Genomic DNA, 72,089 nt, shown 5'->3' on the forward strand with positions numbered 1-72,089 from the left:
AAATTGATTGACCAGAAGGTCGAAATTGGAAATTGGTTGACCCGGAGGTCGAAATTGGAAATTTGGAAATTGGGTGGCTCGAGGGCCGAATTGGTAATTGGAATTTGAACTTTGATGAATGATCAGCATAAAGACTGAACCCGAGAGGTTGACTGATACGACCCACCAGTGAGACACTAACACAAGTGCTTAATCTTGAAAGAACACCAGCATGAATACTGGGTTTTGAAAATATGTCAACATAGACATTGGATTTTAAAAATATATCAGTTCGAGCACTGGATTTTGGAAGTGTACCAGTTTGAGCACTGGATTTCAAAATTGTACCAGTTCAAGCACTGAGTTTTGAAAATATACCTTGTTTTTAATTTGAAATTTGAATTTTTAAAAGAGACCTATGCTCTTAAAGTATTTGGGAATTGTAACGAGAATGATTGTCAGGGTCTCAGGATTATCCCTTATCCTGAATGGGTAGTTCAGGTTTATCCCTTAACCTGAATGGGTAGCGAACTTGATGCAAATGCATGCCAATGAATGCAGATGTATGCAAATATGAAAATGATATAAATGAATGCACATGCATGCAAAATGAGAGATTTGTTTATCCTGCCTGCATACAGGATATTTGTAGATAAAAACAAAATTTTAAAAATGCCCCAGTATAACTGGGAAAGGAGAATTTAATCACTATTGAACAAAATTTGGAGGAATTATAAAGAATAAGACATGGTTTAAGTATAGAATTTTTTCAAATGCCGAGCATTGATGGGATCTGGTAATTCCACTCCGTCGGCATTTATGAGCCGATATGAATTACGAGGTAATGCCTTTTTGACAACATAGGGACCTTCCCAATTTGGTGACCACTTGCCACCTAGGCGGTGCTTGAGATAAGCCGTTGATCTGAGCACTAGATCATTGACTCGAAATTTTCTTTCAATGACTGATTTTGCATATTGTCTGGCTATCCTCTGACGATATGATTGAGCGTGCTCTGCTGCTCTGAGTCTTCTTTCATCTAGCAAATCAAGCTGTACTAGCCGCTGTTGCTGATACTGATCAAGAGGTAATTCGAGAAGTGATGCAAATTTCAGAGCAGGTTTCTGAACATGTAGAGGCAATACTACTTCGATTCCATAGACAAGTTCTGATGGAGTAGCATTAGTTGGAGTTCGAATGGTGGTTCGATACGCCCACAATGCATCATGAATCTTCTCATGCCAGTCACGGCCTGTTTCCAAAGTTCGCTCGAGGATTCCAATCAAAATCTTATTGGTGGCCTCTGCTTGGCCATTTCCTTGAGGATAATAAGGAGCGGAGAAATGATGATGAATTTTGAACTTCAAATAGAAAGTCCTTATTCTCTCATTCTTGAAATGAATGCCATTATCTGACACAATATCATGTGGTATGCCGAAACGACATAGGATATTCTTATGGATGAATGAGACCACATGCCGACCTTCTACTGTGCATAGAGTGACTGCTTCTACCCATTTAGTAAAATATTCTGTTGCAGCAAGAAAATATTTATGGCCATTTGAAGCAGAAGGAGTAATGGGACCAACAACATCAAAAGCCCACATAGAAAATGGCCATGGCGAGACGACAGATTGCAAATATGTCGCTGGCGCATGAATGAAAGGTGCATGCATCTGACATTGAACGCACTTCTTCACAAAACGATAACAATCTTGTTGCATAGTTCTTGAAATGACTGCCATTATCTGACACAATATCATGTGGTATGCCGAAACGACATAGGATATTCTTATGGATGAATGAGACCACATGCCGACCTTCTACTGTGCATAGAGTGACTGCTTCTACCCATTTAGTAAAATATTCTGTTGCAGCAAGAAAATATTTATGGCCATTTGAAGCAGAAGGAGTAATGGGACCAACAACATCAAAAGCCCACATAGAAAATGGCCATGGCGAGACGACAGATTGCAAATATGTCGCTGGCGCATGAATGGAAGGTGCATGCATCTGGCATTGAACGCACTTCTTCACAAAACGATAACAATCTTGTTGCATAGTTCTCCAGTAATAGCCTGCTCGGATGATTTGTTTGACAAGAGTTTGGTAGCCAACATGACCACCGCAGATACCTTCATGTGCTTCTTGCACAACTTCTTTGGCTTCTTCTTCGTCCAAACATCTGGAATATTCAGAGCTGAATCCACGACGATAAAGGACGTCAGCAAGAATAAAATATCGAGCAGACATGCGCTGAATTGCTCGCTGCTCTCTCTTTGATAATTCGGGAGGAAATTCGCCAGTTTTAATGAAATTCTTGATATCATGATACCAAGGCTTCTTCTTTTGCTCAGCCTGGTTTACCTGCTCTACTGGGACGAAAGCAGGTTGATCAAGTCTGCCAATTTCAAAGGAGCGACAAGATTCTTCGTTCCTGAAAGACATGATGGATCCAAGATTGGCTAAACTGTCTGCAATTTGATTGAAGTCTCTCTTGACATGGAAAAGTTGGAATTCTTCGAAATTGCTAACATGAGCTGAGACGATCTTCTGATAAGGAAGTAACTTCTGATCCTTCACTTGCCATTCAGCTAAGACTTGATTGACGACGAGCAAAGAGTCGCCATAAGCATGCACTTATTTGACATTGAAGTCTTGTAGAATTTTCAGACCTTGTATCAAAGCTTCATACTCGGCCATATTATGAGTGCACTGAAAATCTAATTTGAGAGAAAAGGGGATCATCTCCTTCTCAGGTGTGATCAACAGAATCCCGATTCCTATGCCTGCCATATTCTTGGAACCGTCAAAGAATAAATTCCAAATTGGGGATTGTTGAATATTGCAGATCCGCTCATCGGGGAAATCATCCTCGACTTTAACATCCTCTGCTAAAGGAAAATCTGCTAATTGATCTGCAATTGCTTGGCCCTTGATAGATTGCTGCGAGACATATTCCAAATCGTATTGCATCAATAAAACCTGCCATTTGGCAATTCGTCCACTGAGGAAGGGTTGCTCTAGAATATACTTGAGAGGATTTAATTTGGATAGGATCTTGACTTCAGATGTCAACAGATAGTGTCTCAATTTCTGACACATCCAAACCAGAGCTAGACATGTCTTCTCTATCTGAGAGTATTTCTTCTCATAATCAATGAAGGTTTTACTCACATAGTAAATGGCATGCTCTACCAGACTGCCTTTTTCGTATTGCGCCAAGAATCCGCCACAAGCCACTTGATTAACTGAAATGTATAGCAGTAGGGGTTTCCCAAATTCTGGCGGCTTTAACACAGGAGGATTGAGCAAATATTTCTTGATGCGTTCGAACGATTGCTGACACTCTGGTCCCCATTCGAATTTCACTCCTTTTCTGAGCCAATGATTGAAAGGCTCACATCTCATGGCCAAATTGGATATGAATCGCCGAATTGATTGCATACGTCCCTGAAGGCTACATAATTCTTTCAAATTAGTCGGGGGAGACATGTCAATGATAGCTTTGGCCTTAGCGGGATCAACTTCTATCCCCTTTTTGCTGACTAGAAAGCCTAACAATTTGCCAGATTCGACTCCAAAAACACATTTTTGTGGATTGAGTCTTAGCTTGTAAAGAATGAGCCGCTTGAAAACTTGATTGAGAGTTTCAATGTGATCTTCTTCTTCTTTGGATTTTACCAGAATATCATCGACATAGACATCCATGATTTTGTGCATCTGATCATGGAAAATGACGGTCATAGCACGCTGATAAGTGGCTCCAGCATTCTTAAGCCCAAATGGCATGACTGTATAACAAAAAGTGCCCCAAGGAGTAGTGAAAGATGTCTTGGACTGATCACGAGCGGCCAACTTGATCTGATTATATCCGGAATATCCATCCATAAAAGAGAACATAGCGTGACCTGCTGTGCTATCAATCAAAAGATCAATATTAGGAAGTGGATAATCATCCTTAGGAGTCGCTTTATTGAGATCTCTGAAGTCGATGCAAATTCGAACTTTACCATTTTTCTTGGGAACAACAACAATATTTGCTAGCCAATCTGGATAGTCAATGGTTCGAATGAACCCTGCTTTGAGTAGGTCTTCTAGACCTTCCTTAACTTGTTGTTCCACTCGAGGATCCATCTTTCTCAGTTTCTGCTTAACCGGCTTGACATTTGGTTTTAGGATGAGACGATGTTCAACCAATTTGGTATCTAGACCTGGCATGTCCTCATATGTCCACGCGAACACTTCTTCATGTTGCTTGAGAAAACGGGCGAGCCTTTCTTTCTCTTCCGGGCTCAAACTTCTGCCAATCTTGAGAATTTTAGGATCGTCTTCTGATCCAATATTGATATTCTCAATCGGATCCTGAACTAAGGATGATGGCTCATCTTGTTTCTGAATTGCTGCAAATTCTGGTAATTCTTGAAGAGCTGAATCAAATTCTGCAGGTTCTTCTGACTGCTTTGTAATCTGACTACATTCTGCTCTTATTTTAACATGATGAATCACTGTTGGCTTTGAAAAGGCCTCTGGATTAAGAACGAGCTTCTTGATAGATTGGGAAGACATTCTGAAAATTGGAGAATAAATCGATTCAGGAAAATCTCCTATCATAAAACAAATTACTTTTGTTAAGAAAATAATTTGAAAGATAAAAGAGAAGAATAATGGCAAATTTTCAAAGATTTGATAACGAGAAGTAAAGAGACAAATGGCATCCAGATAGACAAAGGAAATTTGCAACTTTATTAAAAGATTGAATTGAGGACAATGATTGAAATGAAACGGGATATCATCCTAAATGTGAAAACAAAAGAATAGAAATGAAAGACAAGCAGATGCCCTTAATGCGTCCCTTTGATAAAGATAGTGCCCTTCTGAGATCTTCTGCCACTAAAGCCCAATCCGGCTCTCTGAGGATAGTGCTGAGGAATTACTGGCTCGAGACGACCATTCCCATTTTTTCCCAGGCCTTGAAAAGGCTGATAACCATGCTTTACTAACAGATCGAATCCCTTTTTGGCCTTCATAAATTGGGAGAACAGTGGATGATCTTTGAATGTACTATAGTCAATTCGTCCTCCAATCTTGAAAAACTGTGGGCCTCTCCATCGAGTCATGGCCACTGTATGTGCTGGCTGTTCAGCCGTCTGCAGTATTCCCGAATTTTCTTCAAAGCTGACCTCATCAATGCCTCTAATGCTAGGGATATCAGTAGTGAAAGTGGGCCTAGGAACCATGGGTTATGCAAGCCTCTTCTCCGGATCCTCGCCCAAGACTGTTGTGATCATTCCACCTTTTGACCACTTGACACACTGATGCAGAGTAGACGGCACCGCGTTCGTGTTGTGAATCCACGGTCGTCCCAACAACAGATTATACGTTGGGGGTACATTTACCACATGAAAGAGGACAGAGTGGACCGAGTAGTCAATGAAAATTTCCAAGAAAATTTTCCCTTTAGCTGTCTGGCCATGATTATCAAACCCGTAGATGGTGATCGGGTCCGGGATATATTCCTCTTCTCTGATGCCCAAAGCTTTGGCTGTCATTTCTGGGCATATATTGAGGCTGCTGCCTCCATCTATCAGCACATGAGGAACAGTCATTCCTCTGGCTCGAATCACAACATACAAAGCGTTGTTGTGAAACACATGCGGCTTAGAAAGATCTTCATCTGAAAAAGTGATTGGAGCATTTGTCATGGCCTGATTGACTATCTGGGCCATGTCTTCAGGAGTTATGCTCGGTTTTACTTTGATTTTCCGCAACAGATCATTCAACACCTGCTGGTGTTTGGTGGAGGCTTGAGCTAAGTCCAAAATTGAGACATTGGATAATGAAGTTATCGGCTGTGGTGTGGATGTCTCATTTTTCTCTGGGGCGGGCTTAATAAAGTGTTTGGGGGAGCCATGGCATTTTTTTAGCCACCTCAGGAGATACCCCAGCGGATTTATCAGATACTTTCATTTTACCAAAAGCTGCAATGAGATCCATTTTCTGAGCTTTGGACTGAGCCTGCTGCAGCACAAGGACCTGATGTTGGACTTGCATATCCCTTTTAGAGCATGGCCTAATATGCTCCTGCGGCTGAAAAGGCTGTTCAGAGACGACCGCCGTAGAATGATGGGGAAAGGATTTCTTTACAATATCCATATTTTCATCTTCGGCACCCTCTACCAGAAGATTCTTGTCGATGAGATCCTGAACAATATTCTTGAGAACGAAGCAGTTCTCAGTATTGTGCCCCACTGTTCTGTGAAATTTACAAAATTGATCTTTGAATTTCCCCATGGGAATAGGGGGATCAACCAACCTAGGCAGTTTGACCATCTCCTTGGTCAACATATACTCGAGCACAGTCTCGAGGGATTGGTCTAGTGGAGTGAATTTCCTGTCATAACTCCACCCTTCATACTTTACTTTTTCTCGGGGCTTCGGTCCCTGTTCTAATTGAAGTGGCTTATTGAATTGAGGGACTGACTTGCCTTTCTGATCGTTCTTGTTGGAACTTCCTACCCCATAACAGAAATCTTTGTTCTGCCCCTTACGGTGTTTCCAATTATTATTTCTGACAGAATGAGTGAAGTGAGTCTTCTTCTTCTGCTCAGTTTGGCTGTTGTTCTTAGTAAAGGTGAAACCTTCATAGAAACCATTTTCCATACTCAACTCGAGCCATTCGGCTCGCTCTGTCAGTTCAATGAATGTCCTTGATGGTGCAGTAGAGATGAGACCTCTTAGAGGCTGTGAGAAGTTACTCAGAATTAGGGACAAAGCATGTCCCTCTGATATGGGGTCCCTCATCTTGTTGCAAGCTGACCTCCATCGATGGATAAAATCTCTGGCCTTCTCATTTTCTCTCTGTTTAAGGTCGCAAAGATGGCTGAGGGTGGGAAGTGCCTCAGCATTGAAGAGAAATCGCTCAATGAACATGTTTACCACTTTGTCAAATTCTTTCAACTCAATTGGATTTACATGCTCCGAGTACCATTTAGCTGTGGTTCCCTCCAGACTGCGAGGGAAACATAGGAAAAGTGCACGGTTGTCTCGCTTGAATCTGGAGCATTCAGCGAAGAACATGGCGAGATGAGCTTTAGGATCGCCAGAACCATCGAATTTGATAAACTTTCTGGGGAGATTCTCGAGATTGTCGTCCCCATCCAAACCATCATAGAAGTCTTCGCTGGTGAAGACTTTCTTGCCCTTGTCGCGGGCCTGCAGGTCTCGAAGCATTCTGACCACATCTTTGAACTGCGGCTGGTCAGAGTCATTGACAGACTGCTCTTTGAATTTGTGGGCAGACCCTTGCCCCTGGGTAGACTTGCGGAATGCCTGATGGGTCTCAAACTCTTCATCTGAATCTTCCACTGATTCCTCTTCATCAGTTGCATCAACATGCTGGGCAGGCTTCTTGGATATCTTCAAGGCTTTCTTGACTGCCCGGCCTTTTGTCTTTTGCTTCACCTGTGCTTTCTCTGTACTGGCTTCAGCTTGTTCTGCCAGCATCTTAGTCATCATCTTCTTAAACATGGCATACATTTGAGGATCAATGTCATCCTCAACCTGTTGCCCCTGATTTTTGCCTGAGCGCAGGGAATCCATTTCTTCGTCTGAAGCTGTCGAATATGCGATTCCCTCGACTGGTGCAGTCTTCTTCCCTGACCTTGTTTGAACCATTGACTGTCACGAATGCTCTCTGCAGAGCAAAATCGATGGTTAGGCTTTTGAGAGAGATTTTGATTGGAAGAAAATATTCGCTGAGAATTTTGGTAGACAATTTGAAAGAATATCCCATTACTAGGGATTGAGTCGTCGCTGGGATTACGACAATTGCGTTGTCATTCCTTTGCAAAGAAAATAAACAACTGAAAATTAAGCCTTGTTACCTAGGCGAGGTCGTCAAACCAAAAATTGAAGAATTTGCAAGATTTTTATTTATTGAAAGAAAACATGATTGCATCAATAATAAACTTGAGAAAGAGGGGGCGGACAGACAATTTGCCACCACTCTTTATAACTAGCAGAGACACGAGGACCGGGAAAAAGCGGAAGAGTAACAAAAGAGTCCCAGCCATATCTGGCAGAATGGTATGCTCCGGACCACTGTGCTGATGTAAGGTCAAACTCTGGCACGACTCCTGATAGCAGCCGCATCTCTATGTGTTTCTGTCTCTGAGAAAACTGTCGAACACATCGCTCTGGATGATAGTAAGCACAGAAGAATGAACCAAGCAACTTGAATCTCTTGCCATATGCATAGGTGTATCTGGGAGGCGATAATTCTCGATCAAAATAGTCCCACACCACTTCTTCTTCCTGTAGATAGTCGATCAGGAATCGGTACCGTGCAACTGGAAGGAGCTCCTTGCTGTTGTATCTGAATGAACTAGCTCTGGTCGGTACATGCTGAAGGAACCAAGATTGAAGAGCATAAGTACATCCCTCGACTAAGATGGACTCTCCAAGTGTGAAGCGGGTCAGTCCTCTGTATAGAAAAGCAAGCGCGGCCATGGCTATCGAGAGACGGCTGGTCTGTCGACTTCCCCATCTTCTCAAAAGTTGAACTATTCTGACATCCACATAATTTTGTCCATCTGGAAAGAAAGCAAGTCCCACAGTACACAAAACCATCGCATGCTGAATTCTCTCTCGAGCTGTCCTGGACAACGAGCTGACTTCTGCGAATTCTCCATACTGTCGGTAGATCTCGATCAGACTCACGTACTCATTCCCATTTTCTTCAATCAGTTGCCAAGACTTGCGCCCTGTCATGCGAGCTACGGCATCTTTGGGGTCCAGACCCTTGACATTGATCAGAAACTGCTGCTCTAACGGATCTCCAGGCTGACCGGCTGGCTCAGGCAGTCCCATAATCTCTGAAAATTCATCCATCAGTAGTGTCATCTCGCCCCACGGGAACCAGAACGTGCAAGTGCGCGGATTCCACCGCTCTGCCAGTGCATGAATCAGATTGCCGTTGACTGTCAACTTTCCCACTGTAGATGCCAATTCCAACCCACAATCGCTCAAGTGGTCCGGAAACATACGAGAGAAATTTTTGAACCAGACATAGTACCACCGGGGAAAGAAGGGTCCGGTGCTAAGAGATCGATGCTCAGGAAGACTTTGTCGCACCTCATAGGAGATGTGACCCTCAGGAAAAACAGAATCGAGCTGACTGGATGCCATTGGACTGAAAGATAAGAAGACTGAAATTAGACTTTGGAAAAATACAAGAAATTTGAAAATTGCAGGCAGGATAAAATGAAAGCTGGAAATTCGAAGTCCAGAGGAACGAAAGAATGGAAAATCTCCTGGAGTTTTGAAGAAAAGGTGGATGATTTGGAAAAATTGCCCAGGGTTTTTGAGAAAAAGGAGATATTTCATAAAAGATGAAAAATGAGGTATTTTGGAAAATTGTTCGGTATTTTGGAAAAACTGAAAAAATAAGGCGAAAATGAATATCATACATTCAATTACAAACAATTATGCACATACAGCAATCCCTAAGAAGCCAACTCTAAATGCATTGATTTTGAAAGAGCTTTAGGACCCTAATCCTGACTCTAGGCTCAGATCAACTGTGTCCAATCATGCTATGCCGATATACTCGAGCCGAGGCTCGATGTACGTGGCATAAAACTCATCTCCGGGTCTAGGCTTGTGTTTTCCCAACATCCTTGAGCGCCTGCCGATATACGTTGGACTATGGCCCTTGGTACGTGGCAGGGGGGCGTTAGCCCAAATAAGTGGCCCAGTTGTGAGGCTATGTCCCGAACTATGGTTCTGGAAGAGAGCCCAGCAACGTGAAGACCGGGTAGACATAGGTGGGGTGGTTTTTGAAATATGATCACATGCAGGCAAACAGAGGGCTCTAAGTCCTAAAGAGATAGAATTTTGAAATTTTTTGAAGAAGCAAACATTGTTTTCATACAAGTCCTAGATTGAGGAGTGTTGTATTTCAGACCTAAGTCTAAGTGAGCATGCATAATTCTCCTCAATATGGTCCTATCAAACCATGCCTAGTCTACATGCAATCCATGTCAGCTGGGTTCAAGTCTAGGCTCCTAGGTTCACATGATATCAGAAATTAAAAGCTGACAGTTCAAAGAGCATGATTTTGATAATTGAGCTAAGTCAAAGCACATAATTGATCAGACGAAGACAGGTCCCATCACGGTCGCCAAACCTGTTATCATCGCAAAATTGTTCCCCTCCCTTGCGAGAGAGAAACGAATTTCGCGAGTCAAACTCGACCAAAGTTTTGAAAATGATTTTTGAAAATTTACTCGCCTCCGTTTTGAAAATTTGCGGGAAAATTCCGTAGAATGGGATCCGCCTGTCGGTACGAGGTTCAACCGTTCCTGGCGCCTTTACCAGGGGTAATTAAACCAAGGACCAATTATGTGCTTTAACTCGACTCAAATATCTAAATTATGCTCTATTTTTTCTAGAATGCACAAAGAATGAGGCTTGTGCTATAGAATTTTTAAAAAATGCAAGTTTGAGAAAATATGATGTTTGCTTTGGAAAATTGAAATACATTTGGAAAATGATTGGAAAAGTGCTTGAAATTGGAGTTTTTGGGAAAATCATTGAATTTCATGGGAAATCAGAAATTTGCATTGAAAAGTGATTTCTTAGGAAAACTTGAAAATCTGAGAAAATTGGTTTTGAGATTGGAAACTTGGAATTGCTTTTATGAGAAAATGGATTTGAGAATCTTGAGAAAATCTAAGAAATTTATTGGAAAATGACTTTTGAAATGGAAAATGAATTCTCAAGAAAACTGGAAAATATGAGAAAATGAATTTCTGAAAACTTGGGATTTTGAAATTTGAGAATTCGAAAACATAGGAAAATCTTGATTTAAACTTGAGAAATGCTTTGAAATGTCATTTGAAAACTTAGGATTTTGAGAAAATCAGATCCTGACAAAGACTTGGAAATTCTTGAGAAAATTGAATTTTCTGAAATTGAAATTGGAAAATGAGTTTGAAAATAATGCAATTTGAATGATATGAATGAATGAGTATGAATTTGAAAAGGGAATTTCATTGAGAAATTGGGAAATCCTTTTGAAACTTTGAAAAATGCAGTGCATTTTTGAAGTTAGCCTAAGAGTGTAGGCTGAATGTGGCTGATATAAAGATCATAAATCTTGGTTTTCTTCGTATTCTGACTATGGCCATAAATACGAATCCCACCGAGTTTATAAACTCCATAAAAGCTTGTGCACGTGCCATTCATGTAAACCATAGTGGATTTGAAATAAATGCACATGAATCATACATCAAATATTGAAATTTGCATAAATTAAACTATATGCAATGCAACCCTATTCTAAGCAGAAAATGTAACTCTTATTCCAAATATTACATTGATTTTTACATTGAATTGAAATAAAAGAAATAAAATGGCTAAGTCTTCTTCTTGAATATTCCTGCAAAACTCGAGAATAAAGTTAGCACAAAAATGTAGGTTTTTTTGAATTTATCCGAAAATATGAAAAATTATCGGATATTATTCAGATATAAACCCAGATTCATACCCCCTTTGATATAAACATGATAAATAATGAATAAATTTCAAAAATAAACTTGAAAATTCGAAATTGGGGTCAAAATGACCAAAATACCCCTGATGACCTTGAAATCAGGGTTTTCTGAAAGAATTTTTGTAAATTTTGGAAATTTGAAAATCAAATGAAATAAATCAAACATAATATGATGAAATATGATGATATGCATGAAATTTTGGATAATTAGAAATTGAAATTTCGAAATTTAGGTCAAAATGACCAAAATACCCCTGATAACAAGACTATGGCCTTGAAACCAGGGTTTTCTGAAATAAATTTTGCAAAATTGAAAAATATGAAATGAAAATGAGATTAAAATTAACCCTAATATGATTCTACATGCTTATGTACATGATACAAACCCTAAAATGGCGAAAATATCATAAAATATCAAATTTAACTTGATTTTCGCTTCTGAATTTAAAGATAAACTAACACATGGAGCAAATGAACTTGGAATTAAACCAAATTTGGCATGGACAACTAAAATAACCCTAGAAACATAATGGATCTATAAAATATAATTTTTTTGTATTTTTAAATATGGAAATTCAAATAAAAACCCTAAATTTCGTGATTTTTGCCTAAAATGTTGATTCTAAAGGAGATTTAGGATATCAAATTTCCATAAAAATTTCCCAAATTTCATGGGGTGATAGAGGACAGTAAGGAAAGGATTTTTTCATTTTACATTTTTTGGTTTTGACCTATGGTCGGAGCTGTGTCACTCCGGCAAGTCGGATCGGAATCCGGCGACTCTAGTAAATGAAGGAAACAGACAGGTTTCGGTAGAAAATGTGGTAAAAATGGCAGACAGATGGGAAAATGGCTAAAGTTGTGGGAAAATTCCCCTGACAAACATAGGAAGATTTTATCTTTTGACACTATTGGGATTCAGGTTACGGTTTGGAAAAGACCACACTGTTATCAGAGACCTAAATCTCTAGAATTTCTGGACATTGGAATCGGTTAGACAGAAAGAGAAAATCCGGGAAAAATAATGAAACAGATCCGAAAATTCCCGAATTTTGGGAAATGACCCGAAATCATGTTAGGAACAACTTTCATGTTGAAAGTTTTTGCAGACGGACTACAGATTTGGAGGAGTCGGTGCATTAAGGTCTGTCTATACCCTGACGAAGGAAAATCAAGATTTTCCCAGGCGGCTGGGAAATCTGATTTTTGACAGAGGACAAAACTAACTGGAAAAACTTCAAAATTTTCAGATCATCAGTAGATTCGATTATAAATACACTGTGATTTTTTGAGGGAAAATTGAATCATCCATGGAGGCCATCTTGGGTCGACAACCCTGCTAAATGGGAATCTGGAATTTCCAGAGGGTTTAAAACCTGATCTGGACTTTGGATTTATTAGATAGAGTTATTAAACTCAAATCGATCCGAATTTTTGCAGAGAAATGAATGATTAACCCATACATCTATCATAAAATTTTTGAAATTTATAGATGAACAATTAAACATGAAACGAAGGCTGGACTGACGCTTAAAATCAAAACCTATAAACTAATAAGCAAATATTAAAGAAACTAATCAAAATACCTATAAAGCATTAAAATAATCTAAATATGAGGCCTATAATACGAAATTTACATGAATTCAATGATAAAACAAAAATAATCAGGGGGGTATAATCTAAACTCAATTTTGGCTATGGTGATAGGGGATCCGATCCATCCATCGGAGGGATCCCATACTCCATGTAGCCTTAAGCAAGAAAGTAAGGAAAATAAAAAAGTAAAAAGATGAAGCTCTTACCTTGGGTTTGTTGGGATTGGCTGAAGGAAAGCGGATGTGGTGGAGATGATCCAAGGTTGAGGAAGTTGGGGTGTCAAAGGCACCAAGGTGAGGATGGCTGGAAGTCAAGAAGGAGGTGCCGGCTGGAACGTGTGATGAAGGTAGTGGCTGCACTTGAAGTTGGTTGTGGCTGGTAGCAAGGGTGTGAAGGAGGCTTGCTGGAGATGGCTATGCTGCTGTGGAGGTGTCCCTGTGGTGCTGCCAAGGATGAAGGTGTGGCTGTGGCTGCAAAGAGCTCCCCTTTGGTGGCTGCTGCCTTTGAGAAGTTTGAAGATGGCTGCAATGAAGGGCTGCTGTTGGAAGGTGGTTGTAATGGAGGTGGAGCTGCCACTTGGTGGCTGCCGGCTAGAGTAGTTGATGCTGCTATGGAGGAGAGGATGGTAGCAAAGGGTGATCAAGGAGCCTCTTGATGTGGCTGAAGCAAAGGGGGAGCTGGGCTTTAAGGTGGCTGAACCGGCTGGGAGGAATGGCTAGAGGAAGGAGGTCCGGCTGGTGAAGGTGGTTGTGTTGCTGTCAAAGTGTGGTTGACACAGGTGGCTGGAGAAGGCTGCTGCTGTGGAGAGCTTGAAGTTTGAAGGTGCTGCAACGATGGAAGTTGGAGCTAATGATGATAGTATGTTGCTGCTGCCTTGATTAGGGAGGAGCTTGCTGGAACTTGAAGATGAAGCTGCTGTGCTGTGGTGAAAGATGGGCTGCATCAAGTGTAGGTGGTGCTGTCAAGGAAGGAGAGGTGGAAAAGCTGCTGTGGATGTTGCAGCAATGGTGAGGAGCTGCTACAAGGAGGATGGCTGTTGTGGCTGCAACAGCCAAGAGAGAAGGAGAGAGTTCAAGGGAGAGAGAGAGAGAGAGAGAGAGAGAAAGAGAGAGACGTGAATTCAGCTTGGGAGGCCAGCCGTTCTTTTTTTCCTTTTGTTTTTGATTGGTAACTTAGGAAAGATGATATCTTTCCCTAAGTTACCATTTATTAATGAAGAAGGCTGTGTAATGCCCAAGGCTACAGCCGTATGGCTTTGGAGGAAGAAAGGAGTAAGGAAGGGAAGAAGGAAAAGGAAAAGGAAAGAAGAGGGGAGAAAGAAAAGGAAAGAAAGGGAGGAAAAGGAGAGGGAAAGAGGAAGAGAAGGGGCTGGATAGGGTATACGTGAGTGGCTGGGAGAGGAAAGAAAGGAGGAAAGAAAGAAAGAAAGAAAGAAAAAGAAAGAAGAAAGAAAGAAAAGAAAGAAAAGAAAGAAAAGAAAGAAAAAAAGGAAAGTAAAAAAAAAAATAAAAATAAAAATAAAAATAAAAAATAAAAATAAAAAAGAAAATGGAGGAAGAAAGAAAGGAAATGGGCTAGGGTGGTCGACCCCCTTGTGGGTCCCACCTTAGGAAAATAAAATAATAAAAAAAATAAAACAAACAAAAAAAATAAAGAAAAAGGTAATTTTTTTTTTCTTTTTTTATAAATTAAAACAGATAATGCAAATGGATGGGCCATCTCAGAGTGGGTCCAAATTCCACTTTTGAAATTCATTTTGACGATTAAAGGGGTAAAATAGTCTTTTCAGAAACTTTCCAGATGAAACGAGCTATTTTTGGCTGTTTTTGAAACGAGCTCGGATTTTGAAGTTCAATACCTCGTTGCGAAGCAAATCCAATGTAGAACTTGAAAATTTGATTTTGAAAGAAATCCAGATTATTTTTCTTGAGAAAATATTTCCAAATTTAGACTCCCGGGGTGAAAATGTCAATTTTGGAAACCCGAGGTTTGAAATTGATTTCTGAAAACTTTTAAAACTCAATCTGGATTGGAATTTATAAAGCTGGAGTTCTGGACTTCGAAAATGAAATGAAATGTGATGAAATGTTATGAAATGCTGAGAAATGATATGAAATGATGAGAAATGACATGAAATGCTATGCGAAATGCTAACCCTGAATGAAGAATTTTGGATGTTAGACCCCGATTGACACTTGTACCTGTTCAAAAAGTGTTAAAATTGACAAAATTTGCAAAAATGGTTGAAGAAATGATTTTCGAGCTCTGCCAAGCTAGAGTAACACTGAAAATTAGGGTTTGAGCTTGATTCAACTGAAATGAACTGGATTGAGCTGGGTTTTAGAGTTTCAGAACTCAAATGAACTCAACGGACACTGACTCAACTGACCTTTCCAACTGAATTTTCAAGAAAAGCTGCCATTTTTAGAGAAATGGTATGGAATGGTCATTGGAATGAAGTGAATTACGAACCTGAACTGGGTTTGAGCTAAAACAAAGGTCAGTAATACTGAGATGAACTAAAATCAAGTCTCAAACACTAACTCAACTGACTGAACTCGGCTCAATTTCAGCTGAAAGAGCTGAAATGGACTAAAATGGGCTCCTGAACACTTAGAAATGGTTTTGAACTGAAATTGGAGCACTTGAACTCCTGATGAGCTCAAGTTAGACTCTGAGGAATATGACTGACTCAGAGGCAATTTGCTTGGATTTGAGTGAGAAATAAGCTCATTCCCGAAGAAATGATCCCATTTTGGCAAGAATGGTTAGAAATGAAAATGGTCTTCTCACTATGAGCTCAGATGAGCTTGGAATGATTGATATTCTAAATGTTCTGAACTGACCAGTGAGCTTGGTTGACTCCGACTGACTAGGGTTCGGGATGACCTAAGGGTAAAATGGTAATTTTCCTAATGAAAATGGGTAAAATGGTGATTTTCTAAAACTGACTCGGGGTTTGACTCCTACATTGTCCTAACAGGGTTGGCACTGTACGAGGAGGGTTGTTTGAGAATGAGTGAGGAAAATTTGGGGTGTTTACAACAACCTATGACACTTGGCATCTCCTGGTGTTCTTTGAAATGACACATGGCGCAGGATGGATAGGGTGACACATGGCAGATAAATGGGAGGACATGTGGCGGCTTCTGAAGGTAGCCCCACACTGACACGTGGCAGAAGAGGGAAGGTGACATGTGGCACCAACTCTAGGTGAACCCTATGCTGACACATGGCATGTAAATGGGAGGAGAGAGAAAGGACAAGTGGCACCAATCCAGGGGACAAGGCTCCTATATTTTGGGTTTTTCAAAATTCAAATTTTTCAAAAGAAAAGCTTGTGTGACACCACCTCAGTGTGGGTCCCACATTGCTTCTTTATTGAAATAAGGATAAAACCACAACTTCTTTTTGGAATTTTCATAAAATTTGGACTAATGGGCAAAACAGGAATTTTGGAAAGAGTTGGCCCTTGTAGGGCGATTTTGTAAAAGAAAGATATTTGAAATTGTCAAAAAGGGCAAAATTTGAGGTGAAGTGACTGAAATCCACATTAAAACTATCCAGATCGTCTTCTTGAGGAAATATTTTGAAATTCAGAGTCCTGGGGGTAAAATGGGAAGAATTGATAATTTTGAAGACCCAGGGTTTTGAAATCAATTTTGAAAAGAGTTGAAATTCTAATCTGGATTGAAAATTTTGAAATCAAGAGTTCTGGACCTCGAAATGACATGCTGTGCAGTGCAATGATTTGAAATGCTCATGCAATGATATGCAATGTCATGTCTTATGAAATGCAATCTTGAACCAAGACATGGAGCTGTCTGTCTCCTGTCAGGAATAAATTTTTGAACATCTGAGTTAAAATTAGAGAAATTTTGAGAGTTTCAGATGAAATTTGGACTTTTGCAAGGTCCGGGCTCAGAAAATGACCATTTTGCCCTCTGGCGATCTCAGAGGTTGAATGATGATGCTTGGTGAAAATATCAGGGGGATGAGTAAAAATTTGGGGTGTTTACAGATGCCCCTCTTTGCTACTAAGCCGGCTCATGGCCGAGCTTAGTGGCAAAGAAAAACACACCAAATTTGGGCTATATAAAAAAAATGCCCCAGTTAGAAGGATCTGACTGAGTGTGAAGGAATTAGCCCGAGGAAGATGGTAGATGTGGAGTGGAGAATGAAGAGGAAAGAATTTCTCTATGAGAGCGAAGTTCAGGTTTATGCCCTTAACCTGGATGGGACGGAAATACCTCTCATGGAACGAAGCTCAGGTTTTGACCCTTGACCTGATTGGGGAATGGAATATCTCATCGAAATGAGACTCAGGTTTGTACCCTTAACCTGATCGGGCGGAAAATGAAATACCTCTTTGGATGAGGCTCAGGTTTGTACCCTTATCCTGATCGGGCGGAAAATGGAATACCTCTTTGATCGAGGCTCAGGTTTGTACCCTTATCCTGATCGGGCGGAAAATGAAATACCTCTTTGATCGAGGCTCAGGTTTGTACCCTTATCCTGATCGGGCGGAAAATGAAATACCTCTTTGATCGAGGCTCAGGTTTGTACCCTTATCCTGATCGGGCGGAAAGTGAAATACCTCTTTGATTGAGGCTCAGGTTTGTACCCTTATCCTGATCGGGCGGAAAATGAAATGGAATCCTCGAAGGAAGAGACCATGATGGAACCTTCGGATTTTGCACAGTAAATCCGACAGGGGTTTTGCAAAAGGAAGGAAAATTGGGTCCCTAAAGCTTGAAAAGGGATTGATCTTGGGTGTCTCACTGCTGAGACTAAAATCAGCTTTTGAAATTGCCTTTTGCTGGAATTGGTGGCTTAACCTCATGCCGAAATGGGACTGTCTATGGTTGGACAGTGGGGACACAGGGAAGTGTGCAAATCTGAGAGTTCATGCTCTCAAAGAAGGAAATGAATCAAGTCCTTAGGAGGGATTTAAAGTTGGTGTCAGGATGCATCGAAAATGGACATCAAGCTCTCACTTCATGTCAGGATAGCTAGAAAATATTGTCAAAATGTTGGAACTTTTGCTGTTGATTCAAAATTTTTGAAAATGTTGCACATTGTTGCAAAGACATTCCTTCTTTTCTACCTAAAGCATTACCTCCAAACAAGGTTCACTTCGTAGAATCGAGACTTGAAGTCCAAATTGCTTGCAATTGACCTTCTTCAAGAAAGTTATCAATTTCCTTGATATGAGCAGGAAAGAGAATTTGATATTTATGAAAGCAATTGATGAAAGAGTATTGATAATAGAATTTCACAAGATTAAAGAGGATTCTTGATAGATCTGGCAGTTTGATATCCTGAGGGCTTCTCTCATGATAATCTTTCTGCACTCTTTTGGCTCTCTGGTTGTTTTGCTACATTCTCCTTCATTTTGGAGATGTTCTGATTTTTTTCTCTCTTTCTTTTTCCTCTCTTTCTCTCTTTTGGGAAAAGGGTACGTCACAAACTCCTTCAACTTGGAGATGTTTCGATCCTCCTTTGATGATATTGGTTTATGGGTTATTTTGATGATATTGGCTCATTGGCTGGAAGATCTTTAGCTGAAATTAAATACCTTTTAGGGATTGTCGAGGGGTTCATCGCATCTGCCTTCATCTTGACAGTGCTTTGGACCTTCCCTGGAAGGATCCGTCACAAACTCCGTCATCTTGGAGATGTTTCGAATCTTCTTTGGCCCCGGGGGTCTACTCTCCTAATTCGCCTTCATCTTGACGACAGGTGAGAGATCCCTTTTGCGGATATTTAATTGCAGCTTAGGTGATTCTGAGGAGACAGGGTTAGGGCGAATTCTCCCTTTTCTAGCACTCAGGATATTTCCACTGCCTCGTCTTTACAAGAATAGCCTTTAAAGATGCGCCCTTGACTGCGATCAATATCGATCATCTGCGGCTTTTCAATAACATTGAATCTTCTTTTCTGGCCATATTGAGGATTTATCCTTCATCCTTTTGGTTGGCCAATAGAAAGAATTTGAAGTTTGAATCTCTTTTCGCAAAAGCTTCACTCTTTTGGGAGTAATGCTAAAGGTAACTAGAGATTTGTGCAATAAAGATTCTGAAATCAACAATTGATTGACAAATTGACTAAATTTTCTTGAAATCCTTGGTGAAAGTGAGTATTTGAAGTCCGGCTCAACACGTCTGTGACGAAAATTCTCCTCTCTTTTTCCCCAAAAAGAGAGACTCAGGCTTAGCCCTTACCTGAATGGGAAATGGGAAATATTCCTCTCTTCCCTGAAGAGGAGGTGTTTGCAAAACGAACTTTCGAAGAGAAATTGAGCTTTCGTCAAAGCTCCCTAATATTAGGCTTCTCTTATGGAAATGGGGCCGATAATAGTGAGGTCTGAAAATTGGGTCATGAAAGGAACGAGTCCATCACACTCTCCCTGCAAAGAGGGTCCTTCATGATGAAGATGGCCTAGTATGAAATTGGGGGGTCACAAGAAAAACGAGTCTCCGTCGAGCCTCTCCCTTTAAAAGGGTTCCTTGTGTGAAATTGGAAATTGTTTTGCAAACGGTTCACAAAGACGCGAGTCCCTTCAAACTCTCCCTAAAAAGGGGCTAAGTGAATGAATTGGATAGCATGCGAAAAGAACGAGCTCCCTCGAACTCTCCCTAAAATGGTCTCTCGCAAGAGAAAATGATTGAAATTGGATATTGAGATTGATTGACCCGAAGGTCGAAACTGGAAATTGGAAAATTGGTTGTTGGAAATTGAATGACCCGAAGGTCGAAATAGGATGACCTGACGGTCGAAATTGAGAATTGATTTGACCACAAAGGTCGAAATTGAGAATTGGTTGACCGAAAGGTCGAAATTGAGAATTGATTTGACCAAAAAGGTCGAAATTGTGTGACTCGAAAGTCGAAATTGAGAATTGAGTGACCTAAAGGTCGAAATTGAGAAATGAAGGTCAAAGATTGGAAATTGATTGACCCGAAGGTCGAAATTTGGAAATTGATTGACCCGAAGGTCGAAAATTGGAAATTGATTGACCCGAAGGTCGAGAATTGGAGATTGATTGACCCGAGGTCGAAAATTGGAAATTGATTGACCTGAGGTCGAGAATTGGAAATTGATAGACCCGAAGGTCGAGAATTGGAAAATTGCCTGATTTGAAGATTTAAATTGGAATTTGGAGAGCAAAATATCAAATTTGAGCAATTAACAGACCCTGAGGATCGAAATGGCTTGAATCAATCAAAGGAGAATGATGAGTTCGAGTCAGAATTCGAATAAAATACAGAGATCAGGAGTCGGAACCCGAATCAACAAAAGAAAATGAAGAGCTCGCATCTGAGCTCAATAAATAGAGAGATCTCGAGTCGGAACCCGGATCAACAAAAGACAATGGAGAGCTCGCATCTGAGCTCAAAGTAAAGAGATCTCGAGTCGGAACCCGGATCAACAAAAGAAAAATGAAGAGCTCGAGTCAGGGCTCGAGTAAGGTAATGAGATCACGAGTTGGAACCCGGATCAACAAAGGAAAATGATTTGAATAAAAACCCGAGTCGGAACTCGGTTTTCCAAAAGTTGAAAATGTGCCAGCTTGAATACTGGATTTTGAAATAATACCAGTTTGAGTGCTGAGTTTTGGTTCAGTATTGGCGATGATCTTTGGATCATTAGGAATTGTGATGGGACTGTTTGTTGAAATCCCAATACCGAACGGATTGTTATTAATGCAATTGAATGCAAATGAATATGAGTTGATGCATATGAATGCACAAGTGCGTGAAATGAGGAATTTGTTTATCCTGCCTGCATACAGGACAAAATTTTAAAATGCCCCAGTGTAACTGAGAGAGCAAGTTTGATCATTATTTGAAGAAAATAGGAAGGATTACAAGAGGAGAATAAATGTTTCAAGTATAAAACTTTTTCAAGTGTCGAGCATTAATAGGAGCTGGCAATTCTACCCCATCGGCATTGATGAGCTGATATGAGTTGCGGGGTAATGCTTCTTTGACAACATAGGGTCCTTCCCAATTTGGCGACCATTTGCCGCCGGGACGATGCTTGAGATAAGCTGTGGATCGAAGTACTAAATCATTGACTTTGAATCTTCTTTCGATGATAGATTTCGCGTATTGCCTGGCTACTCTCTGACGATAGGATTGAGCATGCTCTGCTGCTTTTAGCCTTCTCTCGTCGAGTAAGTCTAGCTGCACTAGTCGCTGCTGCTGGTATTGATCAAGAGGTAATTGCAGAAGTGAAGCAAATTTCAAAGCGGGCTTCTGAACATGTAGCGGCAATACTACTTCTGTCCCATAGACCAGTTCTGATGGGGTAGCATTCGTTGGAGTTTGAATGGTAGTTCGATAGGCCCATAGTGCATCGTGGATTTTCTCATGCCAGTCACGGCCTGTTTCCACGGTTCGCTCCAAGATACGAATTAAGATCTTGTTGGTGGCTTCTGCCTGACCATTCCCTTGAGGATAATATGGAGCGGAGAAATGATGATAGATCTTGAATTTTGAGCAGAATGTCTTCATCTTTTCATTCTTGAAATGATTGCCGTTGTCTAACACAATGTCATGTGGGATGCCGAAACGGCAAAGGATGTTCTTGTGAATAAAAGAGACTACGTGTCGGCCTTCTACTGTGCGGAGACTGGTGGCTTCTACCCACTTGGTGAAATATTCTGTTGCGGCAAGGAAGTATTTGTGGCCATTTGAAGCTGAAGGAGTGATGGGACCTACGACATCGAAGGCCCACATGGAGAACGGTCATGGAGAAACAACAGACTGCAAATAAGTTGTCGGCGCATGGATAGAAGGTGCGTGTATCTGGCATTGTACACACTTCTTCACATAATGATAACAGTCTTGTTGCATAGTCTTCCAGTAGTAACCTGCTCTGATGATTTGCTTGACAAGGGTTTGGTAGCCGACGTGGCCACCACAAATGCCTTCGTGTGCTTCTCGCACAACTTCTTTGGCTTCGTCTTCATCTAAACATCTGGAATACTTTGAACTGAATCCACGACGATATAGGATGTTTGCCAGAATGAAGTATCGAGTGGACATACGCTGGATTGCTCGTTGTTCTTTCTTTGAGAGTTCTGGAGGAAATTTGCCAGTTTCTATGAAAGTTTTGATATTGTAATACCAAGGCTTTTTCTTTTGCTCAGCCTGGTTTACTTGCTCCGCTGGAAGGAAGGCAGGTTGGTCAAGTCTGCCAATTTCAAAAGAGCGACAAGATTCTCCATTCTTGAATGCCATAATGGAGCCTAAACTGGCTAGGCTATCGGCCACTTGATTAAAATCTCTCTTGATGTGGAAGAGTTGGAATTCTTCAAACTTGCTGACAAGAGCTGAAACAATTTTCTGATAGGGGAATAACTTCTGATCTTTGACCTGCCATTCGGCTCGGACTTGATTGACAACGAGTAATGAGTCGCCATAGGCATGCACTCTCTTAACATCGAAGTCTAGTAGAATCTTTAAACCTTGAATCAGGGCTTCATATTTAGCCATATTGTGGGTACATTGAAAATCTAATTTGAGAGAAAATGGAATCATCTCATTCTCGGGAGTGATTAATAAAATTCCGATGCCAATTCCCGCCATATTCTTAGAACCATCGAAAAATAGATTCCAGACTGGAAATTGCTGGATATTGCAAATTTGCTCATCAGGGAAGTCATCTTCGGCTTTCACTTCTTCAGCCAGAGGAAAATCCGCCAATTGATCTGCAATTGCTTGGCCTTTGATTGATTGCTGCGAGACATATTCTAAGTCATACTGCATCAGTAAGACTTGCCATTTGGCGACTCGTCCGCTGAGGAAAGGTTGCTCCAAGATGTATTTGAGAGGATTGAGTTTAGACAGGATTTTGACCTCTGATGCCAACAGATAGTGTCTTAGCTTCTGACACATCCACACCAGAGCTAGGCAGGTCTTCTCTATTTGAGAGTATCTCTTTTCATAATCTATGAAAGTCTTACTCACGTAATAAATGGCGTGTTCTATCAGGCTGCCTTCTTTGTATTGTGCCAAAAATCCGCCACATGCGACTTGATTGACTAAGATGTATAACAGAAGAGGTTTTCCCAATTCTGGCGGCTTCAGGATTTGAGGATTGAGAAGATACTTCTTGATTCGATCGAACGATTGCTGACATTCTGGTCCCCATTCGAACTTAACTCCTTTTCTGAATAAGTGGTTGAAGGGCTCACATCTCATCGCCAAATTGGAAATGAATCGCCGGATTGATTGCATACGTCCCTGAAGGCTACGCAGTTCTTTGAGATTCTTCGGGGGTGGCATATCAATGATAGCCTTTGCTTTGGCTGGGTCAACTTCAATTCCCTTTTTGCTGACCAGAAAACCCAACAGTTTGCCTGATTCGACTCCAAAGACACATTTTTGAGGGTTAAGCCTTAACTTGTAAAGAATGAGTCTCTTAAAGACTTGATCAAGCGCTTCGAGGTGATCTTCTTCCTCTTTAGATTTCACGAGGATATCATCAACATACGCATCCATGATTTTGTGCATCTGATCGTGGAAGATGACAGCCATTGCCCGTTGATACGTTGCTCCAGCATTCTTGAGCCCAAAAGGCATAACTGTATAGCAAAAAGTGCCCCAAGGCGTAGTAAAGAAAGTTTTCGATTGGTCGCGGGCGGCCAACTTAATCTGATTGTAGCCGGAATATCCGTCCATGAAAGAGAACATAGCATGTCCTGCCGTGCTATCGACTAGAAGATCGATGCTTGGAAGTGGATAGTCATCCTTCGGAGTTGCCTTATTGAGGTCTCTGAAGTCTATGCAAATCCTTACTTTGCCACTTTTCTTTGGGACAATGACGATATTGGCTAACCAATCCGGGTAGTCAATAGCTCGGATAAATCCTGCTTTGAGCAAATCTTCAAGTCCTTCCTTGACTTGTTGTTCTATTCTGGGATCCATTTTTCTCAGCTTCTGCTTGACTGGCTTAGCATCCGGCTTCAAGACGAGTCGGTGCTCGACCAATTTGGGGTCTAAGCCTAGCATGTCTTCATATGTCCATGCGAACACTTCTTCATGCCGCTTGAGAAAATCTGTAAGCCTTTTCTTTTCTTCCAGACTCAGACTGGTTCCGATCTGGAGAATTTTTGGATCTTCCTCTGAACCGATATTGACACCTTCAGTTGGATCTTGTACTAGAGGAGATGGTTTGTCCTGCTTCTGAACTGCGGTGAACTCCGGTAATTCCTGAAGAGACTGATCATATTCTGCACAATCATCAGACTGCTTTGCACTCTTGTCATTTCCGGTGCTTGCTTTGATTCTGTGAATTGCTGTCGACTTCTGAAAGGCCTTGGGATTGAGAACGAGCTTCTTGATTGTCCGAGAAGTCATTCTGAAATTTTGGAGAAGAAATCTGGTTCAGATAAATCGGCTTATAGTAAGACAAGCAATCATTTGAAGAGAACTATGCATAAAATGACATTGAATTATAAAATGATGAGACAGACATAAAGGGAGTAGATGGCATCCGGATAGATAAAGAAACTTGGAATTTTATTGATTGAATTGATCAGCGACATTGGTAAAATGAGACATTTATTTGGAAAAGAATAGAAAGAAAATAACAAATGGTCTTCATTGTGCTCCTTTGACAAAAACAGTCTTCCTTGATGAGCTTCCTCCGGAGAACCCTAGTCCTGCTCTGTGGGGACGATGTTTTTGGATCATTGGCTCGATGCGGCCATCTTCGTTCTTGCTGAGTCCCTTGAAGGGTTGATAGACATGCTTCAGGAGTAAATCGAATCCCTTTCTTGACTTCATGAATTGAGGAAACAAGGGATGATCCTTAATGGTGCTGTAGTCGATTCGACCTCCAACCTTGAAGAATTGAGGACCTTTCCATCGTGTCGTGGCTACTGTGTGCAGAGATGGCTCTGATGGTGCCTGAAGTATTTCTCGATTCTCTCCGAGATTGATCTCTTCGCTTTCCCTGATGCTGGGAATATCTGCATTGAAGGATGGCCGGGGAATCATTGGCTGCGGGAGCCTTTCTTCTGGGTCTTCTCCCAGTATTGTGGTAATCATTCCACCTTTTGACCACTTCACACATTGATGTAGGGTGGAAGGCACTGCATTAGCATTGTGAATCCATGTCCTTCCGAGCAGCAAGTTGTAGGTTGGTGGTACATTAACCACGTGAAAAAGCACTGAATGCACTGAATAGTTGATGAACACCTCCAGGAATATCTTGCCCTTGGCCGTTTGACCATGATTGTCAAACCCATAGATAGTGACGGGATCTGGAATATATTCTTCATCCTTGATCCCTAATGCCTTTGCGGTCATTTCAGGGCAAATATTGAGGCTACTGCCTCCATCGACCAACACATGCGGTACTGTCATTCCTCTGACCCGAACGACAATGTAAAGAGCATTATTATGAAAGGAATGAGGCTTTGGAAGGTCCTCATCCGAAAAAGTGATTGGTGCATTGGTCATGGCAGAGTTCACAATCTGTGCCATGTCTTTTGGAGTGGTATTGGGCTTAACTTTGATTTTCCTGAGTAAATCATATTGTACTTGTTGGTGCTTGCTAGAATTCTTGGCCAAGTCAAGGATGCAGACATTGGATAAAGCGATCAGAGGCTTCTGACTTGAATTCTCCAGCCTGGGTCTAACGATTTGCTTGAAGAAGTCAGGAGTTCCTTTTGATTTGGGAACTGACTTCACAGGTGCTTCCGAAACTTTCATTTTACCGAATGCTGAAATTAAGTCCATCTTCTTAGAAACTGGAGTTGCTTGTCGTAGCACCGTCACCTGATGCTGAACTTGGAGATCTTGCGCAGAACATGGCTTGATATGTTCATGTGGTAGAAATGGCTATGCCGATACTACAGCTGTGGTGTGCGAAGGGAAGGGGTGATTGAGAATGTCCATTTTCTCTTCTTCTTCTCCTTCTACCAATAGATTCTTTTCAATGAGATCTTGCACGATGTTTTTGAGAACAAAGCAGTTCTCGGTGTTGTATCCCACTGTCCTGTGGAACTTGCAGAACTGATCTTTCCATTTCCCCATGGGCACAGGGGGATCGGCCAATCTGGGCAATTTGACCATCTCTTTTGATAGCATGTACTCGAGCACGTCCTCGAGTGATTGGTCAAGAGGAGTAAATTTTCTGTTGTAACTCCATCCTTCATGTTTGGTCTTCTCACGCAGTTTCGACCCTTGATCCTTCTGAGGAGGCTTGCTGTACTGAGGAGCAGGCTTTGCCTTTTGGTCCTTGTTATTCGAACTGCCGGTGTCGTAGCAGTAATCTTTCTTCTGCCCTTTGTATCGATTTTGGCCTTTGTTGTTGTTGCTGGCAGAATAAGTGAAGTGAGCTTTCTTCTTCTGCTCACCATGGGAGTTGTTCTTGGAAAAGGTGAAGCCTTCATAGACTCCATTTTCCACACTCAGCTCGAGCCATTCGGCTCGTTCAGTCAACTCAATGAAGGTCCTGGACGGCGCTGTGGAGATTAATCCTCTTAACGGCTGCGAGAAATTGTTGAGGATTAAGGACAATGCATGCCTTTCCGAGATAGACTCTCTCATCTTATTACAGGCTGATCTCCATCTGTGAATGAAGTCCCTTGCTTTTTCATTCTCATTCTGCCTTAAATTGCAGAGATGACTTAGTGTAGGCAGCGCTTCTGTGTTGAACAAGAAGCGTTCAATAAAGAGATTCAAAACTTTGTCGAACTCCTTGAGCTCGATGGGGTTGATATGCTCAGCATACCATTTGGCTGCAACTCCTTCCAAGCTGCGAGGGAAGCATAGAAACAATGCTCGGTTATCCCTCTTAAACCGAGAGCATTCAGCAAAGAAAGTGGCGAGGTGCGCTTTTGGGTCGCCAGAACCATCGAACTTGATGAATTTTCGGGGGAGATTCTCCATATCATCATCCCCTTCTAAGCCGTCATAGAAGTCCTCACTGGTGAAGACTTTCTTGCCCTTGTCGCGGGCTTGCAGATCCTTGACAACTCGGGCCATTTCCTTGAACTGTGCTTGCAAAGGCTCTTCTTTATCTCTGCTCTTTGATCTGCGGCTTTTACTTTGGCCCCGCTTCTGAAATGCCGGAGGCACCTCATATTCTTCATCTGTGTTTTCAGTGAAATCTGATTCATCTGAAATCTCTTCTGGTTGGATCTGTTCCTTGGGAGCCTTCCTACCCCTGCGACCATGGAACCTTTCTCTGAATGGATTTCTTTCTGAGCTGGTCCCGGGCTGCTCATTCATCATTTTGTTCATCATTTTTCTGAACATGGCATACATTTGAGGGTCTATGCCGTCATCTTCTTGCTGCTGCCCTTGACTCTTCTCGGATCGAGGGGAACCCATTTCTTCTTCCGAGGCTGACGAGTACTGGGATGCCGTGGTTCTTTTGCCTGATCTTGTCTCAACCATCAAATGGTATGGATGCTTTCTGCAGGGCAAAGACCTGATTAGATTTTGAAGGAATTATCTTTTGGAAGAAATATTTGCTGAAAATATGGTAGACAATTTGGAAAAGATGTCCCATTACTAGGGACTGAGTCGTCGTGGGAATCACGACAATTGTGTTGCCATTCCTTCTGCAAAAGAAATAAACAACGAAAATATGCCTTGTTACCTAGGCGAGGTCGTCAAAATACAATGGAAGGAAAGAGAATTTTATTAAAATAAGAAGAATAAGATTTTATTGATCTTGACAAAGAGGTGGGGGACAAACAATTTGCCACCATTCACGATAGTCGGCAGACACTCTAGGACTTGGAAAGATTTTAAGAGAGACAAAGGAATCCCAGCCGTAGCGGGCAGAGTGATATGCCCCGGACCATTGTGCGGAAGTGAGGTCGAACTCTGCCATAGCTCCTGATAACAGTCAGGCTTCGACATACTGCTGCCTCTGGGAGAACTGCCGAACACATCTCTCTGGTTGGTAGTAAGTGCAGAAGAATGGTCCTAGCAACTTGAACCGCTTGCCATAAGCGTAGGTATATCTGAGAGGAGATATTTGCCGATCAAAATAGTCCCAAACAACGTCATCCTCTTGAATGTTGTTGATCATAGACCGGTACTGCGCCACTAGAAGGAGTTCTTGACCATTGTATCTGAAAGAGCTTGCTCGGGCTGGAACATGCTGGAAAAACCAGGACTGAAGTGCGTAGATGCATCCTTCAACCAAAATGGATTCTCCAAGTGAGAATCGAGTCAGACCTCGATATAGATAGGCGAGCGCTGCCATGGCTATAGAGAGGCGATTGGTTTGCCGACTTCCCCATCTTCTCATAAGTTGGATTATTCTGATGTCCATGTAGTTTTGCCCATCTGGGAAGAGGGATAATCCTACAGTTCACAGAACCATCGCATTTTGAATCCTTTCTTTAGCTATTCTTGATAGCGAACTGACTTCCATGAAGGTCCCGTACTAGCGGTACAACTCAAGTAGGTCAACATATTCATTTCCTTCTAACTGGATCAGGGGCCAAGATCGGCGGCCTGTCATACGAGCTAAGGAGTCTCGGGGGTCCAAACCCTTGACATTGATAAGGAATTGATGCTCTAATGGGTCTCCTGGTTGACCGGCTGGTTCTGGTAACCCCATGATTTCTAAAAATTCATCCATTAAGACGGTCATTTCTCCCCATGGGAACCAGAAGGTACACGTCTGAGGATTCCATCGCTCTGCCATTGCATGGATTAGGTTGCCATTGATGGTCTGCTTTCCGACTGCTGATGCCAGATCTAATCCGCACTCGCTCAAATGGTCCGGGAACATTCGGGAAAAGCTCTTTAGCCAGGAATAATACCACCGGGGAATGAAAGTTCCGGTGCTAAGGGCTTGATGTTCAGGACGACCTTGTCGCACCTCGAAGGAGATGTGACCTTTAGGAAAGATAGGATCGACTTGACTGGATGCCATTGAACTGAAAACAGAGAAAGACTCAGAATGAGACTTAGGAAAATGTGAGAAATTTTGAAAAATTTTGCAGGCAGGATAAAAATGCAGCTAGAAATTCGAGATCCAGTAGAATGTAAAATCGCCTGGAGTTTTGAAAGAAACTGGATATTTGAGAAAATCATCCAGGGTTTGAGAAAAACATCTTGTGAAAAATAAGGATGTTTTGAAAAAGGCCTAATGAGAGAGAAAAAAAAAAACATTGGGAAATATAAAGCATGGAGAAAATCATACATACAATCACATCCTGCACAAACATTTATGCACATTCAGCACTCCCTAAAAGGCTGACTCTAAATGCATCATTTTAAAAACAGTTGTAGGACCTTAATCTTAACTCTAAGTTCAGATCATCTTTGTCCAATCCAGTTATGTCGATATACTCGAATCAAAATCCGAGGTACGTGGCATAGAATTTCAACTCCGGTTCTAAGGTAAGGTTTTCCAACATCCTTGAGCGCCTACCGATATACTTCGGACTGTGGCCCGCGGTACGTGGTAGGGGGGTGTTAACCCAAATAGTTGGCTCAGTTATGGGGCTCTGTCCCGAACTATGGTTCTGGAAGAGAGCCCAGCAACGTGAAGACCGGGTAATGATAGGTAATTGAGGTTTTGAAAAAATGATCACATGCAAGAAATAGAGGGCTCTAAATCCTAGAGAGATAGACTTTTGAAAATCTTTGAAGAAGCATACATTGTTTGCATTCAGATCCTAAATTGAGGAGAGTTGTATTTAGACCTAAGTCTATGTGAGCATGAAAATTTCTCCTCAATCTGGTCCTACCAAACCATGCCTAAGCTATATGCAATCAATGTTAGCTAGGTCAGAATCTAGGCTCCTAGGCTCACATGATATTGAAAGTAAAGAGCTGACATTTAGTGAACATAATTTTGATAATTAAACTAAGTCAAGCATAATTTAGGTCAGACGAGGACAGGTCCCATCTCGGTCGCCAAACCTGTTATCGTCGCGAAATTTTTCCCCCGTCTTCCCTTCCTTGCGAAAGAGAGAGAGGGAAAATGCTTCCGCGCTTCAAACTTGACCGGATTTTGGAAATTTTTTTGAAATACTCGCCTCCATTTTTGAAAATTGCGGGAAAATCCATGGGATGGGGCTCGACCTGTCGGTACGAGGTTCGACCGTTCCTGCCGCCTTTAACAGGGGTAATCGAACCAAGGACCAAAACTATGCTTGACTTAGTTAAATCATCAAAATCGTGTTCTATCCTAGATGCACAAAGAATTCAGGCATGTGCTATGAGATTTTGGAAAATGCAAGTTGGAAAACATGATGTATGCTTAGAAAACATTTGGAGTTGGAAAGAATCTCTCAGGAAAAGGGTCAATTTCTCAGGAAACTCAGATAAAAAGGGTTTTTGAAAACATGAGAAAGCTTATAAAGATATGAGAAAATCAGGAATAGTTGAAAATCCTGGGAAAATGGAAGTGATTCTTGAAAAAAAGGTGAACCTTTGAAAAGGGAAATACTTCTTAGGAAAACTTGGACTTTGAGAGTTTTCTTAGGAAAATAATGGAAAATTTATATGAAAACTCATTGGGGAAGGAAATTCAAAACTTGGGAAATTGAAATCCTAGGAATTTTTACCCTTGAAATACTTGGAAATCGATTTTGATCTTGGAGAAAGATTGGAAAACTCTTTTGAATCTCTTAAGAAAATGTCATTTTCCAGGGAAAACTGTGGAAAAACTTGTCTTTGGAAAACCGATTTTGAAAAATCCTTAGAGTTTCTTGAGAAATCGATTTCTTGAGAATGAAGTTTTCTTGAGAAAATCTTGAGAAAATCTTGAGAAAATCAATGATTTCATGATGCAAATGACATGAGTAAATGAATGCCCTTTGAAAATATTTTCTGAGGAATTGGTTGGAAAATGTGCATTAAGTCCAAATAAATCCTTCACATGTTCTGACTGTGGCCATGAATATGTTCAGAACTTAGTTGATTTGATGCACATGATTTTGAAAACTTTGGAAATATGATGTGCATTTTAAGATAGCCTAAGAGTGTAGGCTCTATGTGACTAGTAGAAAGATGATGGATCTGGGTCTCATCCATATTCCGACTAGGGCCGTAAATATGGATCCCACTGAGTCCATCAACTCCCTAAGAGTTGGTGCATGTGCCATTCATGAACATCCATAGTGCTTTTGAAATAAGATGTATGCATCACATAAGCAGGATATTTGCATAAATTCAAACTATATGATATGCATCCTAGTCTAAGCAGGAAATTAACTCTCTTATTCCAAAATTTACATTATTACATCACTAAATAAAGGAAGTAAAAGAAATTTGCAGACTTCAGCTCCTTCTTTTGATTGTTCCTGCCAAACTTGAAATAGGGTTAGCTCAACTATGTGTGTTTTTCCAAGATTTTCCAATAATATTATGAAATTATTGGATTTAATTGGATATAAACCCTATTCTCATGCTTCCTTGATATTTGAAATGATGTAAATGCAGAAAATTCAGTAGAAAATAGTTTGAAATTCGGAATGGTGGTCAAAATGAGAAAAATACCCCTAAAATAAAAGTTACACCTTTAAAATCAGGGTTTTTTGAAGGAAAACTTGGTAAAATTGAGATTTTGAAGTTCAAATTGAATCAAATGATGATGAAATGCAGTAAGAGACATGATGACATACTGCTAAACACACTAAGGCTGTAAAATCAGAATTTGATATTTTGCAATTTATCAAAAATAACGATTTTCGCTTGTTTTTCACTTGGATCCGGGTCCTGGATTCCAAATTGCACCAAATTCGGTATGAAGTATCTACTTACTCTGATAAACAACCTAGAATGCTAAAAATCACGAAATGATATGATTTAAATGCTAAAATTCAAAGAAAGTCCTAAAATGGTGGATTTTGCCTATGGATCCGAACCAAATACAATGCCTAATATGATAATGCAAGATTTACACCATGGAAACTTTTGATATTTTGCAGACTGCTAAAAGACCCAAAATGGAACATTTTTGGTTTTTACAGCCTCGGGATTTGAGCCATGGTGAGTTCGACAACAGAGATTTAGTTCTGACAGAGGTAAAAATCATCCTAATCTAATGTAAAATGATAAAAAAATAGAAAACAGACATGGAAATTTAGGAAATTAATCAGAGCTATTCAAGAAGCCCACATGAACAACTTTCATGTTTATGACTTTGACATTTGATCAACGAAAACACAGATAAAAATATAACTATTCCTGCCTAAACTAACAGAATAGACAAATGTAGAAAAACAGGGGACTGACAAAAAATATCCGAAGCAGGTATCAACACTGTTCTAGAAATCACAGGCTTTCAGAAAACAGAGGACACCTAACTTTCACTTTTTACAGTTTTGGATTTCAATCAACACACAAAGAGAAACCATAACCCTAAGTCGATCCAAGATCTCAGAGGCCCAAATTATGCTCTGACACGTGTCCAGAACTCTCGGATTTTTGTCAGACATTACAAAAAAACCGAAAAATCTGAAAAAATCATATTACAAACTAGACATTCTCCCAAGTTCAGAACATTTTTCAGATCGAAAATCGGATCTCCCATGAGGGATATCTCGATTTTACAAGTCGGCAAATGATTTTCAAAACGCATCCCGGGTAACAAAACCCGACTTGCCATTTTGAATGTTTACCGTAGTAAACAAATTCAAATGCCTCCGAATTTTTGGAAAAATTTCAAGGACACCTAAGGACGCATTCCGTGATTTTTTTGGGATTTTTAATAAAAAATAAATGCATGAAATGACGTGTGGACTGACTGACAAAAACAGAGACCTACTGAAAATAAGCAGAATTGAAATAAATACTAAATTAATCCTAATTAATTCATGAAATATGCTAAATGAATGAAATAAAATGCAAATTAAACCTAGCTAACTACATGAATGCTAAAAATCATCAAGGAAGCATAATGAAACATTTTTATATATGTCGTTTTATGAGAATAGCTTAATCCATCCCTCGGATGAGCTCTTTCTTCAAACGACTCCCGATTCGGATTATGGAATCACATCAAGGGGAAAAGAAGTGCACCTTGCTTCGTTACGCAGCGTAGAAGCTCTTGAAAGGGGCGGCTATCACGAGCTTCCTTCGTCCTTCGCTCCGAGCTTCGGATGGTTCACCAAAATCGAGCTATGTTTGAATCGGATTGGCCACTGCACGAACTTTACTCCACCTTCTCCAATGAGCCAAAGGGTGCACGATTTTCAAAGTTCAAAATCAGATTGTAGGGGGGGCTAGGTCGGATTTTCAAGTTCACAAAATGGTCTCCAAAGATGCTCTCCTCTCTTGGGCGTGGAGCCTTGTTTTTATAAATTTTCTGAAGAAATTTGAAATTCAAACAGGCTCAATCTGAGCCCTCCATGTGGCGCCATCTCAGGGGGTGCCATCTGGGGGTTTGAAATTCGAATTTGGCTTTTTCCAGGGAGCCCTCAGGTGGCGCCACTTCATGAGGCTATTTTGATTTTTGAGAAAAATAAAAAAAATGGAAATTTTGTGGGTGAGACACCTCAGCAGGGGGAATTTGGAATTTTTCAAAAGTTTGCTTGATTCTCTCTGCAGGGAACTCCCAGAAGGCACCACCTCAGAGGGTGTTCTCTTGGAATTTGAAATTCAAACTCACCTTTTGTAGGGAGTCCTCAGGTGGCGCCACCTCATGGTGGGCTACTTTTATTAAAAATAAAATAAAAAATCAAAATGGAGCCAAGTGGAGTCCTGGAATGGCGCCACCTCAAAAGGTGTTTGACACATGTCAGAAGGACAGAGTAGTGGGCTCAGAAGGCGCCACCTCAGAGGAATTTGAATTCTACTTTTTCTGGAGAAAGGAGATCTGGACATGTGGCAGTCGAGGATGGTTTCAAGTGTTAGCCTGCTGGAGGAGGTTCTTCAGATGGCGCCACCTCAGAGGAGAATTTGAATTTCAAATGGAGGTTGGCCCTGGAGGAATGGAGGATGGACATGTGGCGCCACCTCAGGGTGGCGCCTACAATGCCATGTGGCAAGAGGGAGGAAAAGGAGGGAGAGGGACATGTGGCGCCCTCATAGGTCATCTGGAAAAGTCAGAGCTCAGGATTTTCGCCACCTAGGCCTTGTTTGAACATTTGAATGGTTTGCTTTTTCTGAAGAAAGCCAGAAGTGACATGTGTCTCCTACTTTTCTGAAAGAAAGTAGGGAGAAGACATGTGTCCTCTACTTTTTCTGAAGGAGGTAGAAGGAGACATGTGTCACCTGCTTTTTCTGAAAGAAGCAGAGAATGACACGTGGCAGAGGGGAGAGAAGGAGGGTCAAGCCATGTGGCGCCATCTCAGACAACCTGAAAAAGGTAGAAGTTCAGGATCTGCGCCACCTATGAGGAGATTTGAATGTTTAAATTCTAGCTTTTCTGAAGAGAGCAGGAAATGACACATGGCATTTGCTTTTTCTGAGGAAGTGAGAGCTTGACATGTGTCCTCTGCAGGAGACACACTCCAGATGGCGCCACCTCAGAGGAGACAAGCTTACTTTTTCTGGAGGAATCTAGGAGTGACACGTGTCTCCTACTTGTGTCAGGCTACTTTTCTAGAAGGAGTAAGAGGTTGACACGTGTCCCCTGTAGGAGACACACTTCAAGTGGCGCCACCTCAGAGGAGACAAGCTCCACTTTTCTAGACAGGACAACCTATGACACTTGGCATCTCCTGGTGTTCTTTGAAATGACACATGGCGCAGGATGGATAGGGTGACACATGGCAGATAAATGGGAGGACATATGGCGGCTTCTGAAGGTAGCCCCACACTGACACGTGGCAGAAGAGGGAAGGTGACATATGGCACCAACTCTAGGTGAACCCTATGCTGACACATGGCATGTAAATGGGAGGAGAGAGAAAGGACAAGTGGCACCAATCCAGGGGACAAGGCTCCTATATTTTGGGTTTTTCAAAATTCAAATTTTTCAAAAGAAAGGCGTGTGTGACACCACCTCAGTGTGGGTCCCACATTGCTTCTTTATTGAAATAAGGATAAAACCACAACTTCTTTTTGGAATTTTCATAAAATCTGGACTAATGGGCAAAACAGGAATTTTGGAAATAGTTGGCCCTTGTAGGGCGATTTTGTAAAAGAAAGATATTTGAAATTGTCAAAAAGGGCAAAATCTGAGGTGAAGTGACTGAAATCTACATTAAAACTATCCAAATCGTCTTCCTGAGGAAATATTTTGAAATTCAGAGTCCTGGGGGTAAAATGGGAAGAATTGATAATTTTGAAGACCCAGGGTTTTGAAATCAATTTTGAAAAGAGTTGAAATTCTAATCTGGATTGAAAATTTTGAAATCAAGAGTTCTGGACCTCGAAATGACATGTAGTGCAGTGCAATGATTTGAAATGCTCATGCAATGATATGCAATGTCATGTCTTATGAAATGCAATCTTGAACCAAGACTTGGAGCTGTTTGTCTTCTGTCAGGAATAAATTTTTGAACATCTGAGTTAAAATTAGAGAAATTTTGAGAGTTTCAGATGAAATTTGGACTTTTGCAAGGTCCGGGCTCAAAAAATGACAATTTTGCCCTCTGGCGATCTTAGAGGTTGAATGATGATGCTTGGTGAAAATATCAGGGGGATGAGTGAAAATTTGGGGTGTTTACAAATAGTTCCTTTGCTCATTGTCAGCCAGCATATAAGAGCTGAAATCCAGTCTAGTTCGGACGTTGGAAGGGATGTATTACCCGTTTCATCTTCCAAAGATGAGAAAGAAATATCCTTCAAGATAATAGACATACTGGTAAAAGTGGTGAAGCTATTAGTATCTAAATCCTAGGTGCTTCTGTTGTGTTCAACCATGAAAATGGGTATCATTTTAGCATCTGATGGACCACATCATAGAGCAATTTCCATTGTGTACATCATATCACTTACACGTTCCCATAAAATTTCTCACAACCATCACCAGCTCCATCGGTTTTGATAGCTATGCTATCCATACAACTGTTGTTGTATTCCTGCACAACATTTTGCTGCACTGGTGCTTAGCATTTGCAGCACACCCATACCACTACTTACAGCAGCACCTTGCTGCATCTTTCACCCTACCTCCATGTCATAACCTACACTCTCAGCACCCTTACCCTGTTATGTCCACAGTTGTTGTAATTCCAGCAACATTTCCATCTACACCCTGCATGTCACACATTATTCACTATAACCTGCTGCTTCATCTCATCACTTATTGCACTTACAATAACACCTCTGCATTGCTGTGTAATTCCCACTTAGGGCACATTGTCGCCATCTTCAGCATGCTGTCACCATGGCATTGCTACATTTACTAACATACAACCACCACCATTCATATCAACAGCAGTTGCTGTAATTCCCTACAGCCACCTTCACCGCACCACTGCAGTGATTCATCACATTTTCATAATCATGCCAAGTGCCACAAAAATATGATGTTCATTACTAATTCCCACTGTAATCCCTTTTTCTTTTTATGATAGTTCACTTTTGAACTATCATAATCATCATATTTTTATCATTCTTTTTACAAGTGGTTCTCAGGAACCGCTATAAACTATTCTCTTCTTTTTATGATAGTTCACTTTTGAATTATCATAATCATCATGTTTTTATCATTCTTTTTACAAGTGGTTCTCAGGAACCGCTGTAAATTCTTCTCTTCTTTTTGTGATAGTTCACTCTTGAACTATCATAATCACCATATTTTTATCATTCTTTTACAAGTGGTTCACAGGAACCACTGTAAATTCTTCTCTTATCTTTATGATAGTTCATTCTTGAACTATCATAATCATCATATTTTTTTACAAGTGGTTCACAGGAACCACTGTAAATTCCTTCTCTCTTTGTATATACGTGTAGATATATATTCCTACATATATGTGTGTTTTCTCATAAATACAGGGTAGACCATGTGCCTTTCTCCTTCAAATATAAACTAAGCATCTTGTGTAAGATTTCGGATAGTCATTTACATTCATATTTTAAATCTCCTTTTGTGCAAATTCTCTCTGGTAGGAATATAAGGAAGGCTGGGATTAAAAATATTTTTTGTTCTCAAATCCAATTATTGTAAATAAATAAGATGATGAAAACTCTACATTTCCAGTCTTAGATTAGAATGAATGAGCATTGTAAATACCATTGAATTGCTTGTTTTCATGCATTTTTGCCTTCATTTCTCAAATTCTCACAATGGTGAAACACGAATGGCACGTGCACCATTTCCTAAAAGGTAATCAATCCTAAGTTGATGATCCACATCAATGGCCATAGTCAGGGTGTGGACAAAACTTAGGATTTTTATCTTTCACGAAATAACACCGGATCCACACTGGAAACATTTTCAAAAATTCATCATATTTTCCTTAAAAATCTTCTCCTTTTATTAGAATTTAACTTAAAATTGACCCAAAATATATACCAATGGCCATAGTCAGGGTATATTGAGAGTTAATTTCATTTTAAATTCTATAAAAGCACCAAATGTGTTTTATTCTTCTTTTGAATTCAAATATAGATTATTATATAATACATTCAATGACCATAGTCAAGGATGTATTATATCTTCAATCTTGTTCTAATTCATTTGAAGAATAAGATAGCTTTTCAAAATCTAAATTCAAAGTCTTTAAATTCATTCATCATTTAGGATAGAATTGCATCATATTTCAAAATTTCTTTTTTCAAAAACTCCAAGTGATGTAAATATCTTCCTCAATCTATTCTTATAAAATCCAATTCATTCTTTCAAATTTTCAAAATTCTATTTTCAATCTCAAAGTTCAAATTAACTTTGAGATTTCAAATTCATTTTATATTCAAAATTCAAATCAGATTTCAAAGTCCAATTTGACTTTGAAACTTCAGAATCATCTTGTATTCCAAATTCCAAATTCCAAATTCTACCTTAAAGTACAATATTAACTTTGAAATTTCACTTGTATATTCAAGATTCAATTCATTTTTCCAAATCCAATTCAAATTTAGAAATTCTGGATTCATCTTCTAAATTCCAGATTCAAACTCCAATCAAAATCAAAGTTCAATTTAACTTTGAAATTCTTGATTCATCTTCTGAATTTAAACTCCAAACCCATTCTAGGATCCAGGATTCAGCATTCACATTGGATCTTAGACTTCAAATCCAAAACCATCTTAGGATCCAGAATCCAATCTCACCTTGGATCTCAGACTTCAGATCCAAAACCATCTTAGGATCCAGAATCCAATCTCACCTGGGATCTCAGACTTCAGATCCAAATTCATCTTAGGATCCAGAGTCCAACTCTACCTTGGATCTCAGACTTCAGATCCAAATCCATCTTAGGATCCAGAGTCCAACTCTACATTGGATCTCAGACTTTAGATCCACAATCTATCTTAGGATCCAGAACCCAACTCCACATTGGATCTCAGATTTCAGATCCATTCCATTTCAGGATCCAGAACCCAAAAATCCATCTTAGATTCTAAAACCTTGGATCCCATTCTTTTTAGGATTCAGAATCCAATTCCAATTCTAGATTTTAAATTCCATTTTCGGAACTAATCCGGATTTCTAAAATCCATTTCCATTATTAAATACCATTTGATTTTCTCAGACCCATTCTAAGATTCAAAGCCAATATCACTTTAAAATTTCATCTTCTTCTCCTAAAATCCATGATTAAATTCAAAGTCCATTTCTGACTTTGAAAATTCATTTCCTTTTCATTTCAAAGCTTTAGATCATTCTTTCTCCAAGTCAAGATTCATTCTCCCAAAACTCTGATTTACTTCAAAAACTTAGAACTTCTCTGATCTATCCCAAGTTCTAAGTTAGATTCAATCATTCCTTCACTTCCTTCCCAAGTTCATCTCAGAATACTTGGAAATTTCCAAATCAATTTTCAAAAGGAGCATACATTTTTACATTGCACAAGCATGATTCTTTGTGCATTTAGAGTTAGAATAAATTCTTAGATTATATTTAGGCAAAGCAAAAGGCATAGATTCGATCCTTGGTTCGATTACCTTTGGTAAAGGCGCCAGGAACGGTCGAACCTCGTAGCGACGAGCGAATCCCGTCTCTCCCTTTTTCCCGCAATATTTTCAAAACGGAGGCGAGTAATCTTTTAAATCTTTTTCAAGGTCAAGTGAGACCGCGCAAAATAGTTCCTCTTCTCTCTTTTTCCTTCTTTCTTTTCTCTTCTCTTTATCTTTTCTTTCTTTTATTCTTCTCCCTTCAAAAAAGGAGAAAAATAGAGGTTAGAAAAGGAAAAGAGAAGGAATTGAGAGAAACCCTGAAAGAGGAAAAATTTTGCGATGATCACAATTAGTTGTATATATAACTACTAAATATCGATCGATAGCTTGCGTGATGATTCTCTCATTGTGAATCTTGGATTTTTCCAAAGCTTACTGGGTTATCAGAGGTTGTTGCCGATATACCCCTTTGAGTTGGGTAGCAATCCTATCTATAGATGGGTATGTTGTACCGAAAGACTCAATAAGTTCAGATTCAACAGCGAATGATTTTGCAGAAGATCCCTGCAGTTCCCTGAAAATTTTTAAAAGGTTGAGATCAGCCTCAGGTAAGGATGTGAATTTAAAACCCCAACTCCATTGGGGATTGACTCACAGCAGGAGTAGCTTCGGTTTTCATATGTGATTCAATAGGGTAAAACCATGTTATTCGTGTGTTTTTATGAATATGTATATCTATTAGAGCATTAACTTCCTTTCTTATGTTACAGGTTCGGTTCAAACCTCCATACCTCGGTTACTTATTCGCACGGCTCCTGTCACCCTAATTATTTGCCTATCATTTATTTACAATATCTTGCGCCTGTCATCACCTCTCTTGATCTTCCTTCCCCTCCCTCTTTTCCATTCAACATTACATGGCGCCCCTCATAAAGGTCTCTCTGTATCCTTACAATATAAAATATATGTCTGTAGTCTGCTGATATGCTCTGTAACATGCATAATATGGGCTGCGTATTATGGATATCTAATGCCTTAATATTGTTCGAATTTGCTATATCACTTATGTCCTCGCCTTTTCTGCAGAGTTTGTTTCTTTAGATTACTTCAAAGATTTGTAAGGTGTATGGTACATTGGCACCTAAGAGCAAGCTCATTGCCAAAAAGATCTGTATAGTCGAAAGTTTATTGAAGTACTAACCACAAAGGTGTCAGTTACATAAGACCGATACGCATACAAGTCTAAATCCTGGTAATGATCTTTTGGGTGTTCAGCTTGGGCTTTCATCTAATTATGTTACTAAATGATGGTGTAGAGTAAATTTTAGAAGTGCTATCGTTATAACTATTTGTGTTGCTAGCAATTCAAAAATGGCAAAGTTAATTTTATGGTGAATCATATGGATGACGCTCGTTATAAGCAGCCTGCGCCCATCACACAACATCACTATTCCTTTTCTTTTAGCTTTCCTATTTTTGTGGAATTTCCATTCATATCTGTCATGAGAACATATTGATATCTGATGCTTCGTTTACACCTGTGGAAATTTTGACCGATGATCAGCAATTGGTGAAGTTGGATCAAAAAATCTGTACTAAAAGACAGGTGCTATTTGCGTTGTTGGGATCATGACTGAGGAAATCTCCATCTGGGAGTTTCCTTGTGGATTCCCTGCGATAAAAAGTGTTCCTGAAATTTTGCTACCTTGAGACTGTGGGTTTTGGATTTCTGATGCTATAGCAGATGCTTTAATATTCGTACCTGTAAGGTCCGTGCATATTTTTGAGGAGTTTATGGCTTACTTAGTGTTGATTTGTATGCATACACATAATTACAAGGTTATACTGTGTAATTAAGTATATTTTGACTATGCCTTATGTTGTGGCTTGGAATGCGCGACCCAAAAATCGCGTAAATATACTGTGTAAGTAAGAAGTGCCTAATTCTGGATGAATTAACCTTTGAAGTTTTAAGGTTTAATTTATAATATGTTTTTATAGTTTGTCCCCGAATTTGGGATTTATACGACGTAAAAACCTCGTCATTGCATGTGAATTACGAGTTTTGGACCCGAAATTTTAATACGCTTAATTCTCGCAAACGAAAGGCAATTTCCTTTAAGGGCCTTGACCATTTTGTATTAATTGAGGTTATTTAGAGCACTAAATGATTTATCAAGATTTATCTAATATTTTAGTGCATAAATTAAGCATTGTTTTGAAAGCACATAGATAGGCGATTTTAGATTTGGAGTGGATCTACTAGGAAAGGACCCAAATCCATTGGGCGCCCTCTCTAGTGGACACTCTTGGTCATGGTTGACCATCTAGTCAAGGTTTGACCAGCTGGGTGGCACTTTTAAAATATTTTGCATGGCATTTGAAAAAGAGACCTTGATTGGCCATAGATCTTTTCAAAATAGCTCATGATGAAGCATCATGAGGGGCGACTTTTTAGAAAAAGGAGCATGGGGCTGGCACCCCATGGTAGTTTTGTAAAGTTTTTAAACTTATTCAAATGCTGGAAAACGATTGGGCATACGGAAGGGCAGCCCTTGTAATATTTCAAAATAATAAAGGCTCTTTTAAGTGGCATTTTTGAAAAGACTTTTTAAAAGTTCAAAAGACCAACATGCATTGGGTGTGGGCTGGCTATGGGGGGGCGTGGAGCACCCCAACCGTTCATCACCTCTCTTTTAATCCTAACCATTCAATCTAAAATACCTAACCTATTTATAGATTGAAGAGAGAGAAAGAGGAGACCTCTTGGGCATTTTTCCTTGGAGCTTCTCTCTCCTCCTTCCCTTATTTCTCCTAAAACGTGTGTGAGTATGAGTACTTAGTTCCATCTCCAGCCATGAACCACATAACCTCCAGCTCCACTAAAGCCTCGTAGGTGAGACACTCCTACTTATGTTCATAAGTGTGGTTTCCAATGGAACATTTGGGTTTCTCCCATTATCGATTTTCTTGAGCTAGTTGTATGCATGTTGAATAGGGTTTCGTTTTGAGCAAGTTTACATGTTCATGCATTCAAGAGAGTTTCCTCTTCGCATACCTCATTGTGGGTTCGTTTGAGCAAGGGTATGGGTGTTTTTATGTTTTTCATGAGCTACTACATGTTTAGCTTAAAATGGTGGATTTTAATGGTGTGCATGAGCATGGCCGAACCCACCAAACCGAGTGGGTGTGGGTCGGTTCGATGTTTGGCCTGACATGGTCTGGACCGAAATGGTCCAGATCTGTCAAGGGCCTACCCATGCAGGTTCGTTTGGGGTGTTGCCCCTCTTTTACCTTTTTCAGTTTTGGCGCCTTTGTGCCAACACCCAATCCGGGTGGTTGGTGCATTAGCTCTGGCCTAACATGGCCTGGACTGGGTTCAGTCCAGACCAGTTAGAGGCCCCTAACCGAACCCAGTTTCGGTTCAGGACTCTTTTGTTTTGTGCCCAGCTTAGAGCTGGTGATGTTCGGGTTTGCCACAGCCTGGCTGCAGTAAGTAGGCGCAGTTGGGAGCAAGCCAAAGGCCTGCACCCCTTTGTTTTGGTGGCATCAGTGCCACGGTTTGGGTCTGGATATTAGTCCAGTCCCTACCCTTGGTAGTACAGCCCGTATGTGGGTCTAGTCGGTCCAGACTTGGGCCCTTGCCCTTTTTCGGCTATAGTCGGTACGTATACGCGTGCGGGCTCTTTTCCTGAGCCCAGCACACCTAGCCCTATTATTTCGGCCTTGTAATAGGTTATTTTTGGTGCTTTGTGGCAGCATAGATGTTGTCTTCTTTTCAGTTTTGCAGCGCTGCCCAAAGCGGGGCTTGCATTATGAGGGTTGTGGCACCTCATGGCGCCGGGTGTCTAGTGAGCTGGCCGACCCATGTCCACCCTCCCTGACGCTTTAGTGCTAGACTTTTGACAGCCTTTGCATGTAGTTAGCAAACCTTCGGGCTACAGCCAATGGAGCTGCAAGGACACTCGTAGCACGGGGTCCAATACCTCTACAGTTTTGATTCGTTGCGTCGCAACGAATAGTGCTCACCGACCAAAGCAACATATGTATTTTTGGTTATGAATGTATAAAGTAATGCTGAATTCATCGTCATGGTGTGATGGACTCCTACTTGCGTATGTGTGTACGCTTTGCTATAGAATGCGATTTTCATGCTAATGGCACCCTATCAAAGGTTTCTAAATAAAATAAGAGGGTTTGCGTAGTTAGGGAATCATTGACTCATGTCAATGGAATAAGTATAGCATTGGCTATTCCCTTGCCATACGTAATTGACATTTTGACACCTTGTTTTATGCCTTTGTAAAATTAAGGTTTTTACGATAATGAGAGGTTGACATCACTTCTCTTGTCTTATACGGCACGGCCAACCACGTGTCTGTTTATGCAATCATCACGAGTTAATGTTTGCAAGAGATCGTAATGAACTACATACTATATAGGTTGATAAACCCATCAATACGAGTAATTTCAATACCTACTCTCGTGCGTAGGTTTGTGTGGCATAGAACACAATATATAAATACATATATATATTCACAAAGCGAATACCTTGTTAAACACCTTCAAGTAAATGAGGTGTTACTTAGGTATGAAAACCCGGGCATATGTCATCGAATGGATGCTATCATCATATTCGTTGTATTTGAATGCATGATTCAGTTTGACAAAGGTTAGTGTACTTTTCCCTACATGTGAAGGGAGTTTGAGGCACCCTTATGTATAGTCGCAGTCTTATGAGACTTATGCGACTATTAGAACTCCTTGGCGAGTCCTGTTGCGGGCACTGACCCCACTTAGCGAGATAAGCTCGCTTATGGTTGCGATGCATGGTTTTACAGACTTTGGCACAGCTTGTGAGTCACGTGTCACCGTGACAAATGTTTATACTATTCCATCATCGCGTGCAATGTTTGCATTGTCGTTTGTTTAGTTCTCGCACGTATGACACGATGCACATCCGTGTCCACCGGTACTTGTACCCAGTTTATGATATAACATCAGTAACTTTTATGTTCTGTGATGTATACCTCTTCTTGGTGTTGAGACTATCCTTGATAGTTCTTTCTGGGTCAAACCCATTTGGTCCAGGGGATTCAATCCCAGTAGTATGCGGATTTCGGGACAGTGTGGCTGGCTATCCCTCTTTGTCTCTTTCCTTAGTTAGACCCTTGTTGTGACTGATTTGCTTTCATCTCGATGTGGGTGCTGTCGCAGTTCGGCAGCATAGCCCAAACCGGGCATACGTGTGTACGCTTAGTGCCTTTTACATTAGTGTGGTTGGTATGGCGGCCGACTCCTTTTGCGAACTGTTCCAACACAGCTGTTGGATTTTCTTCCCTTTCTTCCCGTTTTCCCACTTCGATAAAGAGCTTTGGACTGCAGCCTATGGGGTTGCATCAGTGCCTACGAGACAAGTCCCGATGATCCTGTTGCCTAGGTCGGTATCGTAGTCTAGACCAGCGGGCCGCGTAGGTTCGCATAGTAGTATCACCTTTATAGTTGTTTTGGAGACTTCATCCTTGTATTTTCGTAGTCCTTTGCACGAGATAGCTAGTTGACTAGCCGTACCTTCCCGATCGTACGACGTAGATGCCGCTTTACCCTTTTACACCGACTTTGTCTGTCGCCGCCTGGATAGCAACAATAAGTAGTTGAACATGTATTTTGTTACGTGTGCATTGTTACGTTAAATGCATCAGAGTTAGCACTCTCCGTTATGTGTGGTTCGCCAATGGTATAACATAAGTAACGCTTGTGTATGATGCGATTCAGTGTAAACCAAGTAGAATCGTGTGCTCATTGGCTTGCATGAGGTAAGATTATCCGAATACATCGGTTCGATGATTCGATCACCTTGTCTTCGCCTAAGTGTTTATGACGCTTGGCTTTTGCACATTTTCTGATGTACATGTCCCTCGTTGTGTGGTTGTGGGATTCACGAGACTTGAGTGTTTGTACGACTATACTTGATCTATCCATGTCGTAGAACTCCTTGGCGAGTTTTTTGAGTTATAGGCTCACCTTGCGAGATGAGCTCGCTTATATTAAAGATACATGCTTTGTATGTTGTCTTGATTTGTTCGAGAGCGGTTTTACCGTGGCCACATGTTTCTATCTGTCTCATCGTGAGGCACGTTGTTCTGCAATGTTACATTAGCTTGATTGTGTACTTATTGTAGTCGGCACATGCGTGACTACTTGAACTTGAGGTTTACTCGCTTAGATCGTACTATTTCCTTGAAGTATAATACTTGTTCACACTTGATTGTTTAGTACACACTCGTGCTGTTTTGCCTTGTTGTGGATATGCGAGTGCCAATGTTAATGTTTTAGAGACAATGCTTATGTAATGAAATATTGATGAAAGATCATATGCTTATGAATGTGTATTTGCTCGTACACTTAATTATCTCTCAGAAATGATATATGCAATGCCTCTGTGTTTATATTTGTGCAAAAGATAGAACTTGTGATACTCTTACACTTTGCACTTGGCACACCTTGACACAATTGTTGAGTAGTGCGTACCCTGAGGAGGTACTTTGCTTGAGGCTTTGGTAAGCGCACCACATGCCCTTACTTCATGAAATGGAAATATAACACCATAGGGTATGATTAATGATATGACTTGATATGGGCTCAGTGGAGTCCCCCGGGCAGTTGCCCTTGTGTTGTGTGGACTCTTGTGTGATATACCCTGAATAAGAGATAAATAATATGGTGTTGTGACTGCTTTCACAAGCAATGTACTCTGTTGGCCGCGTGAGGCTGAGCACGTGAATGGGCAGGCCAAGTCCTCATTTTGCGTACCCTGCGGGGACCACGAGGCAAATTCCTCGTTGTGAGGTATGATTGAACATGAGCCCTAAGAAAGATAAACCTGCTTCGCCCCATTCACAAAACGGTTCACCTTGGGAGAGGGTGGATGGTACAACCCTGAGTGACTTGTTGTTACTACGACACGTGTTTTGACAGAAGCCGTAGCGCCCTTTGGCCTCGAGTCACTCGGAGTTAGGGAGGTCGAGGTTACCTTTTTAGGACCTCACTACTGCAGTAGTATGGATTGCAATCCTTGCCTATGCGAGTATTTTCTCCTAGCCGTGTGCTGCTCGCATAAGGTTGACTCGGTCTGTAGCTTCCCCGGTTACCACACTATAAGTTGAATAACAGACGCCGGGTGCATGTCTCACAGAATGCGAGGTTCCTTCGCGTACCCGAAGGAGTAATCAGAAGAACTTAAAGACTAACCAATTAGCTGACTTACTATAGTTGCTACTTTACTTAGTTTGTGCTTCAGTTGCCTTGTTTAGTTGTTACTTTGGCTGCCTTATTGTTCAGCACTTGGTATTGTTTGTTACTGCCTTGAGTGACTGCTTTACAGTTATTTCAGCTATTATTATAGTTGCTTACTGCTTAGTACTCGTTACCGTTCAGATTGGCTGTTTTAGTTACTTATTGTACGACTGCTCTGGTTGCTTTTTCGTTTCCAGCACTTGTTACGATTACTACAGCTTGTTACCTTTCAGTTGACTTGTACTTGTCTCCTTTTTGCACTTACCTGACACCGTTCATAGCACATTTGATTATTATGTTCTTTGATGCATACTTTACCAGTTGTTATGGATTGTGTAATGAATTAGCGTAGTTATTGCTCTATGAGTAGTTCTGTACTCTTGCTCATGATATGTATTGTCATGAATAGCTCTGCTTCGTCTTCCACACTTTGGTATATTGTGTTTGGTTTGTCTCACCAGCTCGGAAGAGTACTGACCCCATTTTATGGGGATACAGGTTGCTTAGGCGTGCGATGGAGCTCGATGTGCTACAACAGACTCTGGACCCACACGTCTGACACTTGCTGGATCTTGGCAGTTTTGGTTTTTGTATAAAGGAAATGAGATTTGTACACTTTGTAAATGTATTAAATAAAAAGTTGTTTCCTTTTCTGTTGTTCTCTACTGTGACCGGCCCAGAGTTTCCACTTGTTCTTCCCTTTCGGTTTTCCGCACTTGTGCTCTCTGGTTTTCAAAAAAAAAAAAATTCCTAGAAATCCAAAGGATTTTCCAAGTAGGGATTCTGGGGCGCCACAGTACCAGCTTGATTTTCTCTCAAGCGTTATTGTGATACCACCATCCGCTGCTAATTATATCCCCTGCACACCTGGGTTCTCACACCAGCCATCTCCAGCTCCTTCCATTTCACTACTCAACTTGTGCAGCAATCATGTCATCGTACACATACTTCCATAAATTGTTGCTACAATTGCCAGCGTCATAAACTGACTGTTAATATTGATTACAGGTACAACTTTGTCATTTGCTAACAACCCGATTGTGGTGTTAATCTTTCGGTTGAAGAAGCAAAAAGGTAGGCCTTGAACTCAATTTTTTTTTTGTTCCTCGCTACCGAAATTCACTATTTGACTGAATTTCATTGCAAAAGCCCCTTTTATTTGAATTTCACTTGGCTTCCTTTAGATGTTCTAAACGTTGATTTCTATTAAGAGCTTCGATGGAATAAGGGTTTTAGTGTTAATTTATTAATCCATTGGTTGTTTAAATTAAAACAGATTTATTAAGCAGATCAGTTAAGCAAAGTGGTTAGTTCATCAATTATTAGGCGTTCATGTATCATTGGCTGTCTGTTAAGTAAATTGTTGTTGGATTAGTAAAGTAATTAGCATCATCAGTTGCTTGGTAATTAGTTAAGTAGCAATTAGTTTTAGCATTATTCTTATTTAAAGATTGTAATTTAGATTTCTCCTATTTTAGTATACTATTCATTCTTTTCTGATATCTGAGAAAGATGTTAAGGCTTTGATGTACAGAATTATTATTGAGGCTTATAACCCAAGAGGTATGATTATGTTGAAGAACAGTTATTGGGTGCTAAGGATAAATATGCAAAGATCCACAGGGCCAATTCGAGGCACAATGTATAGTCATTTTGCAGGAAGCTTATTTTTTTTTTGATTAACTTGGTGATGCTGAGTGCCACTTGTTTGCAAATGGGTTTGTAATGCTGAGTCATTAATTCACTATTTCACTGCTACATTAACATACAATGCTTTGCATACCACTGTTCTCCATTTCTACATAAGATCCATGATCCTGCATTAGAAAAACCATGAAATAGGTTGTTGCCATCCTCATCCTCCAACTGGGCTTAATTTTGGCCCTGTCAGAAGAATCATTGTAAGCCAGCTATTAGTAGAAGCCAGTGAAGGTATTTTGTTGTGTGGCATTACCTGCAAACCACCTGTAAAAGCATCTTAAAGTTCTACGTGGAGTCACCACTGTCACTGCATGATGTACAACTCATCTAGTTCAGGATCCAATCTCTGATTTAATATGGATCACCTGCTTATTAATTCAAAATTAGGTTTCTGACTTGGTAAACTAAAGCCTGGAGTCCTGTTAATTTCAAAAGCAGATATTGACATACTGTGGAATCTCTGTTTTACAGTTTCCTAGTAAGTCAGAAGGTTGGAATAGACACTCCCTTAAAGAGTCAGTTGCATTGGAAAGGCTAGGAAAATCTAGAGCGTGGCCTTCCTCGATGCCTTTAGGTCATTACATTCATTTTTCCTGTAGTTAGTTCTTATTTTCAGCACCCACCTACTTCACACTTTCAGCAGTTACTTACACTTTCATCACCCAGCTTATCACCATTGCTTCACTACACAACATATTGTTTGAATTGTCGGCATTTTCCTTGCACATATCATCTTCAGCATGTTCACAACAATAGTCATGTACTGCTACATATTCTACTCGTTGCACCTGTTGCTTTCACGACAACAACACCTTTCATTTCACCCATTACACAGCATGCAGTCACATCTTACCTACAACCACCCTGTAACTATATCCCCCAGCTGCCTCCATCTTCCACAGTGTGCACACATGCTGTGTGCACACTCCACCTGCTGCCACACATCACAGCAACCCCTGCTGTATCATACTACGGTGCCATCTCCATACTTTCCCTGCAACATTGCATTCATGCTCACCTTGCTGCATCTCAATATGTCTTTACATCATCTTTTTCTTTCCTTTTTTTTTTTGCACATTGCTTGCATAATGTAAATGGATCATGCAGGTTGCTCAATCATTATATACTTAGGCACATTAAATCATTTGTATGTCACCCCTTTCGCTAATTCATCAATATAATTTATGTAAATTTCTTGCAAATTGTGTTCCACTCATCCTATATTTGATAATGCTTGAATCCACATTGATTGGCTATCATCTAAATTCATCATGCCTTTATACATATTATCATCAATTTTCACTCTCATCTTCCTATATTGTATGCATGCACATATCTCCAGTCCTGCATCCCATATACTCCCTATGTTCTATTTTATCACATTATATGAATTTCTCCATTAAGCATAGGGTATGCCATATGCATTTTCATTTAGTTTAAGCATTGCATTTGGTATATTCATTTCTTCATTAGGATATAAACTTTCAGGTATGTTGATGTCTTCTTTTAAATCGTTGTAATTTTGAAAAGATTTTTATATGTAAAACATGTGAAAACCAGACATCAAATAATAAAAACCGGTTCTCATTAGTGGATGAGACCGGGTCGAACTCAGGGAACGGGAATATTTCGTATTAAAGTACACAAATCTAAACTAATCTTTATTGTCGAATTATTAAAATGTAAAATGTTCAAGAAAGGTAAAAAAAAAACAACTAACTATTACAACAAATGAATACCCTTCGCAGAGGGCGTAAAATGCAATATTTACAAACTCAAATTAAATGCCTAAATTCTAAAATAAAAGAAAAACATCTTCTACTCTTTTGCTTCCCCGTGTCACGTAATCACTTCCGCTCCAATCCCTTGCAATCCTACACAAGTCAAACGAAACACGAGCAGTACACAAAAGAAAAACAAAAACTAACACCCAATTATCAGAATTCAGATAGTGCACTAAAATCCGATAGTACTTAAACCGAGTCCAGAATATAAACATAAAAAAAACAATCCATGCATCCACCCTTAAATCCTAAGATCATGTGACCAATGGTCACCAAAAATTCCAGCAGCAACGATGATCATTGAACAGTGACAGCGCTCAGTAGCATCAGTAACCGAAAAGCTTAGTCAATAGATGATCCATCAAATATTATCCAAGTCAACTAATCACAAATCAGATCTTTAATCAAATAAAGACATTACATAATTCTGATAGACCGAACTTGGTTCAAAGTTCAAATATTTGATAAAACCAGAAATCAAATTCAATTAGCTTTGTACACAATACTCGCTAGATTTCTCAGTCAAATGATTCAGATCATCGCCGGAAAATAGTAGTCATTGATTAAAAAATCAGTAATTTCCCCCTTCATATCGGATTCAGACATCCGATCAAATTTAAAAAAAAAACATTCACTGTTATTTCCAACAGAAGTAATGTTCACCGGAAGATGTAGTGAACAGTAGTCACCGAAAAATGTAACTATTCACGATTCTAATCGTGAATGGGAAATATCAACATCATTGATTCAGTGGAATTCCACTCAATAGAATCGTTCACCGGAAGAAAATGCATCCACCAGAAAGGAACACAACATCATATATGTTTACTGGAATGTGAATTTCTCAGATTATCAACTTGAAATCCACCAGAATGAATCTGCCGGATAGATATTACGGCAGACCAAGGTTCACATCTATCGTTGTAATTTCCTGTGTCTTGCAGATGATCCAGATGATCTAAATTCAGATGAACCAAAAACAGGACAAAGAATTGATCCAGATCAAGAGGATCTGGATGCACCAATACTTGCTAAAATGTATTAAATTCGGTGACAGATTCAGGTCACGGTGAACCGACATTTCAAATCAGAGTATCGACAACCTCAAATCAGATTAAAATGACATTGAGATCAGATTATCCATTTAAACATTCAGATGAAAGTAACAAATCACAAATCTGTCTCCTAAGAAAAAAATATCACTCCAGATGATCGATCAAATATTTATAGAAATGTTTTGGAATCGGGAAACAGATTTTAAAATCAAGGAATTATGGATTTCAAATCAAATTTCTAAAAAAAAACAATTGAAATCCAATCGGATGCACACAGGTCTGATGAATTATGCTTAATTACTCTGGCTTATTTACAAAATCATACTGATAGAAGCAAAAGCATATCAGATTGAAGATCAAAGTGAACCGATTTTTTTTTATTTCACAAAAACAAGAAACAAACAACAAACAGAGAAAAAGAAAAAAAAACAAAAACAAAATTGAAATAATGCACAAAAGAAATCTAATAAAGCACAATGCATAAAATTCAGAGGCTAATGCTAGGTATGATGAATTTAAAATGTACGATAGAATTGAAAGCAAACATTATATCTACTGTTACAAGAATTCAGACTAATCAAACAGAAAAAGAAGAATAGTACAGAAAAAAAGAGAAAAGAGAAGAAGAAGAGGAGAAGAAAAAAAAAAAAAAACTCACCGAACTGGAAGGGTTAGAAGAGAGGTTGGAATCCTCCTTCTTGCTTCAGCCATTGCTGGAATTCTCCACCGGAAAGAGGATGAGAAAAAGAGGGGAAAATAGGGAGAAGAAGAAGAAGTGGTGGAGAGGAAGGGGAAGAAGAGAAGGCTTAGGCAAGGAAGAGAAGACAAGCCACTCTTCCCCCTACGTATCATATTTAAAGATTTGAACTTTTGTCCATAAATCCATCTTCTTTTTAAAATTGCATTTCAAAACCTCTCTTCAAAAAGTTATTTACAAAACAACTCAAAATGACTATGTTTTTGAAAATACAAAACTAAGTCTATTTTAACCCTAATTGTTTTTTTGATTTTCAAAAACTAAACTACTACACTTATGTCAAACACTAAAATATGCATTAAAATGTAAAATAACACTATTTTTCATGCATTTTCTATTCTTATATTATTTTAGCACATTTACTCGAAACTAACATAAAATAGGGTTTTTAAATCATTTTCTCATGAAATCATGCATATTTTTATATGAAATATCCCTAAAATATATGCATGATCAAATACCCCCATGCTTATGTTTTGCTAGTCCTCGAGCAAACTAGACAAATGCACGAAATCAAAACTATCAACTAACTCACTTTCGTAGGAATCACGGTTGCATTTAGCTCATGCAACAAGCCCTTTCAACCCCTGGGTTACCCCAGTGGACGAGTAAGGTCTCGTGAGGGTTTGCAGTGATGCTACCCACAAACATCTCTGTCATGTATGCAAAATATTACACATCCTCATAAGCAGTAAGTAATCAAAGACTTTGTTTTCACAAATATTTCGTGTTACAAAAAAAATCAAACATAATTAGAGTCTTTTATATACCACCACAGAAAAAAGAAATTCTTTCACTTTTCTAAATATCACAATTATTTATGTTTTATTCTTAGAAAATCCAATAAAAACAAGTTATTATTTACTTATCCTCACTCATATGTTTTCTGCACAGGTTTTCTCAATTACACTTCTAAGCACTAAACTTTTCTTTCTTTTTCAGCTCTTTTCTCGATTTTTTCATTTTTTTCACGCTTTTTCTTTTTGCGTATTCATTCTTCTCTTATAGCTTGCGTGTGGTCTGATTTTATGCCTTGTGCAATGTCAATATCTTCTATACTTTTTCAATGCATACCAAAAGATATCAACTAAGACATAAAAGTGACTTCCTTCATTCACCTTTATAACATGAGAGTCAAACATTTCAACTTGTATCTGTTCTCAATTACTTAGGATCACGAAGTTTTCCACTCTCCTTTTCGAAATGGAATTAAAAGTTTCAACTTACATCTAAGTTCCATATACTAAGGATTGTGGAATTATCCAAACAACCTAACGCATGCTTCTTTTTTTCTCTCTTGAGCTCTTTTTTTACGCTTTTGTTCATTTGCTTAGTTTTTCAAAAATACAACTGTGCATATTCATATTTGCAATTCAAAATAAATTCTAACATGTATCTATCATCATTTCTTCAAAATCCGCATAAACAACCATAATTTTTAGATCTATGTCAGAAAAAAATTTTGTGGGGCTTAAAAAGTCCTCTAAAAACATCAGATTTGAAATAGCATTCATATAAGTTCAAACTCTTTCTTTAAAAACCTACTTTTCATAAGAGATGTGTAAACATGTGCAAGAACGTACACAAAAATATCAAGGTGTGCAAACTACACCCTCCCCCATGCTTGAATGACACTGTCTCAGTGGCACTCCCCCATGCTTATATGAAACTAAGTGAATGTACATGAGAGAAAATAAATGAGGGAAAAGAGTAGAATAACCTGACATGAATTAAAAATGCACGTTCTATGAATATAATGAATACAATGCATACATGACAAAACATGAAAACCATGAATGCAACAAAAAGAACATGAAAAACTCACGAATAAAATGAAAAAGGAAAAACAAAAATAAAATCTATAAATTCTGGTCAAATCTAATAATATACAAGATATGGGTTGCCTCCCATAAAGCGCTAAGTTTCATGTCCCCAGCCAGAAAGATCCCTGAAAAAATCCTTCATCGTCATTGAGATCAATGGACATGAAGTCAGGCTCAACCGGGCTCTATGTAGAAAAGAGTGTCATCTGTGACACTACGCACTGTGTTTCCATCCCGTCTACCTCTAAATGTAGTATCATGACTCTCTTGACATGAAGAACAAAGATTAGTCTCATCTGAGAGACTGGTCAAGAAATGAGAGTCTAGGACCGACCGACTATCAATGAATGCAACTTTAGACAAGTGGTGAATATGATCAGGCTTGACTTGGTCAAGCACCTTCTGCATCTGCACCTCTTGCTTACTAAAAACAATCGGTGATCCTAAAGGCTGAGAAAATGGGGCTTTATGTGAAGACTGTAACAACTGAGGGTCTTGCCCTTCTACTGAGGTATAACAAAAATTGACTCGTCAGTGGAAATGATATGGGGCTCATGAGTCAATTCCCGAGTGGGGAGACACACTTTCCCGCTCTGAAGGGATGTAACAGATTCAACTTGCGCATGATGTGAAGCATTGGGTTGCAAGTCAAATGACATGGAATCCTCTCCTTTTGAGACAACAGACTGACTATGAAGGTTCCCCTGACTTTGCCTACTGAAGGTCTCAACCAACTGTCCCATTTGAGTCTCTAGCTTGGCTATTGACTGCGTATGGGAGCTCAAAACTTGTAATATCCTATCTTGGAAGGATTGACTAGGTGAAGGCTCATGAGAATGGGGTTGAGTATAAGCAGGTTGGGCTGGGGGATGAACCTGTGGAAAATGGGATGCGAGTAACCTTGTGAAGGGTTACTGGGTCTATACTGTGTCTGGGAGGGCTGATGGGATGGAGAAATGGACTGGTTTCGCCAACCTAGGTTATATGATGGTGTAAATGAATCAGGCATGGGTCTAGCGAAACCTTGGGCAGCATTCACCTGCTCCTGAACGAATTTAGGATATAATGGTGCTGCCGGACAATCTGAAACACAATGTGCAGGGCTAGCACATAGCTCGCACACTCTTTCTACTGGATTTCTCGAAGAATTGGCTAGGAATTGATCTAACTTCCTAGTCAACTGGTCAACCTTGGTACGCAATTCTAACTCGGACCCAACTTCGGAAATCCCAACTTTCCTAAGACCACTAGACAGAGATCTAGTCCTATCGAGCCATGAAGACAAAGCATGATGCATCGTGTTTTCACTCAAGGTCTCGAATAGAGACCACACCTCGTCCTCACTCTTGAGCATAAAAGTGCCCCCACAAGACGAATCAACCATTTGACGATGCTTCTCAGTAAGCCCGTCATAGAAATACTGCACCAACTGCCAACGAGGCACCTGGTGATGGGGACACTTGCGGAGAAGATCTTTCAATCTCTCCCAAGACTCGTGAAACTGTTCTCCCTCAATTTGAGAAAAACTGGTTATAGCTTTACGAAACTGATTTATTTTACCAATTGTGAAGTACTTTTTGAGGAATTCGCGCTGCATTCCTTCCCAAGTAGTAATACGAACTGTCTCAAGAGATTTTAGCCAGTGCTTGGCTTTATCTTTGAGAGAGAACGGAAACAAAGTTAACTTCATAGCGTCGTCTCCAAAGTTATTGATTCGCACAGTCGAGCAAATCTCAAGGAATTCGTCGAGATGACGATATGGGTCTTCATTGCTAAGGCCATAAAACAAGGGTAACATTTGAATCACACTGGCCTTAATCTCAAAATAGCTCGCTCATACATCAGGTCTCGTGATGCAGGAGGCGGGAGTATACGTATTTGGCATGAAGTACTCCCTCAAAGGACGGATCAAATGATAATCGTCAGCCATTGCGTACACCTTGGAGTAGACCGGTGTAGCACATGTCCTAACTTTGGGTTTTCTACCTAAATAACGCACTAAGCAGCCAAACTACGCAAACCACAAAGCGAGTAAACTAAAAACAACAAAAACTAAACAAACACCACACAGTTACACATAACAGAGATTATGCAAAAGAAATATGAAATCTATGTGTACGGTACCAATCGTACACAGCCACCTCTAAAGGGATCCTAGTAGGTGGGCTGTGCAGAAAAGTAAGCTTGTCTCTAAGATATGCACATACGTGGTTCTAAACCTAAATGCAAACAAACACTAGGCAATAAAGCGAATACTAATATTACGCCGTTCCCCGGCAACGGCGCCAAAAATTTGATGTCTTCTTTTAAATCGTTGTAATTTTAAAAAGATTTTTATATATAAAACATGTGAAAACCAGACATCAAATAATAAAAACCGGTTCTCACTAGTGGATGAGACCGGGTCGAACTCAGGGAACGGGAATATTTCGTATTCAAGTACACAAATCTAAACTAATCTTTATTGCCGGATTATTAAAATGTAAAATGTTCAAGAAAGGTAAAAAAAAACAACTAACTATTACAACAAATGAATACCCTTCGCAGAGGGCGTAAAATGCAATATTTACAAACTCAAATTAAATGCCTAAATTCGAAAATAAAAGAAAAACATCTTCTACTCTTTTGCTTCCCCGTGTCACGTAATCACTTCCGCTCCAATCCCTTGCAATCCTGCACAAGTCAAACGAAACACGAGCAGTACACGAAAGAAAAACAAGAACTAACACCCAATTATCAGAATTCGGATAGTGCACTAAAATCAGATAGTACTTAAACTGAGTCCAGAATATAAACATAAAAAAAACAATCCATGCATCCACCTTTAAATCCTAAGATCATGTGACCAATGGTCACCAAAAATTCCAGCAGCAATGATGATCATTGAACAGTGACAGCGCTCAGTAGCATCAGTAACCAAAAAGCTTAGTCAATAGACGATCCATCAAATATTATCCAAGTCAACTAATCACAAATCAGATCTTTAATTAAAATAAAACATTACATAATTCTGATAGACCGAACTTGGTTCAAAGTTCAAATATTTGATAAAACCAGAAATCAAATTCAATTAGCTTTGTACACAATACTCGCTAGATTTCTCAGTCAAATGATTCAAATCATCGCCATAAAATAGTAGTCATTGATTAAAAAAATCAATAATTTCCCCCTTCATATCGGATTCAGACATCCGATCAAATTTAAAAAAAAAACATTCACTGTTATTTCCAACAGAAGTAATGTTCACCGAAAGATGTAGTGAACAGTAGTCACCGGAAAATGTAACTATTCACGATTCTAATCGTGAATGGGAAATATCAACATCATTGATTCAGTGGAATTCCACTCAACAGAATCGTTCACCGGAAGAAAATGCATCCACCAGAAATGAACACAGCATCATATATGTTTACTGGAATGTGAATATCTCAGATTATCAACTTGAAATCCACCGGAATGAATCTGCCAGATAGATATTACGGCAGATCAAGGTTCACATCTATCGTTGTAATTTCCTGTGTCTTGCAGATGATCCAGATGATCTAAATTCAGATGAACCAAAAATAGGACAAAGAATCGATCCAGATCAAGATGATCTGGATGCACCAATACTTGCTAAAATGTATTAAATTCGGTGACAGATTCAGGTCACGGTGAACCGAAATTTCAAATCAGAGTATCGACAACCTCAAATCAGATTAAAATGACATTCAAATCAGATTATCCATTTAAACATTCAGATGAAAGTAACAAATCACAAATTTGTCTCCTAAGAAAAAAATATCAATCCAGATGATCGATCAAATATTTATAAAAATGTTTTGGAATCGGGCAATAGATTTTAAAATCAAAGAATGATGGATTTCAGATCAAATTTCAAAAAAAAAAAAATTGAAATCCAATCGGATGCACACAGATCTGATGAATTATGCTTAATTACTCTGGCTTAGTTAACAAAATCATACTGATAGAAGCAAAAGCATATCAGATTGAAGATCAAAGTGAACCGATTTTTTTTTATTTCACAAAAACAACAAACAAACAACAAACAAAGAAAAAGAAAAAAAAACAAAAACAAAATAGAAATAATGCACAAAAGAAATCTAATAAAGCACAATGTATAAAATTCAGAGGCTAATGCTTGGTATGATGAATTTAAAATGTATGATAGAATTGAAATCAAACATTATATCTACTGTTACAAGAATTCAGACTAATCAAACAGAAAAAGAAGAATAGTACAGAAAAAAAAAAGAGAAAAGAGAAGAAGAAGAGGAGAAGAAAAAAAAAAACTCACCGAACTGGAAGGGTTAGAAGAGAGGTTGGAATCCTCCTTCTTGCTTCAACCATTGCTGGAATTCTCCACCGAAAAGAGGATGAGAAAAAGAGGGGAAAATAGGGAGCAGAAGAGGTAAGAAGAGGTGGAGAGGAAGGGGAAGAAGAGAAGGCTTAGGCAAGGAAGAGAAGACAAGCCTCTCTTCCCCCTACGTATCATATTTAATGATTTGAACTTTTGTCCATAAATCCATCTTCTTTTTAAAATTGCATTTCAAAACCTCTCTTCAAAAAGTTATTTACAAAACAACTCAAAATGACTATGTTTTTGAAAATACAAAACTAAGTCTATTTTAACTCTAATTGTTTTTTTATTTTCAAAAACTAAACTACTATACTTATGTCAAACACTAAAATATGCATTAAAATGTAAAATAACACTATTTTTCATGCATTTTCTATTCTTATATTATTTTAGCACATTTACTTGAAACTAACATAAAATTGGGTTTTTAAATCATTTTCTCATGAAATCATGCATATTTTTATATGAAATATCCCTAAAATATATGCATGATCATTTGTCCTCAGTCTTAAATATAGCATTTCCATTTCTTCTTCTATATTTTGCATTTTGCTTTGTGCTAACCCAATTTTTTTTTTTTGGAAAAAGGTAGAAAAGGTTAAAATCTTTATCTGGATTGGAGATTTTAATTTCAATCTCAATTTCAAGATTGTAATAAGCTAACATTAATAAGAATTTGCCTTTCCATTTTAGAATAGAATGTATGTGCATATAGATCTCATAATTGTCTGTTTCATCTTATTTTGCTTTTATTTTAAAAATTCATGAATAATGAGACACGAATGGCACATGCACCATGCTAATAAGAGGTGATTAAATCCTAAGTTGATGATTTGCATCAATGTCCATAGTCAGGATGTGCACAAAACTTAGGATTTTCATCTTTTATGGAATAACATTGGATCCACACTGGATCCTTTTCAAAAATCATCATATTTTCAAATATTTTCTTTCTTTATCAGAGTTTAACTTAAAATTGACTCAAAATATATATCAATGGCCATAGTCAGGGTATATTGAGAGTTAATTTTATTTTAAACTCTATAAAAGCACAAAAATGTATTTTATTCTTCACTTGAATTTAAATATGATTACTATATAATACATTCAATGACCATAGTCAGGGATGTATTATATCTTTAATCTTACTTTAATTCACTTAGAGAATGAAATATGCCTTTCAAATTCAAATTCAAATTCTTTAATTCATTTCATCATTTAGGCTTGAACTACATCATATTTTCAAACATTCCTTTTTAAAATCTAAGTGATTTTGAGATAATTCTTCAAATACCTTCTACATTTCTTAAATCAATTCTTATTTATGAATTCAAATCCATCTTCTCAATTCTATCTCATCTTAAAATTTGATTTCAAAGTCCAATTTGGCTTTGAAATCTCAAATTCATTTCTATATTCCAGGTTCAATTTCCAAATTCAAATTCAAATTCAAAGTTCAAATCAAAAATTGAAAATTCAGATTCACTTCCATTTTCAAGATTCAATTTTAAATTCAAATCAATATTCATAATCCAAATTTCAATTCAACTTTGAAATTTCCAAATTCATCTCCTGATTTAAAAAAAAAAATCAAGTTCAAAAATCAAGTTTCATTCTCTATCCTTCTTCCCAAAATTTTGAAAATTGATCCAAGATTCCTCAAATCCTATTTTAAGTTCTATCTGGGTTCCCAAAATCCAAATCCCATCTATATTTCCAAAACCTAGACCCATCTTCAGATCTCATCTGGATTTCCAAATTTCCCAATTCATTTTTAAATCTCATCTAGATTCCTAAAATCCAGATCCATCTTCTAATTCCATACTGGATTCCAAACTTCGGATCCAACTCTATCTTGGATCCCAGACTTCGAATCCAATTCCATTTAGGATTCTAGATTCCAGATTCAATTCCATCTTGGATTCCAGACTCCGGGTCTAATTCAATTTAGGATTCCATATTTTGGATTCAACCTCATCTTGGATCCCAGACTTCGGATCCAATTCAATTTAGGATTCTGGATTTAGTTCCATCTTGGATACTAGATTTTAGATAAAAAATCCAATCCTGTTTTCAAATTCCACCTAGACTCAAGATCCATTTTGATTTCAAACTTCAACCTTAGAATTCCACTCCATTTCTCAAATTCCATCTTGACTTTCAATCTATTTTTGAAGTCTATATTCATTTTTAAATCTCCCTTCTTCAAATTCAGGTTAATCTCAATCTTTGATTATTTCAAAACTCAAGATCTATTCTAAATCTTAAAATTAGAAAAACCTAAAGTCCATCTTCAACTTTCAAAAACCATTTCTTCATCATATTCTTTATAATTTCAAAATTACTTGGATAAAATTTCCAAATTCTTCTCAAAAGAGCATACATCTTTTGCATTTATACAAGCATTATTCTTTGTGCATCCTTAGACTTAGAATAAATTCTTAGACAATATTTAGGCAAAGCAAAAAGGCATAAATTCGATCCTTGGTTCGATTACCCCTGGTAAAGGCGCCAGGAACGGTTGAACCTCGTACCGACGAGCGAGCCCCGTCTCCCAATTTTCCCACAAATATTTTAAAAACGGAGGCGAGTAATCTTTTAAAAATCTTTTCAAAATTAAGGTCAAGTGAGACCTTCGCAAAAGAGTTTCTCTCTCGCTTCTTTTCTTTTCTCTTCTTTCTTTTTTTCTGTCTTTTATTTTTCCCTTCAAAAAGGAAAAATAGAGGCTAGAAAGGAAAAGAGAAGGAAGAGAAGAAATACAAGAGGAAAAATTTTGCGATGATCACATGCTTGCGAAGAAAGTTTTTGGATCCTGAAGACGAAGCTGACTACCTCTCCGGTGTTAGCTTTACCTTCGAGCAGAGGTGGTTTTGTGGTGTACACAGACACTTCAGGTACAGGATTGGGATGCGTGCTTGATGATGCATAAATATTCCATTTTATTAACACATTTTCACTGCATAATGCATCATCTATAGGTTAAGGGCATACACTTAGGTGCATAATGATGTTAGGGAGATCTAGTTCGAATTTCATCAAAATCAGACTTAAAATGAAGGAATTAATGCATTTACAGTGTAGCGGGTCAAACCTCAGAGCAGATTTGGATCCAGACGCCCATTTGGTTCTTGGATTTGGGTCAAAACACATGGAATCAACCCAGCTCCAGCCCATTTGAGTTTTTCATAAATACTTTTCTAAAAACCTCCCGTAGAAAGAGGCGCCCAGGCATAATTTATATTTTAACACTGTTTTTATAAAATGCCTAAAATAGGAAAATTCGTGAAAAGGGAGAGAACACACCCATTCCAGCCTTGTCTTTGCTTTGATTTTCATGCCCTAGAGGCACGATTCTTGCTCACCTCCACTTCCACCCAGCCGCCCCTCTCATCCATCTTCTTCCTCATCCATGATGCCCACCTTCAATGGAGATGCCATCTTCTTCTTCCATTCTTTTCTTTTCATATCTTGTCTTGCTTCTCACCCTGCTGAAACTAACCTTTGATTTGTTTATTTTCAGCTGCAGCTGGAGTGTATCCATCATGGTGGAGGTCCCGCTCCTCCATGGTCGGTCGGCCCTGAACCCCGGAGCACATCACTTGCGGATCCCTGCAAAGAAGACATTCAAAAGATGATAGACAGCATCACTGAGGTTCCTCGTGTCATGGAATCAAGCAAAGCCCGCTCTTTTCTCCCCCTCAGTTGTCGGATCGCCCTGGAGGTTGGTTCTTTCATCCCTTTCTTCTAGTTAGAACCTAATCATGTGCATGAGTGATGTGTGGTGTATTTTCTGTATTTTCGTCCGGCTTTAGCATAGATTTGTTGTGCATAAACCAACACATAGTGTGTTTAGGTGGGTTGCTTTATTAAAAATAATCTTTTTAATCCAACGTTGGGTGTTTTGGGTGTGTGCGTGTGTTTTGAGTTTTGGATTTGTATGTCTGCATCTTTTCAGTTTGTCTTAGTCCATTACTTCTTGTTTTGTTCGAGTTTAGTACCTTAGGAAAAGTGTTTCTGTGATTTTCTATTTTGTGCGTTTTTTAGATTTTGTGAAAAATGAAAAGTCAAGTTGTGTTAATCTGTTATTTAGGTGTGTCGTCCATCTGGTTGTAGTATGCGTTGTGTTAATGTTAAGTTTGCTGATAATGTGGGTTATATTCATTGTGTGTTGTGTAGATTAAGTCGTCCAATATGTTTTCTGTGGTGGTAATTATATTTTGTTATTGTTAGCCGATGGTAGTGTAGATAGATAATCTGTTTTTGGTTTTGAATTAAGTCCAGCATGTTAGTTGTTTAATTTTTAGTGTTTCATAGTTTTACAGTTTCATTCATTAACGTGTATTAGAGTAGGATAATTAATTTTTTGGGTAGAGTTATGTTCTTAGTTTTAGGTAGCATTTTATAATTGCATTTAGATTCAATGTAAGATTTTATTTTGTTTCATTTGATTAAATTTTTTGTAGGTTAGTTTAATGTTAGATGTATTTGATGTTAAATTAGTCATAGGCTAATTAGATTAATGATAATTTCCAATCTTCGTTTTAGTAATTTAGTGTTACTTTAGTGTTTGAATTTTAGTGTAGAATTTAACTTGATATGTCTAATTCGTTTTTCCTCTTTATGCCCTTGAGTTAGTTGTGTATATTTTTAATTTAGTTAGAGTAATGTTAGATTAATGTAGTTAGTTAGTTAATTTGGTATTTTAGATATGGGCAGTAAGGTCTTTATTGTTGAAATACGATTTTGGTATGAAGGTTAGACTCTCCAATTCATGGGAATTTCATTAAAGGAAAGCTTTTGATACATTGTATCCAGCCACTTTGTAAAAGAGTTATATTTTCAAATATAGAAATACCTTTTGAAATTCATTTGACTTTCTAAAGTTGTGTATACGATTTTGGGGAAAGTTATTGAATGCCATATTCTCCTTTAAGTCCAGCCAAAATCGTGTGTTTTGATTTTTGGTAAGGTTTTTCAATGAGCCTTATTGTTTTTAATGAAAGGAAGCAAAAACGCATGAGCCTTAGTGGCTGGATGGTTTTACAGTTTAAAACTTTCCCAAGATGCTTTTAAAGCAAAAATGGAAGAGGTTATCTCCTACCAAATCCGTGGATTCTTATTTTAAAGCTCTATTTATTATTGCCTAGTTTGTATTAGCATTAATTAGATTTGATATAAGTTAGTAAGTAAGGTATAGTATTAGCTTTATTTTATAGAAATTGTGTTTTGCTAATTTAGTTAAGTGTAGTAGGTAATCATTTTAGTTTATAGTTAATTTAGGAATTACTTGTTAGCTTAGTTAGTTAATCATGAGGTGGCATGAACATCTATCCAAAGTCCCATCCTAAACCGCCCCTTACTAACCATAGTTAGATCCCTAACTCTCGTTAAGTGAGTATTAACCATAGGTAGGTAGTCTAACCCAAGCCTTAGTTAACCCTATTTAACCATAACCGACCCCTACTAACCATAGTTAATCCTTACCTAACCCTAGTTAATTACTTACTAACCGTAGGTAGTTAGTTAGACTAACCTTAGTTAACTCCCCTTAGTTAGAAACCAACCTAGTAGACCCTAGTTAGTAATTACTCCTAACCATCCCTTATCAACCATAGTTAAACCCAAGCCATTAGTTAGTTAGTCGACTAACCCTAGGCAATTAACTAACCCTAGTTATTAGGTTAACAATAGTTAGCTCCTAACTCCCCTTAGTTAGTTAGAAACTAACACTACCTAACTCTAGTTACCTTAACCGTAGGTTAGTAGATGTTTTAATTAAGTGTTAGAAGTAACAATAGTTTAGTTAGTAGTTGGTTAATTATATTAGTTAGAGTATATTAGATTTAAGTAGATTAATAACTTAGATTAGAATTAACTATGTGTGTGAATTAGAACTAACACTTAGTTGTTTAGCTTATTTCTTAGATTTTAGATAATTAGCTTAATTGTTGTCCTTATTGTAATTTAACAGTAGTTTAGGTTTAGTTAGAACTGTATTTGTCTGTGATTTCAAGTTTTAATGTCATTAGTGGATTCAAAGAGATGAATAGTGCATTGAACCAAAACCTTAATTTTTACCCTGTCGTGCACTCATCATTGCATGTGGATTTTTATCGAGTTTTCTGGAAATTATTTTTCTATTCTCCACATCTGCGTGTTAACTTTCTGCATACCAAATTTCAGCTCAATCCGAGTTGATTTGGTCTGGTTTTTAAGCGTTTTATGAAAACAGCTTTTTCAGATTTTCACATTTCGGGTCCTGCGATTTCCTAGATTATCCTGATTTTGAAACGCTGATATCTGGAGATCCAGAACGTATTTTTCACTTCTGTAAAATGTTTCATGTTCTTGGATCTGTCAGTTACAGAATAGAATTGATTTCGTGAAAATTGGAATTCGTTTACCCTTCAAACAGTTGATTTGCGAAAAGCTATTAGAGTCCATTGTTGCATTCTTTAGGGATAGAACCATCTTTTTGTTTGATTTCGTGTAGTTTTAGTGTTTTCTAGTCTTGTAGTGACTGAATTAAAGTTAGTTAGATTAATTAGAGTTGATTTACTTAGTTAGTTTAATTAGACAGTTTAATTTTAGTGTTCTATGTTTATTTAATTATAGTTTAATTGTAGAATTCGTTTAACATTAGTTGTAGATGTAATTTAGATTAATTATTGATTTAGTTACTGACTTTGTGTTTTTATTGTGTAGGTTGAAAAGTTAGAATAGGTTCACAGGTGTAAGACTTAGCCTCCTATTTTAGTTTATTTTTATAGTTTAGATTATAATTTGATTTAAATTATAATATTGACATAGATTGTAAACCTTGTTATATTAATAAAGTGTTATTTTAGAATTAGTTCAGAAGTATCCCGTTCCCTGTGGATTCGACCTGTACTCGCCACTCTGTGGAAAGTCAGATTTTTATATCTTTGGTTGATGATTTTCCCTTGATTTCATTGAAAATATTGTTTTAAAAATATGCATCTCCAAAAGTCAAACCAAATTTTGGCGCCGTTGTTGGGGAACGGCGATTATGTTCTGAATATTTCTCAGATATCAGTTTATTAATATGTGTTTAGTTTAGTTAGTTATTTGTTTTACTTGTAGGATTAACATAGTTAGAAAATATATGTTTCATTTGTTGTTTTTCCTAGATTCACTGAATTTCATGCTTCAATGATATATTAGACAGGTGAGTCTTAGATAATATAGGAGTATTTTCCTGTATTTACTTGTTTTTTTTAGATTAGAATTGTGTTTATTTCTTAGAGTAATTAGGTAGCTTTAACATAGTTTAAAATAGTTTAGTTGTTTAGCTTTCTGATTTAGGGTAGAATTGTCTTTTTATTTCGTAAAGTAATTAGATCATTCTGACATAGAGTAAGATAGAGTAATTGCTAACTTAATGATTTAGATTAGATTGATTATCTTAGTTTAATTCTAACATAGGTTAGCTACTATTTTGTTCATTGTTTTACTGATTTAGATTTAGATTTAGGTTTATTAATTGCATTGATAGAATAATTCTAACATAGTCTAGTTGTTTTAGATATTAGTGTTTTTTATTTTATTAACTATTATTTAGGATGTATCATATGTACATTAAAATAAAGTAGTTAGTTGTTCATGTGTTTTATTCTGAATTATGTTTTGATTTCATTTCTTTTATTTTGGATTTCATTGTTTACATGTATGAACATCCGATCCATCAATGTATGAGTTCAAAGTCACCAGTCATGAAGAAGCCTTCAAGAGTAGAACATTGACCAGATGAGCAGAAAACTATGTATTTGTACATGCATAGTGGTGGTGCGAAGTCCAGTCAATCGACAACTTCAGATGCTCGAGCATACCAGGTTGTATCAATCCTTTCTCCCGATTCATTTTATTGTTCTGTAGTGTGCATCTGCATTGCATGATTGCATTATTTTGTATGCCACTAGGGACAATGTCATTCAAGCATGGGGGGATGGTTTAGATGCACAAATTTTAAAAAAAAAATCTTTATGTCTGATAGCTTGAAAACTCATAAAAGTAGGTCTTTTAAGAATAAGTTGTAGCATTTACGATTGTATTACTGCATGATCTGACAATTTAGACTTTTGTAAGCCCCATGTAATTTTTTTTTCTGATCTGATTTAAATAGAGTAGTTGTTTATGAAATAGTTAAAGAAAAGATAGTATTTGATATGTTAGAAAGTTTTGAATCACTGTAGTATAAGTATGCACAGTGTGTTTTGTGAAAAGAAATGAAGCAATTGAATGATGTTTTGAAAAATGAGCTTAATAGATAGAGCTATGTTTAGTTGTTGATGTCTTCGCGAATCCTAGCAGTGGAATTCAGACACGAGTTGAATTGTTTGAGTCTCTTACGAAATGGATAATGAAGGAGATCATCTTCTTATCTAGTCGATACCTGTGGCCTTTGTGGTTCGAGTAAGTAGAGTCTGCAGGGTGTTTTACACCTGGTGCCCTAAAGCCATCTGGTTTGGGAGCCACTGATTCAAAAACTTGTTACATGGACTGCATAGAAAGCCTAAGGGATAGAGACATTGCACATGATGAGAGGAAGACTATACATAAACTATTAGAATAGAAGGTTTAGTGACTCGAGCAATTAAGCCTGAGGGATACTTTGTATCTGGTGCCCTAAGGTTGTCTGACTTGGGAGTCACTGACCCAAAGCTCGCTACACGGGTCATGAGACTTGATATTCGAAATAGTGCTCGAGTTAGAAGAATGAAAAAAAGAGAAAAATAGAATATCAAAAGAAAAAGAATGAGCTGAATGAGTAGAAATTCATTGCTTATGAATAATTATTGAATAATGTGCACAAAATATACAGGTGGGGATAAATGAGTAAAAACATGACAATACTTGACTTTCTGAGAAAATTCATAAATAATTACAAGTTTAGAGAAGTGAAAGAAAAATAATTTTTACTATGGTGGCATAAAAATTTCTAAATTTGTTTTGAAAATGTAGATTACAAGAAATATTTATTTACAATGAGTTCTTAATTACCTATTATTTCTGAAAAATTATTCATGCATGATTTTGATGTTTGTGGGTAGCATCTCTGCAAACCCTCACGAGACCTTACTCATCCACTGGGGTAACCTAGGGGTTTAAAGGGCTTGTTGCATAAGCTAAATGCAACCGTGATTCCTAAGAAAGTGAGTTAGTTTTTTTTAGTATTTTTGTTTATTTAATTAGAGCTTTCATGTTATTGGGTAGTCTATATATTCATTGCATGGTAGAGTGTATTGCTAGGGACTAGCAATTATTCTAGCATGGGGGTATATGATGATGCATAAATATTCCGTTTTATTAATACATTTTCACTGCATAAATGCATCATATATAGGTTAAGGGCATACACATAGGTGCATAATGATGTTAGGGAGCTCTGGTTCGAATTTCATCGAAATCGGACTTAAAATGAAGGAATTAATGCATTTACAGTGTAGCGGGTCAAACCTCGGAGCAGATTTGAGAGATTTGGATCCAGACGCCCATTTGGATCTTGGATAAGGGTCAAAATGTTGAGAAACTCGGTTTTGATGTCACATAATATGATACACTGTCTCATTTGATTTTATATGATATGATCATATGTTCTCTTGAAATAATGTTATATTATGACTGAATATGTTTTGCCATAAATCTAACGAGTATTTGATGCAAGGATATCTCACCCAATAAGGATGGAGACTTCCTGTTCAAGTACAACTATGGTGCAATCATACTCCTTGAAGAAAAAGCTTGATGAGTCATGCTTTCCTAAAGTTCAAATGAAGAGATCGGCTACCTCAAGATGAAGATTTTTTTCTTCTTTAGAGTCATATGTAACAGAACCTTCAGGAACTTGCATATTGCATATTACATACTCATTCATAAACACTATATCATAAAAGTATATGATAGTTTAAAAAAAAAACTCCTTTTTGAAAACCAATAAGTGTACCTTCTTACAACCTTTTATGAAAAAGATATTTTGTCATATAATAATTGTACCTTCTTACAACCTTTTATGAAAAAGACATTTTGTCATTGTACCTTACACTGTATACAAGACAACATGAAAAAAGGAATGTAGGAAAAAGACAAACAAACATAACATCGACTACATGGAGAAAACAAATAAAATATGTTTTTGAAAAGACTCTAGTTTTCCCTCTTTAAAGAAATATTTTTTATAAGAAGAAGACAAAAACATAAAATCGACTACATAAGAAAAACAAATAAAATATGTTTTTGAAAAGACTTTAGTTATCTTCTTTAATGAAATGTTTCTTAATACAAGAAGAAGACAAAAACGTAAATCGGCTACACATAAGAAAAACAAATAAAATATGTTTTTAAAAGGACTCTAGTTACCTTTTTTCATAACCATAGAATGTCGACTTACTTGAAGTCATCATTCTCTCTAGTTACTTTTTTTTTATAACCATAGAATGTCGACTTACTTGAAGTCATCATTCTCTCTACAAAGCATTAAATGCCTTCTGTAACAAATCCTTGTTAAATATCCTTCTCAAAGAATGTCGACCTTCTTTTGGTCCTTATTCTCTCTGGAGACTTTGAAAAACACAACATAAAGAAAACACTTGACATGACTATGTACAAATAAATATCTCAAAACACTCATAGTACTTACACTCATTTAAAGCAAAGAAGTACTAATGTACCTCAAATCATTAATTAGAATAAAGACAAAACTACAACCCAACGTTCAATGTACTATTGTAAGAAATAGACTTTTTACATAAAATATGTATTACCTAAAACAATACAACGACTAGTGTACCCTCTATTTTACTCTTATGGAAAAAGGCATTCTCGATCTTCTCTAAAAGATATTTTTGAAATGACATAACATTTCACATTTCAAAAAGTTACAATTCCAAAATGTAACGACTACTTTTTAAAGGCTATATAAACACACTCAAATAAACTATTCAAAACATGGAATGAAATAGACGTGTGAGCTTACAAAGAGAAATATTTCTATTCGTGATTTGAAAAGAGAGCCTTGAAAAAGAAAGAGAAAAAGAAAAAGGAAGAAAAGAGAAAAAGTCAAGTCCAGCTCTTTGACAAAGAGTATCCTCTGAGTGAAAAATAGAACATTCTTAGAATCCTTCATTCGTGCATTCATATCATTCTGAAGGTTTTATAGGAAGTATTGTAACTCTGTTATTCACTGTATTCCTTCTTTGTTTAAAGAAGTAGACCTCTGTGAAAGAGGGTGTTGCCCTTCTCTGTTGAGAGAAGAAGACCTCTTGGGAAGAGGGTGTGCCCCTTCTCTGTTGAGAGAAGAAGACCTCTTGGGAAGAGGGTGTGCCCCTTCTCTGTTGAGAGAAGAAGACCTCTTGGGAAGAGGGTGTTGTACTATTTATCCGGTAACTCGGATGTTATAGTGGAATCTCAAGTGGTTTGCTTGGGACTAGATGTAGGTCTGGATATTGACCGAACCAGTATAACTTCTGTGTTTTATGTGTTGTGCCTTATTGCTTAATTATTTTATTTTATCGATCATTATCATATTTCACTATTCACCCCCCCACTCTAGTGGAATTTCATTTGGTATCAGAGCAGGTTTGCTGGTTTCGACGTAACAAGTCTCCCAGCACAAATGGCATCTACCTCTTATGCTCGTGATATTGAAGGTCAACACGCATCCCGTCCTCCTTTCTTCAATGGCTCCAACTATGGATATTGGAAGTGTAGAATGGCTATCTTTCTCAAATCCATAGACTTTGCTGTATGGAAAATTGTTGAGCATCCATACACATCTCCATTCGCAGACTATAACTTATGGTCTGATGAAGAAAAGAAAATGACAAACCTAAATGCAAAGGCTATGAATGCCTTATATTGTGCCATTGATCAGAATGAATTCAACAGAATATCTATATGTGAATCTGCATATGACATTTGGCATTCTTTGGAGGTTATTCATGAATGAACCAACAAAGTAAAAGAAGCCAAAATATCATCTCTTGTTAGAAAATATGAGTTGTTCAAAATGAACAAAGATGAACCCATCACAGAGATGTTTACCAGATTCACCAACATCACCAATGATCTGAAATCTCTGGGTGTAACATATTCCCAGACTGAAAAGGTTAAGAAAATCTTGAGATCTCTCACAACTGATTGGGAGAAAAAGACTACTGCTATTGAAGAAGCTCAAGATTTATCTAAACTTACATTGGACGACTTAATAGGCAATCTTATGGCCTATGAAGTCCACATGAAAGAAAGAAGGGAAAAAGAGCAACCAGTAAAGAAAACTCTAGCTTTCCCAGCCCTATCTGAGAATGAAGACTCAGATAAAGAATCAGAAATTGCGCTACTTACCAGAAAATTCCAGCGCTTCATGAGAAGGAACCGGCTTCCAAACAGGCACAAGGAAAGAAAAGATCTTAAAGAAGATCCCATGTGCTTTCAGTGTAATAGGCCAGGCCACTTAAAACGTGACTGTCCCCTTCTCAAAAGAAAGTCCAGAACTGAGGAACCAAAGAAGAGGTTCTTCAAAAAAAAGGCTCTGCATGCTCAATGGGATGATTCAGAACCATCCACTAGTGATGATGAAGCCGAAACTGCAAATATGTGCTTCATGGCAAACGAAAGTTCGGTAAGTGAAATCTCTGATTTTTCCTTTGAAGAACTTCTAGATGCTTTTCAAGAACTATTTGAAGAATGTAGAAAATTGAGTTTCAAAAATAAAGTTTTAAAATCTGAAAATTTAAAGCTTTCTCAAGAGAATGAAAAACTCAGCAGTGAAAATTCTGAGTTGAAAAAGAAAAATCTTTTGCTTATGTCTGAAATTTCTTCTACTAGCTCCAAAACTAAAGATATGCAAGTAGAAATTTCAGAGCTAAAAAGTAAAACTGAGAACCTCATGAAAACGGTTTTCAAGTTTACTAAAGGTAAAAAGAATTTGGATAAACTCTTATCCTCTCAGAAGGTCTCCTTTTACAAGAATGGTATTGGCTATTCTCATTTCAAAAAACATTCTTGTATAAATCAAAAGACCACGTTTATGAAAAGTTCATCTGAACCAAATAAGGAATATTATAATGATAATCTTTTTAACTCCTCTAAAGAGATAGACAAACAAAAATCCAAATGGATATAGGTTCCAAAGTCTAACAAAAAAGGACCCGATTGGGTACCAAAAAGGAGATTTACTTAATGTTTTGCAGGCTCCAAAGAAGAAGAACAGATGGATACTAGATAGTGGATGTTCAAAGCACATGACAGGACATCCAGACCTTTTTGATGTTCTTTATCATAAAGAAGGAGGAACCGTCACCTTTGGAGACAACAACAAAGGTTTGATAATTGGTATTGGAAATATTGGTAATATAGACAAACCTCTTATCAAAGACGTTCTCCTTGTTAAAGGCTTAAAACATAACCTATTAAGTATCAGTCAAATGTGTGACACAGGTTATAATGTTAGCTTTAATCATGATGCATGCCTCATAGCTGACACCAATGAAAACATCATCTTAAAAGGTATAAGAAAGAATAATATATATGAACTGTACCTAGAAAACATCACAGAACATTGCCTCATAGCTAATAATGACACTCAACATCTATGGCACATGAGAATGGGCCATGTCAATTCTAAATACATTTCTAAACTAGCTAAAGATAAGTTAGTACGTGGGTTACCCAACATATCTTTTAAAAAGGATTATTTTTGTGATGCATGTCAATTAGGAAAATTGTCAAAATCTTCTTTCAAATCAAAAAATGTCATTTCAAGTAAAAGACCTTTAGAGCTTCTCCATCTGGACCTTTTTGGTCCTTCTAGGGTAGCTAGCCTTAATCATAACAAATAAGCTTTTGTCATTGTAGATGATTACTCAAGGTTTACTTGGGTAATATTTTTGAAAAACAAAAGTGACACGTTTTGTCAGTTTGAAATCTTATGTACAAAATTACAAAACGAAAAATCGTGTTCTATTGTTAAAATCCGTAGTGACCATGGAGGAGAATTTGAAAATGAACTCTTTGAAATTTTTTGTAACTTGCATGGTATTTCTCATAACTTTGCCTTTCCTAGAGCTGCACCTCAAAATGGTGTAGTAGAAAGAAAGAATAGAACCCTTCAAGAATCTGCCAGGACTATGCTCCAACACAATAATCTTGCAAAATCTTTTTGGGCAGAAGCTGTTAATACTGCATGCTACATAACAAATAGAGTTCTCATTA

The sequence above is a fragment of the Nuphar pumila genome, chromosome 4 (genome assembly GCF_984573655.1).
Source record: "Nuphar pumila chromosome 4, dmNupPumi1.hap1.1, whole genome shotgun sequence".
NCBI classification, from domain to species: Eukaryota; Viridiplantae; Streptophyta; class Magnoliopsida; order Nymphaeales; family Nymphaeaceae; genus Nuphar; species Nuphar pumila.